This window comes from Schistocerca gregaria, chromosome 3 (assembly GCF_023897955.1).
Source record: "Schistocerca gregaria isolate iqSchGreg1 chromosome 3, iqSchGreg1.2, whole genome shotgun sequence".
Classification (NCBI taxonomy): Eukaryota; Metazoa; Arthropoda; class Insecta; order Orthoptera; family Acrididae; genus Schistocerca; species Schistocerca gregaria.
Genome location: NC_064922.1, coordinates 836,122,396 through 836,194,484, shown reverse-complemented (window position 1 = coordinate 836,194,484; position 72,089 = coordinate 836,122,396). Strand labels below are relative to the sequence as shown.

General features: G+C 40.6%; 1 protein-coding gene across 2 annotated transcripts; it reads right to left on the bottom strand.

Moving 5' to 3' along the window:
• Positions 1-58,597: 58,597 nt before the first annotated feature.
• Positions 58,598-69,360, bottom strand: LOC126354668 (nucleoplasmin-like protein). Of its 2 annotated transcripts, XM_050004456.1 has the most exons (6): positions 69,134-69,360; positions 68,279-68,397; positions 63,010-63,223; positions 62,831-62,916; positions 60,600-60,680; positions 58,598-59,288 (listed from the first exon to the last, which is right to left on the bottom strand). In XM_050004456.1, exons 1-6 carry the CDS (start codon positions 69,153-69,155, stop codon positions 59,196-59,198), a joined length of 615 nt encoding a protein of 204 aa, XP_049860413.1. In that variant the 5' UTR covers positions 69,156-69,360; the 3' UTR covers positions 58,598-59,195. The 2 variants fall into 2 exon arrangements, with proteins under 2 accessions (XP_049860413.1, XP_049860414.1); XM_050004457.1 differs by lacking the exon at positions 60,600-60,680 and having other exon boundaries at positions 69,134-69,312.
• Positions 69,361-72,089: the final 2,729 nt, after the last annotated feature.

Below are 72,089 nucleotides of genomic sequence, written 5' to 3'. Positions count from 1 at the left end.
CATGGTGAACTAATCCTTCAAAGTCAACGGAAACTATCAGCATGGCTCTGAAATTTGATCTAACCTGATGAGCTTCTTTTGGACTTGGAAAAGGACCCATTGAGAAGATTGAACCTTGGTCTCAACATCACAACTTTAGAGCCACATCTCATCACCAGTTACAATTCTCTCAAGGAACATTTCATTCTCATTTGTGCGATCCAAAAGCTTTTCACAGACCGCAAGGCGAAGGTCTTTCTGGTCTTGACTCATGAGCTGTGGAATGAACTCGGTGGCAACACGATGTTTTCCAAGATGCTGTGTCAGGATTTAATGACATGATCCAACTGAAATGTTACAGCTTTCTGCAATCTCTCAGAGAGTCAATCTTTGATTGATACACGCAATTTTATTGCTGTTCCTGACATGAGCATCACCAGTAGATGTTGAAGGGCATCCTGAATGATGGTCACTTTTATCTTATCTTCTGTCTGGCCATCTTTAAACCATGTGAACCATTCATAACACCAGGTACAGCTTAAGCACTCATCACCATAGACTTCCTGCATCATTTGGTGTTTTACTGTAAAGGTTTTCTCAAGTTTTGCTCAAAATTTAATGCAGACATGTTGCTTCTCTAACTCTGCCATCTCAAAATTCACAAACTGTGTGACACAACGTTCTACTCAATACAGCTTTGAACAACAGACATATGACACTAAAACTTCCAGCAGTTTCACAGGAAACACAGCCATGTGAAGGTATACAAACTGTATTTCGCTCCAACACACCACTGATACAAAATTATGAATGTTCCAGAATTTTTTGAACAGACCTTTTACTTTACTACAGATGACTGTATCTTCTGCAAAAAACCTGACGTTACTATTAATATTATCTGCAACGTTACTAACATACAACATGAACAGCAAGGGTCTCAACACACTTCCCTGGGGCACTCAATGACTCTCCATCCAAGATAACATGTTGTGTCTTCTCTACCAAAAAATCCTCAGTTCAGTCAAAAATTTCATTTGATACCATGTACAACAAATTTAGACATGGTACAGAGTCAAATGCTTTTCAGTTCATAGGATAGTTCCCTGTGGTATCAAAAATCACATGATTGACCCTCTAATAATTACATAAAACCCAACAAAAGAACAAAATAAAACTATGATGAGGACACTTCAATACACTACTAGCATAACAGTTATTGCAATGTAACTTTCCACTTGCATGTTGTCTTATGACTATAATGAGCCATACTCCTTACTCAAATCAAAATATATTGTCCATTCCATTACACACATAATCTCAGATCATTATCTGTATTCACTTCCCTCATACTATACATATAGCTTCAATCACAATTAAACACCTGTCAAAAAAAGAGAAAGAAAACAATAACGCGATAAAACCACTGCACTCACCACACTGCATGTTGATGAAACCCTGTCCTCCAGTAGTTGTGCCATCTTCTCCACGGATGGCAGCTGTTGGGTTCCCCTGTCACTGAAGTGTAGAGGTGACAGACACCAGGTGTAATGGGTGGGCTCACTGGCTGTTGTGCTGGTGGTGATGTGCACAGACTGAGGCCTGGATGTTGACAAACCACCACCCAACGCATGGGAGGGCAGTGTTGTGGTGAGTGGGCACTTGCTAGATGCCCAATGTGGTGCTAATGAAACAGTATTAACAAACAATATATTTATTATTCAGAATATCACTACAGATGACATCACTCCAAACAGCCAGTGCCCACAGGGTGTTGATAGTGCATGCCTGCTCAGGTAAATGTTGATCAGCACATGGCTCGCAGCCGCATGTGAGCAGCAGTGAAGGTAGTGGTACCAGCAGCTTCAACACCGGCAACATTGCAAGGTTACCGACCCCACAGAGCTGAACTGCTGTGTCACAACATGGACCAGTGGCTGCTAGCAGTCTCGGGAGCAGGTGACCAGGGCAAGCATGACCACATTGTAGAATTCATGCAGAAGAAGCAGCCCGCAGCAGTATAGTTGGCCCATGTGAATGTTGCTGGGCTCAGTAGTTTTTCAACACAAATGGAAGCTGATGAGCAGAAGCACTCTCCCAGTCGTGAAGTAGGGGCCATCAAGAGGCCCCAAGCCTGCCCGGCTAGCTGTGTGGTCTAACATGCTATTTCCCGAGTGGGAAGGCGTCCAGTCCCCATAACGAATCCATCCGGCGGATTAGTGTCAAGGTCTGGTATGCTGGCCACTCTGTGGATGGTTTTTACGGCAGTTTTCCATCTACCTCAGTGAATGCGGGCTGATTCCCCTTATTCTGCCTCAGCTACACTGTGTCAGCAATTGCTGTACAAACAACATTTCCACATACACATACACCATAATTATTCTACCATGCAAATATTTGGGGTTACATTCGCCTGGTATGAGACATTCCCGGGGGGTTCCACTGGGGACCGAACCACGCAATAACCCTGGGTTTGGTGTGGGGCGGTGGTGGGGTAGGTGGACTGCTGTGGCCTGTTGTGGGGTTGTGAACCACTGAGGGCTACAGTGGGACGAAGCCTCTTCATCATTTCTAGGTCCCTGGTTTAATACATACATACATACAAGAGGCCTTCCCCTTGCAGTGCACCAAGTCTCCAGCAATGGACACTGCACAAGCACAGGGCCTTGGCTAGCAGCACAGGAGAATGACCATACCCATGGAAGTCTTAAGAGCAGTAGAAACAAAGGCTGTGGACCGTCATAGATCCCACCTCATAGCTGGATGTCAGTGGACTGAGATACCATTAGCTGTAAATGAGAAATATTTATGCGGACCTCCTCCTTGCTTGTTTTGTTACAGCACTGCTTGCTTCCGCGTAAATTGTAAAGGAAACTTAGCCCGAACGTAAGGTAATCATGACCATTAATGCCCCTTCTGCTGTGTTGATACTTCCATGCCCGGGATCTGGCTCAGCAAGAGTGTGAAGTAACTGCCTGAGTGCCAGAGCACCAGTTTCTGCAGAATTAGCATGCCATACTGCATAACTTGCTCAGCTGGTTTGACCAGCTTCTCTGGAATCATGCAGCACCTTAGGGCAATGCCTAAATTTTACTCAGCCATGCCAATTACATTATTTTGCAGTGCAATAATTCCATTAACTTACTAGGCAGCCCCTTGATATTGCACACACTTCACTAAAAGATGCTGGTGTGATGTCCACAATTACTTTATTAGGTTTCATTCATAATTAAACATTAAATATAAAAGAAGCCAATTGTATACTACTTAACACATATTGTACCCTGAAAACCCAAAAGCAAAAATCAGTTTACCTTTCTTGCCATGTGTTGATTCAGATAAAACAAGCTGTGTCAGTTTCAACACACTCACCTGGGCATCCAGCCATACAGAGATGTCATTGTCTACCTAAGTTTTATGCTTCCTTGTAAATTTAACATATGTTTAAGTCAGTGACGTTGGCAATCTGCAGTGGGGAACGACAGGGTGTTCCATTTATATGACGACTTCCTGTCCCAGGTATTGCAGGCCAGCCATGGAAGCCATGTGTGGCGGTCGAATGGATCCTCTGTGCTTTGTGACTGCACTGTGCCCCCCCCCCCCCCCCCCCCCTTTATTTTGTGGGTTTTAGCCTGGAGGCCCTAAGGACATACGCGCCTTGTTGGCTACTGACATTCAAGCAATGAAACAGCCACCATGAGTGTAACAGTGAAGTTTACGAACACAGCAATGGCAAGAGCAAATTATTCTATTCCATAATGAGTGTTTATTTACAATTCGTATGTGCATACAGAGTCTGCTTGTAGTGTTCAGAGAGTGTATGAACAGAAGTTTCCAGACGATCAAATTCTGAGTCATGATGCAGTTCACAAATTAGTGAAAAAATTTTGTGTGAAGCTCATCTCAATGACATTGCATACCGCCCGGAAAATTCCCCTTAAAAGTCTCTTAAATGTCTTTTGCAGCAAACACAAATATCATGCTGTACAAAGAGGTGCTTAGCTGCTTGGGCTAAGGCCCTATAAAGTATCAGTAGTATAAGAACTTCAGATCGATTATCCTGTGCACAGAGTTTTGCTAATGAGTTTTAAAACAATTGGATGATGGTGAAAGGCGAGGCTTGGTTTCATTTACCAGAACTATCGGCAAAGCAGGTAGATGTGTTATGATTCTTGAGGAACCCTTTTGTGATCAGAAAATAGGAGTGTGGTGCACTGTTAGTGGTGACAGAATAACAGGCCCATTTTTTTTTTTTTAATGACCAGTTGTTACAAGTGAAAGATACATGCAAAACATTTTGCGACCATTTTTTAATGAACTGAGTGACAGAGACTGAAGTTTTGCAAGGGCTCATATGGCCAATGTTTCTTTGCACAGAATTCATGATGTGTTCGATGAAAGAGGGATTAGTGACAATACGTGGCCCACTAGAAGTCCTGATTTAACTCTTTGCAATTTTTATTTGTGTAGTTTACCGAAGGACAAAGTGAACACAACAAATCATCACACGATAAAGGAATTCTTGGTAATATCCATGAATCAATTGATTCAGTATCTCAGAGAAAATTACTTCGTGTGATTAATAATTTCTTGAGTAGATGTCAGAGATGCACAGAAAATAATGGTATGAAGTCCCAGCATCTCCTTGCATGACATGGGTGAGTACAAAATTCATTTTCTTATATTTTAAATGTAGTTATGTTGTACTGCACCATTAGATGGGCAACACAGCATCTGATTGCCAGGCAACAGAGCGCTCGCTGCCCAGCATCTATTGCGTCGCACAGGCAGTCATCTGATAAATTGAACACCCTGTAGAATCCAGGTGCCATTTTTTTCTACTAAATTATTCTCCTCAGTCTCACCATCAACATATGCCATAACAGCTTAGGCATTAAGCTGACCTATATCGGAAACAGAATTGATATTTCCATCCAATGATACACATATGTGCTGCTGTCTACTGTAAATGGTGAATTTGAGCTAACACAGATGTAGTGAGGTATTTCACCTCACTTCACACATTGCAAGAATAATGTTCCTTCATTTTCTGCATGTTTTCATCATCCTTTGAGACTGAAAGTAAGCTGAACAATTTCTTTCGTAGGAACATACAAAGTACTTGATTTTTTCACAATAGTTGATGCAACTAATGTTTCTGCACTAGAAACATGTTTCTTGCCATGCAGTATACTCAGCCATAACATCCTCTTTATACCATCTCAGATTCCATCAACTGCACCCTTTCTGTGTGCTTCTACAAAGAAGATCCAGGCAGCTGGAAATAGTGAGTCTCCTTCATGGAACTGAAAGTTCTCAAAAATGAATCTATGTTTTCAACTGATGTGCTTGCTCCTCCATCAGTCCAGTAATGACAGAACAGAACTGTATGGCCTTGGTGATGAAAACAAGTTCAAACAAATAGCCTTGTGAAAGGTAGAACAGCTTACTTTTCATGATATGTAGACTCAGGTACAACCCTATATGAAGTTCATTACTATCAGAATTATAATGGATATCACAGTTGTTTATTCACAGCTTTCAGAACCTTAGTGAGCTCCCATTAATTGCTTTTAAAACTTGATGATTTAATTTTCAAGAAATCAGAATGTGGAATTATTCCACCATTTCTCTAATTTTCCTTCAATAAAAAAGATCAATACGCTAACACTGTCATAGGTGTGGACAGAGAGACCTTTCAACAACTTTTTTATAAGGTCAAATCGTTCTGCAATGTTCACGATTTGACGCATTTTCATTGTAGCTGGTTTTTCACAGGGCCACTGAAAGAAGGCAACATCTTTGGTAACACCAACTTCAGAGAGAAATTTGTTCATAGTGTTTACTCTGTAGGTTTGGCATTCTCACTTTGCACAGGTGATCTTATAAGTTCTTAAGCCTTTTTAATATGTGTGTTGAGGTATCTTTTCTGCATTATAAGTCCTTTTGTACCTACTTTTATGGATTTGACATTCTTCCGGCTACAAGACATCTTGCTAATGTTGTAGTTACTCACTTTATCCTACAATGAAAGATTTTATTCGAATAGCATTTCATGAGAGTTATATACAAAATGTGTGTCACTGTCACATGATCATAAACGATGTTGCAATCCTCAGACCAAAAAAACTCTATACCACTCTTGTTGACTTCTTGTACTGTTGAAGTATGACAAATAATATGTCACTACAACAACCTTAATCTTTTGAGTCTGGAACAGTGAGTGGCCAACTGTGCAACACTGCCAAGGACAGAGCACAGCTGGATCAAAGTGGTATTACCATTTATGCCATGGGTCTGTGCAAATGCAAGGCAACAGCTGAGTCATTTGTTCATCATTGGCTGTGCTTCAGCTTAGGACCAACTACGTTAAATTGCTGCGGGCAGAACACAGCTAGATGATTTCTGCATTCAAATGGCCTTACCAGCTGTTACATTGTTCACTGCAGGTGCAGTGTAACTTCCGGGCCAGATGGTTATTGCTGACTAAAGAGGCTGCTTGCAGAATCGAGGAGCATTGGAATTGGAAGGGAATTTGGAGCATACTTGCCTCCCTGCTTGAGTGACCAGACTGCTGGAAGGCCCCAATGTTGTACTTGGAACTTCATTGTGGGAGATGCCTGACAAGGCTGGTGACAATGGTGTTGGAGGAGGTGATAGTGGTGGAGGTTCTTCTGAATGTGTCTATCAGAAGTATGACCATGCTGGGAGAAAAAGAGTGTTACCCATTATGCATGATTTGGTATGTTAATTTTTAGACACACACAAGAAATAAAACCTGTTGGAGGTGAGATTCAGGTTTCAGTATTGTGGTGGCTTGCTTGATGCTTGTATTTATGGATGTAGAAGTGCATACTCCATCTTGTCTGAGTAGTCACAATTTCCTCAACACTCCAGTGGCCAGGTGTGATCTCTCAGATACAAAGCTACATATTCTCGCACTAGGCGTCCCCCACATTTGTGGACCAAGCTCCCCCCTCTCCTATTCCTGTACCTAGTTGTGGGATGTGTGCCAGCTGTGCGGTGACCTTATCTGCTTCGGTTTGATGTGTTTGAGTCCATTTTGTATCACAGTGATACCACGTGACAATATTATCACATAAATGCATTGTGTCTGCTTTCTGATTCAGTTGCTTGATGTAAATCATTTGCATAGTGATGTCTCTCATTTGTAGTCATTTACTCACCGATAGAATACCATAGTGAAATAAGTACACGTATCTTACAGATAGAGCCTTTAGGGTACGGTTCCAGAAGACAAGACAAGAAGACAAGAGAAGAGTATCAGGCAAGAAAGAAAGAAGCAAAAAGAGTGGTGGCACAGAAAAGAATAAAGTGGATGGAACAATGGACCACAATGATGGAGGAGGATAGTGAAGATTCAAAACAGGTATTATATGGTATGATTAAAAGTAAGAGGAAAAACACTACAACAGATTATGTTCAAATAGTGAACAAAAGTGGACGAGATGTAGAGAATAAGGAGGAATTCAAGAATATGTGGAAGGAGTATTCTGAAGAACTCCTGAACCCAAAAGGAGACCTGGGTGAGGAGGAACAAGCTGAGGAGAAAAAAAGAGGAGGGACAGCAAATAGAAAAAGACCTTACATGGGGATAAGTGGAAGAGGTATTGGGCAAGATGAAGGGAGGGAAGTCACCAGGTCTGGACGAGCTAAGTGTAGAGATGGTGAGAGCAGCAGGAGAGGTGGGGATACAATGGCTATATCGAGTAATGAAAATCGTGTGGAGACAGAAGATTATCCCAGAAGACTGGAACAAGGGAATAATTGTCCCGATCTTTAATAAGGGAAATAGAAAAGAGTGCAAGAACTATTGGTTGACAACAATGATGAGTCACTGTGCAAAGACTTTTGAGAAAATTTTGGAAGCACGAATGCATGCAAAATTAGAAGGAAGAATGAGAGAAGAGCAACATGGCTTTAGAACAAGAAGGTCCACAGTGGATCTAATTTTTGCTGTAAGACAACTGCAGAAACAGCACTATGAATATGGAATAGATCTATTAATGTCCTTCCTGGACATTTAAAAAGTGTCCGGTGGTGTACATAGAAGCAAAGTGTGGAAAGCCCTGGAAAACAGAGGATTAGCAAAACAGATTATTTGGAGGATAAGGGAAATGTACCATGGAAGTGGGAGCTGTGTGAAAGTGGAAGGAGAGAGATCAGCTTGGACTGAACATAGGAATGGCTTGAGGCAGGGAAGAGCACTTTCACCATTACTCCTCATTGTAGTGATGGATGATATAATGAGTACAGTAGCAAGAGTAATTGGTCAAAGGAAGATGAAAGATATGGTGTTAGAAGATGATCTGATGATTTGGGGGAATAAGGAGGAGGAAGTGCAAGAGCAGTTGGATGTATGGGAACAGAAAGTACAAGAATATGGGATGAAATTTGTATAAGTAAGAGTGAGATGATTCTCACAACAAGAAAGAAGGAGAGAGGAACATAACGATTGATGGGAAACAATTGAGGAGAGTGGAGAGGTTCAAGTACCTAGGAAGCCTGATTCAGGAAGATGGAAGAAATGACAGAGAAATAAATGAGCAGGGGAGAAAAGCAGAAGCAATTCGGAAGAGTGTCAGAAGCCTGATATGGAGCAAGTATGTACCCCAAATCAGTAAAAAGGTTCTATACCAATCATACTATGTCCTGATCCTGACATATGCATCAGAAACCTGGGTTATGAAAGGAAGAGAGAAAAGCAAAGTACAAGCTAGTGAGATGAAATTATTGAGAAACAGTTATTTATTATCTAAGCTGGACATCTGCTTGTGATTGCTCTTCTGTGAGTGTAAATTTTCAATTGGCGTTGTCCTTATATACAAACTGTTATTTATTGCTCTGTTTATACATATGTGATTTTTTTTTAAATCTTATTGTTTCTGTAATTATTACTGTGATGTTATGAGCCACACGCTAAATAAAAATGAGAAACAGCATTGGAGTGACAAAGTTAGACAGGTTAAGAAATGAGAGGATCAGAGAGTTAATGAAGGTGGAACAATTACAGGAGGAGATAGAGAAATCAAGGCTGAGGTGATATAGGCACATTAAGAGAATGGTGGAGCAGAGGATAAGCAGGAGGATACACGAGATGAAACTGGAAGGAAAGAGACCAAGAGGAAGACGACATTGCTGAAAGGAGTAGAGGAATGCATCCAGAAGACAAGAGAATACTGGACCAAGGTGAAGACAGAGATATGGTGGCAAGACAGAAGACGATGTACTCCTATGTTCCATACATACCCAGCCAGAGGCTGGAAACTGTCCAAAATGATACAACGTGACTATATATGTTACATGTGATATATGTACTGTCTTTATGGCTATCTATAAATGTTTCTCGATGATAATATACGATCGTCGACTTGTTACAGGTCATTACGAACACAGGACCAAAATATGATCTCAGTAATCCTTCTGACATTGACAACATACACAAACTCCTATTTGACAGATGTGACATGAGTCCTAATAACATTTCAAGTCTCTCGGGTTCTGCACCAAGTCCTTCAGGCCTGGTAACAAGCCTACGGCACACAGTGTGTGATGTACCAAAAGAAGACTGTGACACAGATGGAGGAAATAATAAAGGAACGTCAGGACAGCTCCGAAATGGAGCAAAGCAACACAAATGTTTCATCTGAGGGTGAAGGGGACAATGAATTCAACGTTTGCCATAAAAATAAGGGCATGAAAGTCATCGACTCCATTTCCTGTAAAAAAAAAAGGCCTTATCATTCGTTGAAAAGAGGGAAACATAACGTACTTAGGAAAATCCCAGGCCTGATCAGTAGAGCTCAGGACATAAACACAATTTTAGACATTTTGACATGTTTATTTGATGGCAACATGAAACTTCCTGGCAGATTAAAACTGTGTGCTCGACCGAGACTCGAACTCAGGACCTTTGCCTTTCGCGGGCAAGTGCTCTACCATCTGAGCTACCGAAGCACGACTCACAGCCGGTCCTCACAGCTTTACTTCTGCCAGTATCTCATCTCCTACCTTCCAAACTTTACAGAAGCTCTCCGCAGGAGTCGTGCTTCGGTAGCTCAGATGGTAGAGCACTTGCCCGCGAAAGGCAAAGGTCCCGAGTTCGAGTCTCGGTCAGGCACACAGTTTTAATCTGCCAGGGAGTTTCATATCAGCGCACACTCCGCTGCAGAGTGAAAATCTCATTCTGATGGCAACATGTTGGACATCATTGTACGTTCCACAAACCAATATATCGAATCAGTGAAAGATCATTATTCATGGGAAAGAGACGTCAAACCCACTCATCAAACAGAGTTGAAAGCATTTATTGTGCTTTTATATATTGCTGGACCCTACAAAGCTGGGAAACTAAACCTTGAGTATTTATGGGCCAATGACGGATTTGGGATTGGGATTTTCTGACTGACTATGACTCTCATGCAGTTCCATTTCTTACCTTGGGTTCTGGGGTTTGACAACAGAGAAACAAGAGAACAGCAAAAAGCTCTAGCTCGTCTTGCCCCTATTCACGTCATTTTTCATAAGTTTGTACTGAACTGCCAACAATGTTATTGTGTAGGAGAAGATGTTACAATAGACAAAAAGTTAGAGGGCTTCAGAGGCAGGTGTAATTTCATCCAGTATATACCGTCCAAGCCCGCAAAATACAAGTCAAAGATACTAGCTGCAGTAGACTAAGGCGAATACTATGCACAGAACATGGAAATGTATGCAGGATGGCAAACCAACAGTCCTTTTCAGGTTAGCAACAAACCCGTAGACATGGTTGAATGTCTGGTTACTCCTCCAGCTAACTCTGGCCAAAATATCACTGCTGACAACTGGTTTAGTGACACCACTCTTCTTCAAGACTTGGCCATGAAATACAACCTGTCCTATGTGGGAACACTGTAAAAGAACGAATGGCAAATTCCCAATGAATTGAAAGAGATGAAAAGGAGAGAACCATTTTATAGTATGTTTTCATTCCGCAAAGAGGGCACTATGGTTGTTGTATGTGCCTTAAAATAAAAATAACGAGAAAAACATCATTGTGATTTCCAACATGCATATGGATGGAGTGATTGACGAGAAAACTGGGGGAAAAAAGAAACTGAAAGGGATTACCTATTATAATCGCCATAAAATAGGTGTGAACATGGTCGATAAAATGTGTTCTATGTACAATGTTCAAAGATGCACAAGATGTTGGCCAATGGTTATTTTTTATGTGACGCTGAATGTTGCTGGCATAAACAGCCAGACCATATGTCTAGGAAACAGAATCGAAACACCAGCCCACCGAATCTTCCTTCGTAATCTGGGAAAAGAACTAATTAGAGGCCAGATGCTAAAGCGTTTGCTGCTGCCCCGCTTGCCTTGGACCATTTCATTCTGGCTTCGGGAACTTCTCCCCCAAAATGAAACACCTGCGACATTCAGTAGCACAACTGCCAAGGGCTCCAAAACACGAACGCGATGCCAAATACATTGGGTGAACAAGACTCACTCAATATAAATGCAAAGGGTGCGGTCAATATTTATCCCTGCAACACTGAAATGTTTTGTCCCGATGGTTGTGACATTGATGAAGACATCAAAAACGATGGCTGATGATACATCTTCTGTTTTTATTTTACTTTCTCTGAAAGGGACATTATTTTTTTATTAATTTCCTATCTGTTTCATTACTATATTCTAGATACAAATACTGTCTACTGAGTAAAGTTTCTAAATGTTAATACATAAAAGTTCTATTTCTAATGTTCATAAATTAATGTTCTGTTGCTAATATTTCATACATACATGGTTTGTTCTGCATTTTGTTTACTTATTCTCTCCAACATCTGGGATTAATTGGAGGTATTGGTGCAACGTTGGTCTTGTATCTCACAGATACAACACAACCTACAATGTTCCTCATAGTGACACGACTAGTGGAGTAATAAGTAACTCAGTTGGTGTTTGCAGTAGTGGACTGGATTTGTTACTAGGTTCTGCTCTTCCTTGCTAATCATTCTTCTCCACTTAGCAGTTATGTGTGGAACTGTGAGAGATAATGATGATGAGGTCCCATACTCCGAGGAGTGTAGGTGATGATGCGGGAGATGCTATTCTCCAAATAATGTCATCATATCAACAAATACACAGACATCAGTTTAACTTATACATTGTTCAACCTCATAAACAACATTTCACATTAACATCTTTGAGAACACGAGGTTATCATTACAACTGCTAGAGCAGACAATGACCTCTATGTGACAGACTATCACCCAAGGCCCAAATCAACAGCTTTTGATATCTCTGCACACAGAGTCTGGTTGCACATTGTCATCACCAGTGCTATTCCATGGGCCGAGCTCATCTATGGTGCAAGCTCATCTATGGTGCAGCATCAGCGCAAAGTAAGTGGCCCCACATCACAGCAAGTGGTGATGTTTTAACATTTGCACCACTCTCCAGACAAAGAGCATCCATGGATTATTCCATGTCTGCACAGAAAAAAAAATGGTTCAAATGGCTCTGAGCACTATGGGACTTAACATCTTAGGTCATCAGTCCCCTAGAACTTAGAACTACTTAAACCTAACTAACCTAAGGACATCACACAACACCCAGCCATCACGAGGCAGAGAAAATCCCTGACCCCCGCCGGGAATCGAACCCAGGCGGGGGAAGCGAGAATGCTACTGCACGACCACGAGATGCGGGCTGTCTGCACAGAATTTCCCACATTTCTCACAATGGGTTGTCTGGTCTTTTTGCCTAACTTAAACATTAAAAAATCTTCTGACATATTTTATCAGCTAAGTTAAAACTTGAATGAGACATGCTATTTCCTACAAAACAGCATGTTATGCTACATATTCTACCACGGAGGCAAAATATGTTGGAATCATTCATTTACATTGTGCTTGTACTGCTTCTTAGATAACCTATGACTTTTTAATATTTTATTATTGAGAATTAGTGTGACTCTTTCCACATGTCTTTTACTGCTGTTCATGTTGTTATATTCTTTCAAAAACAAGAGAAAATGTAAACTTCATTGTTCCATTTTAATTCATTTTTACTATTTTTGTATACCTCTGAGCACTTTTCAGAATGTTTTCCATTAAAATATATTTTTCTTCTGCCTGTGTGAGAAACCATGTTCCATATAATTTTATAACCTGTATGACCTCTTTCACTTACATTCCCTTGCAACACAATCTACAGCTCTTTCGTTATTCTCCAGCAAAAATTATCATTGTCATTAATGCTCCATTTGGAGGGTGCTTTTAGATCACTGTGCCTCAATTTCTTATAAGAACTGATACATTACCTTCATTCAGAGAGGAAAATACTCCTTCATTATTCATAATACCTGAATGGTCAGTGTTCTATATAAAATCTAATCTACTCCCTACACCAGTAAAAGTCATCTCGTCCATGAGTGCACCTTATCCATGCATAGGTCACCTCATCCATGTCTACCTAGGCTATTTACCACCTAACCTCCATATATAGACTATACGATCAAAAGTATCCAGATATCTGGCTGAAAAGGACTTACATGTTGGTGTTGGTCCCCCACCATTAGCCTTGATGACAGCTTCCACTCTCGCAGACATACATTCAATCAAGTGCTGGAAGGTTTCTTGGGGAATGGTGACACATTCTTCACAGAGTGTTTCACTCAGGAGAGGTATCGATGTCAGTCGGTGAGGCCTGGCGCGAAATCGGCATACCAAAACATCCCAGAAGTGTTCTATAAGATTCAGGTCAGGACTCTGTGCAGGCCAGTCCATTACAGGGATGTTATTGTCATGTAACCACTCTGCCACAGGCCATGCATTATGAAGAGGTGCTCGATCGTGTTGAAAGATGCAGCCGCCATCCCTGAATTGCTCTTCAATAGTGGGATGGAAGAAGGTACTTAAAACATCAATGTAGGCCTGCGCTGTGATAGTTCCATGCAAAACAACAAGGGTTGCAAGCCCCCTCCATGAAAAACAAGACCACACCATAACACCACCGCCTCCAAATTTTACTGTTGACACTACACACACTGGCAGATGATGTTCACTGGGCATTTGTCATATCAACACTGTGTCATTGGATTGCCACATTGTGTACCATGATTCATCACTCCACACAATGTTTTTCCATTGTTCAACTGTTCAATGTTTATGCTCCTTATACCAAGCGAGGCATAGTTTGGCATTCACCAGTGTGATGTGTGGCATATGAGCAGCCGCTCGACCATGAAATCCAAGATTTCTCACATCCCGCCTAAGTATCATAGCACTTGCAGTGGATCCTGATACACTTTGGAATTCATCTGGGTATATGTCTGCCTATTACACATTACGACCTTCTTCAACTGTCAGTGGTCTCTGTCAGTCAACAGACGAGGTCGGCCTGTACGCTTTTGTGCTGTATGTGCCCCTTCACATTTCCACTTCACTATCACATTGGAAACAGTGGAGCAAGGGATGTTTAGGAGTATGGAAATTTCATGTACAGACGTATGTCACGAGTGACACCCAATCACCTGACTACGTTTGAAGTCCATGAGTTCCGCGGAGTGCCCAATCTGCTCTCTCACGTTGCCTAATGGCTATTGAGGTCACTGATATGGATTACTTGGCAGTAGGTGGCAGCACAATGCACCTAATATGAAAATCTTATATTTCTGGGGGAGTGTCCGGATACTTTCGATCACATAATGTATTTATTTCATAGTATTTCATGGAGCGTCTTACCTCCTTGCCTGTACTGTTTTATTTCAACCCACAGCCTCCTACATACACTAGCCTTAATTTTTTTAAATATTTCATATTCGTCTTCCCAATAACCTTACATTGTTCCTCTACTTTTAGGGATTTTGTAGTAATTTTCTCCTATTGCTCGATTTACCACTATCCGTACATTTACAATTTTAGCATGTTATTCACTTCCTTCTAATAGGCTGGGTTACTTTCCTCGTATTCTCTCCTCCATCAGTGATGACACAGCTAACATCAAAAGTAACCCCATTACAATAAGTGCTTTCTTGTTTGTACCTGTTACTGTATTTGTGAGAATGCATGGGTGTGTATGTATTCACGTATTAGTATTATTGTTATTGTGCGTGTTTGTGTATGTTCCATAAACCTCAGGTCCTCCTGTGATAATGACATGGTCCTACCTAAAATTCAGTGTTCAGTGCTTCAACAAACATCAAGGCCACATTTCCAGAAACAACATGTTAATAAAATACTCATGTAATCATCATAGTCATGTGAACTATGGCAAGGAAGTGAGAGAGAGGATGTTGTTATGAGTGGTCAGTATCCTCTTTCTACAACACAGATGCACACATGGATTGATGTGGTTCTTCATTCACATGAACAGGAAACACTTACTTAACTTTAATAGAGTTCATGTTTTGTGGTAGAAGCTCATCAGTAATAGTCATCTTGCAGACTGATGTGATGTCAATATCAGTAATCTTGCTGTTACAAAATTCAGTTCTCACTACTAGTAAGTACAATTCTGGTTGAGGTAAGCTACTCCCACTGTACTCACTAATCTGGTTGCTGTGTACTGTCATGGAATTAAAACCACTTTGCGAGTAAACTGACAGACGACAGACTGGATGATTGAGTGAGGCCTTCCGATCACTGGCGGTGGCCTAAATACATGTCGAGAGGGAGTTGGTGGCATGTTGCTTGTGGGTATGTCTCTGGCCTCTCTCATGACTGGCACACTTTACTCAGTGCCTGCTAATCAATCTTCATGCTTCATCTTTGCTGAGTGGCATGCTGGCGACAGCTTACGCTAACACATTCCCCCCCCCCCCCAAAAAAAAAGACGTACTGTTGTCATTGAGGCAGGACGCTTATCCCACCATCTGGCGTGCAAGGTAACTTGAACTGCTGCCTAGACACATGTCCAGGCCTGAGGGCATGTCCTGGGAGAATGATGGCAATGGGTAGTAAGTCCATGTTCATCAGCTCAGGAAGTGGGGACAGCGGAGGTGAGGGCCCATCGTCCATCCAATCCTTCTGGGGTGCCCAGTGGCACCAGCAGTTGGCTGTGAAGGCCGTGCACTCCTGTGAGGCCATGAATCTGGAGGAAGAAAAGCAGCACAATCATGGGGCAAATGACATGCTTTAATTTGGTTCTGGTGGCAGCGCTGCAAACCATTGGGACCTGCAATCAGGTACATAAAAGAGCCTGGATCACACCTCTTTCCCAGTGCCTATGGTTGACGTAAACCCTACAAAGAAAAAGATCGTGCAATGCAAAGCAGTACTTGCAGATCATGGTGATGCTGGATGCTGTGCTGGGTGTAACAGCCTCCGATGGCAGTGGCTATGCAGAAGTTCTGCCGGTGATGATCCGTCAAATGGTAGCGAAAAGAGGTGAGAAAGAGTTGCAGTGCCTCTTCATGTTTGTGTGTGACGCAAAGCTTGGCCATTTGTTGTTTAAAAGCGTGTAAAAAGCATTCTGCTTATTCTGCTTCTCTTTTGGACTGGGGATGAAATGGAGCATTTATTAGATGATGAATGCCATTTCATTCACAAAACTGTTCAAAACCACATGAAGTGAACTGTGTTCTGTTGTCCAACACAAGTACTTTTGGCAAACCTTCAATGCAAAATATAGAGGACAATGCTTGAATGCTGCTATGTGATTTGGTAGAAGCTATAGGCACCACAAATACAGGAACTTGCGAAAAGAGTCTACCACTATGTGCCAACGAGTGTTCCAAATGGGTCCTGAAAAGTCTATGTGCACTTGTTTCTATGGGGATTGAGTCTTAGGTCACACTTAGAATGTTTGTGGTCGAGCAGATTGGTTTTCCATGCCTGCCCAACACTGTGATTTCATCTGTTCAATATGAGTGTCAATGCCCTGGCAAGTACAGTGCTGTCATGCTAACTGTTTAGTGCGAACCATTCCCGAATGTTCTTGGTAGAGGAATTGCAACACATCCTTTTGCAACGTATTGGGAATAAGCAAATGAATCTGTCCGCTGTTATTTTGAACTAGCATCACACCCTGCTTAACTGATTTAATGAACAAAATCTGGAGATCTGCGTCTGCTTCTGTGATCTGTACAATTTTTCTGCAGTGCAAGAGAAATGATTCCAGCAATTCAGAGATGTGTGCATCGATTTGGCAACAAGATGTGGCAGATGCATCAAAATCAGGGTCTGGGACAATCAGAAGGCAAGATACAGTGCCTGCATTGCTATGCTTTGCTGTAGTTCTGTACACAATTTCGTACTGATAGTGCGAAACCAGAAAAGCCCAAAATTGCAATTTTTGAGCAGTGTGTGGGACCCGGCTTAGGTGGATCAAACAAGGATTCCAAAGGCTAGTGATCTGTCACTAAAAAGAACTTGTGACCATACAAATAGTGATGGAATTTGGTCACACCATGGACAATAGTGAGAGCGTTTTTCTCTATTTGAGAATAATTGCACTGAGTTTGAGTTCGCAACTTTGGAGCAAAAGCAATAGGTCTGTCTTGCGCACCAATTATGTATGAAAGCACAGCACCGCTTCCATAGGAAGAAGTGTCAACTTGCAAAACTACTGGCTTGGAGGGTTCAATATCCAATAAAACATTTGTCACTGAGCAAAGCATTTTTGAGCTCCTGAAATGCATCTCGACAGTCTCTAGTCCACACAGATACAATAGATGCAATGGAGCTGCAATCTGAATGACTTTCGGTATGAAACCAAATGTAATATATCATCTTGCCTAGTACTGACTACAGTTCAGACAGATTGTGAGAAACAGACATATCACAGATTACAAGCAAATAAGATTAGATGGGGTCTGCACCCTGACGTTTTATCACATGATCTAAGAATTGTAGTTCAGTTTGAAAAATTCACACTTTTTGAGACATCACTTGAGTCCTGCTTCTGACAAAACTCAAAAAAGAGTACACAAATTGGCAATGTGTTCTTCTGGTGTATGACCTGAGCTAATTTCACCAAGCTAGTTTGAAGAAAACAGCACTTTTGCAGTCAGCTGTTCCAAGTAATGTTGAAAAATGGTGGGTGTGGAAGCTCTGCCGAAGGGCAAACACAAATACTTGAACAGTCCTAAGTGTGAATTTACAACAAATATTTTCTGTGATTCTTCATCCAATGGTATTTGCGAGTAGGCACCATAGAAAAATAATGTGCTGTACCAAGCCTGTCCATGCATTCCTCAGGACGAGGTATGTGTAAGTGTCAATTACTGTCTGTGGGCTGACTGTAGACTTGAAATCAATGCAAATGCGAATGTGACCAGAAGGTTAGTCAACAAAATGAGAGGACATGCCCACTGACTGGTTTGAATGGAAGCAATTACACCATTATCTCACAATTCTTTCAATTCACTGGCTCCTTTGTCTCTTAAAGCAATTGGAATGGGGTGGGCCCAGAAACACGTAGGCTGTGCATTGTCTTTCAATGTAACACATGCTACAAAGTTATTAGCTTTTCCCACTCCTTCTGAAAATAGTTCAGAAAATTCTTTAAGCAAGTCTACACTGTCTTTTGGTTCAAAAGCAGACACTGAAAGTACGTTGTCTTGGGTGCTAAGTCCGAACAAATCAAAAACTTCGAACCCAAATATGTTTTCACTGTCTCTTGATTCCAACACAGTAAAATTCACTGTCCTAGTGTGAGATTTGTAAGTGGCAGGCAAACTACACTGTCCAAGCACTGGAATTTCCTGTCTGTTGTAAGTAGTGAGGTGCTTGCTAGATTTAGAAAGGTGTGGTAAGCCTAACTGTTCATGCGTGGCACGATTAAGCAAAGTTACTGAGGCACCTGTGCCTTACTGAAATTTCACACAATGGGCAGCAATTCATAATGAGGCAAGTAGTTTGTTAGAATGTCATTGCATAGCACTAGGACGAGAAGGAGGCACAACCTTGATCTTACTTTTGTCAGAACCTGTTGTAGGTTTTGAAAACACAGCATTCACTGCATCTGCATGAGCCTGTTTTTTTTTTTTTTTTTTTTTTTTTTTTTTTTTTTTTTTTTTTTTTTTTTTTTTTTTTTCTGGGAGTGGGCAAAATTGGCATTTTTTGCCATTGCAAATGAACTGCTTGGACATGGTCTTTTTTTCCACATGTGTAACACACTGCATTATGTGATTGGCAATCCTGTCTTTTATGGCAAGCAAAACATGTAGGGCAATACTTCACTAAATTCACAGGCCTATTTACATGTCTACATGGCTGTCCATGTAGATGTGTACGCACTCGTTGTTGTGGCTGCTTGGGGCAGTCAGGAACAAGGGGTGACTTGACCTGATAAATTGGGGCATTGGGAAAGTGATGGGCCAGAGTACTTTAAGATCTGTTTCCGTACTCTACTATCTGAGACATTTTATGTTATTGCATCACATTTATTTAAATTACTGTAAAAGTTCCACAACTATGCTTAAATTTACACTTCCTAGTCATGTCTGTTAATTTGGTGTACCACTGGTGGTATGTCTGTTCCGGCTTTTTCTGCAAGCAAAAGAACTGGTATCTAGCTGCAGCTACTTGGACTTCGTGGTGATAGTGTTGAGTTAATGCAGCAATTACTTAGTCATAGATGAGTTCATCAGAAGACGCGGTTGGGAATAGTTTTTGTATTAACCTGAACACTAGGGGCCTGCAACTGGAAAGAAGTATGGTAACTTCACAGTACATTGAACTTGATGAACTTGGCAATGTGCTTGGAACTGAGTCAGGTATTCAATCCATTCCTCCTCTGTTCCTTTAAATTGTCGGAGTGGCGGTATACTGGTTGGTAGCACTTGCTGGGCTGGTTGGTTGGTCAGTTATGGTTGTACAGCTGACGCAGCTTGTGCAGCCAGTAGTAGTTGTACCGTCATCAGTAAGGTAGCGATTTGTTGGTTCTGAAACTGAATAGCTTGTGTTAGGTCCATCACAATGGCTGTCTGCAGCCGAGGCATAGGGACAGGGGGTGAAGTGGGCAGGGAATTTGTGGTTTACACAACTATGTTATATCAAGGAGCAAGCAAAGCCACTGAAAAGAGAAATTTTTTGTTCTGTGACTCCTCCCTGTTATACGTGCAAGAACACAACAACAAATTAGCAAATAGAAAAACTTTAACACAATCACCCCTCGCTTCCTTGCCATACAAGACTCTACAGTGGCGAGCAAGGATAATTCAGTGTTGATTGAAGATAATCAACTTGGCTGAATATTTTGCTTGCTTCTGATATACTTTTTTTGTTCCCACTTTCTTTTATTATTCCTTTGTTGTGCAGCATTAGTGACTAAGGAAAGATTAGTTTCTTTTTGTTTCGGAAATGTATTGACATCATATCACTCTGCAAGAGGACCATTACTGATGGGCTTGTACCACAAAACATGGACTCTATTCGGGTTATGTAAATATTTCCAGTTCATGTAAATAAAGAACTGTATTAATCCACATATACTGCATAAGGAGAATACCAGCCACCCATAACAACACCCTCTCTCTTGCTTTCTTGCAGTACAAGACTACAGCAGCAAACAAGAATAATTTGGTGGTGATCGTAGATAATCAACTTTGTCGAAGATTTTGCTTGCTTCTGATGTACTTTTCTGTTCTCATTTCCTTTTGTTATTCCTTTTTTGTGCAGCATTAGTGACTTTGGAAAAATCAGTTTCTTTCTTTTTGGAAATGTACTTCACTGTCAGTTGTTCTCATGTGCCTCTTGAGGTCTACTGTCCCCGATACGAATTCCCCTCTTTCCATATTTAAAGTATCTAAAGCTCCAATGAAAGACAAAAAATCGAAAAATCATTTACTGTTGACTCTCTGGACCACATTTCTTTTCTAGCATAGTAAAGGAGTCTCCGCACTAGTACTTTTAGTACATGTGTTGTCGCCAGTTGGTTATCTAAATATTTCACCCTGTTAAATGCCACTATATATTTCTTGTACCTACCCTAAGAATTGTTATAATATTTACAGTCTACTAGTTACAAAATTAATTTTTACTTTACAGCTTGAGACCAATACTTTCTTTTAAAGCTTTCTTGAAAGTCATCCCACAATTCAAATTCTTCCCAATGTGCAGTACCCCATGCAGCCACATCCACTGACAGGTAACTCAACACAAAATGTCTCTCTTTAGAATCCTCCAAAGCAATGAGGCAAGGCTTGTGAGAATGCTTGTAAAAATATGTAAGATGTATGTCTCCATCTAGTTTAAATTTAAGTAACTGTTTTGCTAAATTCATGCTGCTCCCTAATTGAAGTTTTTCTAAGATTACATTTGATACCCCATTCTGCATTACTCTCATCTAGCTCTGCCTCTGTTTCCTCTTTTTCACCCCATAGTTTACTAAATTCTGGTTCTGTCTTGAAAGCATCTTCCAGCAAATCAGATGTTTAAGTGAATGTAAAATCTTGTTCATGATAACCAGTTTCCTCAACAACTCCTAAAGTCTCTAGCCAATTTTGTGTGTCCTTCACCTGGTTATGCATGTTCTGGAATTGCTGTTTATTATTCTCACTCATTTGTACTAAAGTACTGTTAAATTATAGGAACCACTCATGTACCTCATTCCTCACTAAATCACATTGTTTCTCATTTTCCTCTCCAGCCTCCTGCTAAAATGAATCTAATGACTTTCATAAGTCTAAAATTCTATTGTTTGTTTTTACTTTCTCTTGTCTTGATTCTCTGATATGAGTATCTATACCTTTTTCTGGCTTTTCTAAATTGGCCTCATTATTTTCTATTGCTAGCAGATAATTGTGTTTCTGAACTGTCAATTTTTTTGCTCAACTTATTTGTGGTCTCACCTATTTTTATACTTAAATCATCTCTTAACTCACTTGTTAATTTAAAAAGGAAATCACGGAGCTGTACTGGTATTTCCGGTGCCATTCTATGTGTTATTATTGGCATATAAGTGCATACACAATATTGTGGTTCTGTTTAACCATAGAATCTCCCACTCACAGTGTACAGCTGAGTTCTCCCTGTAAACAAATTGTATGTCCCGCTTTGACTATCATAATACACCACTCAAAGTACTAATAAAACTTTTTTGGTGCTTTAATATCTCACTGGATGTGTGGGCCTTGTCACCTTCAGGTGAAGTATTGGGTTTGTGTCCAAAGTGTGTGTTTATAATTGCTGGATCACAAGCTCCTTTGACTAGTCTGCAATGGTGGTGCCAATCGCATGCCTCCAGGAAGGATGTTGCAGATGGCGGCTGGGAGGTCTGCAGACGATGGGGGCGAGGAGGGTGGCACACTGGAGGATCTGGGCATTGTGTCTTGGTACTGCCTATCTATTCCATCTGCTGCCTTCCTCACCTTCACATCTGAGCATTGTTGGCGATTCTTGCAGCCACCACATCCCACGCAGAGCTCAGCTGATTGACAAGACATCATGGAAACATACCTCCATAGCCTCTTTGATTATCGAGTCCCAGAACCCAATTGGCCGGCACAACCCCTCACCTGTTCAAAGTTAAACACACGACCTTCACTGAAGCTGTACTCTGTGGCTGTATATTTGTTCATTTGGCTGAGGTGAACGTTTCTCAACTGTTTTGAGTAGTGCTGCAAAAAACACCACTGTGTCTGGCCACATCATGGGTGTCTTGCCACATCGTGGATGGATTATCTAGTGTCAGGGACAGGGAGTGAAGTCTCGAAGTCTCATGGCATAGATTTGCTGACAAGTAATTGAGGAAGGGACGTCTACTAGAGGGCAGCAAGCTTGTCAATTGGCTGCTCCCATTTCATTGCTGTTGGTATTTTGTGTTTCATGAACCATCATCTTCACTCTTCTTTGTATTTTATTGATAATTCACCATAGTCAGAGGGTTTTGCTTTTTTCTGACTGTTAATAATTTCTTCTTGTCTTTGTTTCACTGAAACAGAAAAACATTTATTTATTTTAATGCAGTGTTATTGATGACGATTGTCAAGGCCAACCAGACTAACATCTTAGCAAAATCTTCAAACAATTTTCTTCTCTTGTAATAAGCGCTCTCTTTCCACTGCTACACTATTACTCATGTCCGGCAGGGAGCACTAAATGTGTTGTTGTGGTGGCTTGATTGATGCTTGAACTTATGTGTGTAGTACGTGCAGGTGTGTACACAGTCTCGTCTTGTGTTCCGAATACTCACAATTTCCTCAAATAATTCGGTAGCCATTAGTAGTAGTGGACCTGATCCCTACTAGGTTTCGGTCTGCCTTGCTAATCATTCTCCTTCACCTGGCAGTTACATGTGGAGATGTAAGAGAGGCTTCTATCAAACTAAAATCACTGAATCAACAAATACCCACACATTAGTTTTCTTCAACCTCATAAACAACATTTCACATTGGCATCTTTCAGAAAACCAGATTAATACTACAACTGTCACAGCAGACAATGTTCTCTTTGAGACAGATCATCACCCAGGGTCCAAATCAACACCATTTGTTATCTCTGCACTGAGAAGAAGCCACTCATTCACTGGCATCCATGGCACTATTCCATTGGCCAAGTTCATTTTTGGTGCAGCATCACCATGGAGTAAATGGCCCACGTCACAGCAGATGGTGATGTTTCTATATGTGAACCATTCCTCAGACATATAGCATCCATGGATTACTCCCCCTCTGCACAGAATGTCCCACATCATCTCACACAGTAGGCTGTCTGGTCTTTTTGCCTAACTTACACATTAAGAAATATTCAAATATATTTTTTCAGCTAAGTTAAATCTTGAATGTGACATGCTATTTAAGGCATATATGAACTTGGAGCCAGAGGTCTAAAAGCTAGAGAGTTAATTCACAGCCTCTAAACTTTGTGGCTTGCACTGCCTAACAGTTAAGAAGAGGAATTGTAAATATTGTACATTGTTGTCCGTGTATGCCAAATTTTATGGCAGACCAGTCCAGGGTAGTGGCCCAGTGGGCTGGGTCTACCAAAGGAGGGAGGTAATGTAGTGCTACCAATAGTTTTTGGGCATTACTGCGAAAACTAGCAACTCAGTTGCAGCAGTTGAAGGAGCCATAAGCAGCTGGCACGTGCTAAGGTGCTGGCATGCTGCTCGCAGCTACAGGGCTCTTTATGAATTGCAAGACGGGCCAAACCAAGCACCGCAATCCTGCCAAGAAAATGTTCAAGGCCAAACCGTCCACAGGAAAACTGATGCTTATGGTTTTTTGGGATGCACAAGGTCCAGTACTGGAACATTATGGGGAAAGGGGCACATGACATTAAACAATGTATGTTACAGTGGGATGCTTACTGCCACTGTAGTCACAGTTCTGCCTACAGAATCATCCACAACAGACTTGGGTATAATGAAGTTTGTGCTAAAGCCTGCAATTTGGAGCAAACGCCGAGGATTGCTGTCAAAAGTAGTCATGTTGCTGCATGACAATGCCCGTCCACATACTGCTGTCCACATTACTGAGATGCTCCAGAAACTCAAATTTGAAGTACTGGATCATCCTCCATATAGCCCCGATCTCGCCCCTTCAGACTATCACTTTTTTTGGTCCACTCAAACAGGCATTAAAGGGCTGTTGATTTGCCTTGGATGAAACAGTGAAAGAAACAGTGCCTTCCTGGCTCACAGCTCAACTGAGGACCTTCTTTTATGAGGGCATCAGGAAGCTTCTACAACAATGGACCAAGTGCGTTGGAACGCAAGGAGACTTTGTCGAAAAATGATGTTCTTGTAAGTTTCCTACTTGATTATAATAAAATTTTATAACTAGTTTGCGGATAATAATTGACTTACCCTCGTATGTACAGGAATTTGAAAATGTCATCAGTTCTTTTAACAATAGGAGCACGGGTTTTGCTCGTGCAGCAATATTACTGAATATAAAATCGAGGAGTTTCGTTGAAAATTTAATAGAATTTCTTCTGCATAAAGATGTTACTATTGACAAAAAGAAAAAGTTACGTATAGACAGTATGAGCAAGTAAGACAGAGATAGAATTCACAGACATGATAAGAACTTAAAGAATATGACATTTAATATCAGGAAAACAGTAGTTGTTACGATGCCTGAAAAATTGTGGGGATTAAGCATGAAATAAGCAGATTTAAATTTGTATACAATTGTCTTTTTTTAAAGTTGTGAGAATTCTGCATACCAGTACTTGGAATTTCCCAAATAGAAGGAAAGATCAGGAGTATACAATACTACTGATTTAAAACTGTAAGAACATAGAGTTGGAGATGATCAGACTTAAAGAATAGTCTTGTTAAAATATGTGCATATGTCATGTGAGAATAGAAAGGTCTAATGACTATTTGAAGTATGGTGTTTTTCAGTGTGCGTCAAATACTGTATTTGTGATACAAATATGTTCATAAAATGTGGATGAAAAGAGGGCTGAAAAAATATATAAGGGGTGGATAATATGTAAATTTTGATATCAAATTGCCAAAAAGGACACTGCTTTTAAGCGATGACATAAGTAAAAATGCTCCGTAAAACCTGAAAAGTGTTCTTTACTAAAATCGTTTTTTGTACTAAAGTAAATTTTTGAGAGATTGTTATTAATAGTAACGGGTGTAAAGAGTGAGAAAGGACTCACTGCATTACCAAATGTTAAAAAACTGAAGTATTATAGTTAAAATAATGGACACATGAAGAGGTGTTATCCTCTTGAAAACTTGTTGATTTTATGTCATTAGTTGGAAATATTCTATTCCTGGGTTCATAAACAGAAACTGACATATTTATAGCAGGAATAAAAGACGGACAGCCGGTTGCAAAAAATGATGGTTTTCAAATACATTTGATGACTGTTTCGACAGATCTAAACCCATCTTCTTCAGAAAGACAGACAACTTCACATTAGTAATTCACTCAGTAAAAGCTATCGCTCTGATAAATTACCAGAAATGGACTGTGTGTCCATATTTAAAAACTGAAGCCCCTAGAATCAAGGGCTTGTCACATCAGTAAAACAATCACTTAGAATAACAGACCATGTTAGTAGCTACATACCGACTCATGTCGTCTCAACCAACTCATGTCAGCATGTAGCTACTAACATGGTCTGCTACTGTAAGTTATTGTTTTACTGATGTGACAAGCCCTTGATTCTAGGGGCCTCAATTTTTAAATATGGACATACAGATCATTGGCGATAAATGTCATGTGGAGAAAGCTTTTACAGAGTGAATTACTAATATGAAGTTGTCTGTCCTTCTGAAGAAGATGGGTTTAGATCCATCAAAACCATGGTCAAGATTATTTGAGAATCACCATTCCTGCTATTTTGTAACAGGTGCTGTAGTGCTGTCATGTTAAAAATATTGATTTATTTACATACATGTACGAGGGTTGGAACTTATTATTCACAACTGATACAAAAGAGTTACATGTTTGCACCTGTTACTGTCCTTCAAAGTAGTCACCAGCATTGTGTAGAACCCCTTGCTAGCGATGTGGAAGGCATAGTATACCGTTAGCAGAGCCTGTTCTGTTGGTGGGGCAAATGGAGCGGACTACTGCGTGTTGAATCTCTGGAACAGTTCTGAAGCGAATGCCATGAAGTGGTTCCTTCTTCTTCAGGATCAAATCAAAAGTCACATGAACTTATGTCTGGGGAGTATGATGGATGGTACAGTACTTCCCAGTCCCATCGACCAAACAGAGCAGCCACAGCTTGCGTTGTATGCGCCCGCGCATTGTCGTGCTAAATAATGGGTGGTTTGTGCAGAAAGTGTTGCCGCTTCCTTCGCAAAGCTGGTCACAGGTGATGCTCCAAAAATGAACAGTAATACTGTGACGGTCTGTCGTGGAGGAATGTAATGCGTTATGATAACACCATCACAGTTGTATATGAGAATCACAATAACTTTAGATCGCTCCATTCGCACCATCAACAGAACAGGCTCTGCTAATGGTATATTATGCCTTTCACACTGGCAATGGGTTCTACACAATGCTAGTGACTACTTTGAAGGACAGTAACAGGTGCAAACATGTATCTCTTTAGTATCAGTTGTGAATAAATAGTTGCCACTGTTTGAGTTCCAACCCTCATACTTGTAGTAAGACAAAAAAAAAAAAAAAAAAAAAAAAAAAAATTATAGTGAAAATTTTGTGAAAGACAAAACTTGTTTGCTGATAAATCATTCAAATTTATTGTGCGTGACACGAAATGTAAGGAAACAGATACACATGGACCAGTCACATTAATGTGACCACCGCATATATTCAACATTAACAATCATTCACAGACAAAGGTAGTAGCACTAACAGTGGAGGGTATACATATAAAGCATGTCAGGGGGAAGAGAAAAACATTTCAGTCATTGTCGTAATGTGTAAATGTAGCAACTTATCCGACGTGCAAAAGGGCATTATCATTGGCTTTCAGGTCGAGTGTGGAAGCATTTTCGAAACAGCTTAGTATGTCATGTGTTCGCATGCTGCCCTGGTTAAAGTTCACTGTGTGTGGCAAAATGGCACTATTGAAAATTGACACTGAGGCAACTGTGGTGCACCATGGGCCACAGATGACAGGGTTGAACAACGGCTGCGGAGAGGTGTTTGGCCGAACAGACATGTAATTGTTGAGTAACACACTGTCCTAATGAATCAAAGAACTACCAACAGCATCTCCTCAACAAACATTCAGCAAATATTGCTGTGTATGGGCCTCCACAGCAGGCACCTAGTTCATGCAGCCAAGCTAACTGCTCTACATAGGTGACAAATTTACATGCAAGCACCATAGCTGGATGTCCACAGAGTGATGACAGGTGGCCTTTCCAGATGAATAATGTATTATGCTCCATTGGACAGGTTGCTGTTGGCATGTATGATGTGAAACATTTGAAAGCAAACACACTGCTATAGTCATTGGAAGGGTTCAGGCCAGAGGCGGGAGTGTTATGGTGTGGGGAATGTTTTTGTGAAATCCCCTGGGTGATCTTGTCTTTCTGGAAGGCACAATGGATCAACACAAGTACACATCTTACTTTGGGGACTATGTCCAACCCTACATGCAGTTTGTTTTTTCCTCGGCATGATGGAATCTACCAGCCATGATGGCATCTACCAGCAGGACAATGCAATGTGTCACATAGATTTATTCGAAGAGCACCAGGATGTGTTTACCAAACTCCCCAAATTAAAACTCAATCCAGAAGCCATGGGACCACCTCGATCACGCTGTACATGCCATGGTTCCTCAAGCAAGAAACCTAGCACAACTGGCCATGGCACTGGAGTCAGCATGGCTCCATACCCCTGTCTCTACCTCCCAGATCATTACTGACTGTCTTCCTGCACATCTTACAGCAGTCCACACTGCAAAAGGTGATTATTCAGGCTTTTGACAGATGGTCACATTAATGTGATTGACAATGTACATTATGGTTGGCTTAATGTTGAATTTTGTTTAAAGATATTCATACCATATTAGTTTTTATATTTATGCAAAGAAATTTAACTAGAACTTTGTTGCATTTAAATGTGTGTTTGAAAGTGTTAAATATATGGTTTATAATATGATTTTGTATGTAAATGAAAAGAATATTACAGCTGTTATGCCTTTAAGTTAGATTATCTTGAGGATGCATTTCCTTGAACATATTGTTATAGGATAACTCAAGAAAATGTAGCGCACATCTGATGTAATAACACCAGAATAGATAATCACAACATAAACTTTTTTAAAAAAAGAAAATGTTCTTGATTTATTGCATCTTTAAAAAAATTATATTATAATAATTGATACTACTAACTTGTAGGTGAAGCTTGTGAAAGAAATAGACAAGAAAAAACGCCATGAAGGAATTATCTGTAAGTCGAAAATCGGTAGATCTGATGTACAAGTACACGCAAACAAATGATAATAATTTCAGAAAAATTGCATGATTTGTTCAAGAAAATAGGCTTCATAAATTGAGTGAGCCAATGGAGTACTGGTCCCCCTCTGGCCCTTACAAAAGCAGTTATTCGGCTTAGCATAGACTGATAGAATAGTTGTATATTCTCCTGAGGGATGCTATGCCAAATTCTGTGCCATTGGCACATTAGGTCAACAAAATCCCGAGGTGATTGGACGGTCCTGCCCATAATGCTACAAACATTCTCAGTTGGGGAGAGATGCAACAACCTTGAGGGCCGAGATAGGGTTTGCCAAGCACAAAGACAAGCAGTAGAAACTCTCACTGGGTGCAGACGGGCATTATCTTGCGGAAATGTAAGCCCAGGATGGCTTGCCACGAAGAGCAACAAAACGAGGCACAGAATATTGTCGATGTGCCGCTGTGGTGTAAGGATGCTGCGGATGACAACCAAAGAAGTCCCACTAGGAAGTGAAATGGCAGCCCGGACTGTAGGTCCTGGATGTCGGGCACAGTCAGGTTAGTATCAAACTGCTGTCCGGGGCATCTCCAGACACGTGTTCACTGGTCATCAGGGCTCAGCTTGAAGCAGAATTCATCAGTGAAGACAATTCCAGTCCAATTAATGAGATTCCAGTCCAAAAGTGCTCAACACCGCTGCAAACAAGCTCGTTGGTGTTCAGAGGTCAATGTTAATCAGTGCAAGGGGTGCCATTGACCTCAGCCCCCTTTCTGTGAGACACCTGTTAATGGTGCATGCGCTGCATGTCGGATCAACGATAATGATAAATCGGGGCTCTGAGTGCCTCTTTGATGACTGCTTGGTCTTCACGTTTTGTTGTCTGTATGTCAACAGCTTTCTTCTTGTCCCTGTGTTCAGCCATGCCAACATTCTTAGTGACATGACTCCTATAAAAATGTCGAGCAATTCGCTGATTACTCCATCCAGCTTCTTTGAGCCTAACTATATGTCCTCTCAAATGCTGACGTCTCCGTGCACTGTACTTGCACCTGTCTGCGAGGCATAGTTACTGTCCAACGGAGTACATGGAAAATTCCCTCTTGGGAATAATAAGTATATTTGTTATGTTATGGAACACCAGTGACTAGCTGTCAACCTTTTCAATTTGATATTTATAAAGCTCTACCAAATACACTCCTGGAAATGGAAAAAAGAACACATTGACACCGGTGTGTCAGAGCCACCATACTTGCTCCGGACACTGCGAGAGGGCTGTACAAGCAATGATCTCACGCACGGCACAGCGGACACACCACGAACCGCGGTGTTGGCCGTCGAATGGCGCTAGCTGCGCAGCATTTGTGCACCGCTCCCGTCAGTGTCAGCCAGTTTGCCGTGGCGTACGGAGCTCCATCGCAGTCTTTAACACTGGTAGCATGCCGCGACAGCGTGGACGTGAACCGTATGTGCAGTTGACGGACTTTGAGCGAGGGCGTATAGTGGGCATGCGGGAGGCCGTGTGGACGTACCGCCGAATTGCTCAACACGTGGGGCGTGAGGTCTCCACAGTACATCGATGTTGTCGCCAGTGGTCGGCGGAAGGTGCACGTGCCCGTCGATCTGGGACCGGACCGCAGCGACGCACGGATGCACGCCAAGACCGTGGGATCCTACGCAGTGCCGTAGGGGACCGCACCGCCACTTCCCAGCAAATTAGGGACACTGTTGCTCCTGGGGTATCGGCGAGGACCATTCGCAACCGTCTCCATGAAGCTGGGCTACAGTCCCGCACACCGTTAGGCCGTCTTCCGCTCACGCCCCAACATCGTGCACCCCGCCTCCAGTGATGTCGTGACAGACGTGAATGGAGGGACGAATGGAGACGTGTCGTCTTCAGCGATGAGAGTCGCTTCTACCTTGGTGCCAATGATGGTCTTATGCGTGTTTGGCGCAGTGCAGGTGAGCGCCACAATCAGGACTGCATACGACCGAGGCACACAGGGCCAACACCCGGCATCATGGTGTGGGGAGCGATCTCCTACACTGGCCGTACACCTCTGGTGATCGTCGAGGGGACACTGAATAGTGCACGGTACATCCAAACCGTCATCGAACCCATCGTTCTACCATTCCTAGACCGGCAAGGGAACTTGCTGTTCCAACAGGACAATGCACATCCGCATGTATCCCGTGCCACCCAACGTGCTCTAGAAGGTGTAAGTCAACTACCCTGGCCAGCAAGATCTCCGGATCTGTCCCCCATTGAGCGTGTTTGGGACTGGATGAAGCGTCGTCTCACGCGGTCTGCACGTCCAGCACGAACGCTGGTCCAACTGAGGCGCCAGGTGGAAATGGCATGGCAAGCCGTTCCACAGGACAACATCCAGCATCTCTACGATCGTCTCCATGGGAGAATAGCAGCCTGCATTGCTGCGAAAGTTGGATATACACTGTACTAGTGCCGACATTGTGCATGCTCTGTTGCCTGTGTCTATGTGCCTGTGGTTCTGTCAGTGTGATCATGTGATGTATCTGACCCCAGGAATGTGTCAATAAAGTTTTCCCTTCCTGGGACAATGAATTCATGGTGTTCTTATTTCAATTTCCAGGAGTGTACTTTTGCAGCAACTTCATGATTAAAAGGGCATCCCATTTCAAGACTTTTTCATTGGCAAAAGAAATTAACCACTAATCAACCAAAGTAATGTTACATCAATCTTACTGACATCAGAGCTAGTTACTGGCCTCAGGTGAATTGGTATTTTCGTTGCTTTACATACTTCACACCAAAATTTAGTCCTCCATCACAATAAAAATTGGGAATGTGTCTTCTGCGGGTCCCTGTTCCACTTGGTGTGTAATGTGGTAAGTAGGATTAGGAATGTATTGTTCAAAGGGGGAAAATAGTTCTAGAATCTCGTAAAGTGTCCTGAGAATGAGCTGCCCTTGCTTGACAGGTATGCAAATTGGATTACAATTAGTTAAGAATTATTCAATATAAGACTAGCTGCCAGCTTAAGCCCTGTATGGTGCACAAAAAATGAGCAGTCAATGCAGCAATTAATTCACAACAACTGCATTTTCATCATAGTTGCCTGACCTGTTCTAAGTTAATGCAAAAACAAACGCATTTACAAAACGTGACAGAAAACCCAGCTTGGATGGTGTTCAGGGAGATTTTGAGGGAAGTGGGAAAAATGTGGTCACTTAAAGCCACTTATCTACTGCAAGCAACTGCTCCTTTATTCTAAATCTCAAATATTCAAACAAGTAGGAAAAGAAGACTTTGCTGCATGGCCAGTAAGACAATTTATGCAGTTATTAGTAAACATTAAATTTTTCCTATCACAGCCAATTCTAATTAGTTTTCAACTTTTACAGGCAACATATGCATGACAGCTGCTCACAAATGCACAGCATTTCCAACCATCAAGTACAGAGGTGAGACAGTGTTTGTGAGTGTGTCGTAAGTTAGGCTGGAAATGAACTTAATTTCATTGAAGAAGTAATAGGCATTAATTTACTGAGTATTGATGAAAATTTAATATTCTGCAAGAAAAAAGGGTACTCAGGTTACTGCCACAAATACACAATTTGATACAGCCAGAAGCATGAAACTAAGTCTCAGCAGTGGATACCTCAAAACAATCATATTCCAAGTAGTACTTACACAGAAGAATTTTGTTTATGACAGCATATAACAAGACAACATACTTACACATTTTGTGCCTACTTCTGTAAATAAATCACAACTTCAGATGATCAGCTTTCTTTCTCTGTTGATACTGTCACAGTAATTTATTCCCACACACCAGCATCAAACCATCTTTGTTTCATTTCCAGACATTCAATGTTATCATGGCAATTTAACCACATGAACTACTAAAGGAATATCACAATGTGCATATCTAACATGGATGACTGCATCAAGTTTCATTTGACAGTACTTCATTTTTATTTTAAATACTTTACATGTACTTGGATGACTGCATCAAGTTTCATTTGACAGTGCTTCATTTTTATTTTAAATACTTTACATGTAAATTAAAATCTGTGGCACTTGATCTTAACAGCACTGTGCCTCCTAAACGAATTTCAAAGCCAAAATATCTAGGTGTGCTGATATATTTTACACCCTTTATGTGAAGTGAGGAGCTGAAGTTACATAAGGCTACTACAAAGGAAATTAAATACATACTGCAGACTATAGCAACAATCCAATGTTTTCCCCTACCATCCACATAAAAATATCTTCCATTATAGAGTTGCATATTGCCATTTTTTAGTCATACAAGCACTAAATGTGTAATGAAACTTGCAGTTGATGCAAGAGTGCCTTGGAAGGTTTCATATTTCTTCAAATGGTGAACCATGCCCTAAACAGAGCAGATTGTGAAAATACCAGGAACAACTCAGACTGCACTTCCCTGAGGCATCCGTTAAGTTGTTATTATACGACAATCCGCCATGATTGGTACAGATCTAGAGCAACAGCCATCTGGTGGTTGAGTTGAGAGAATTAGCAGACATTATCTGTGCTCGGAAATAGAATGCAGTTCTAAACTCTCATCAACCTGCGCACATGCGCTAGACAGAAATAACTCATGCAAGCATAGAAGTGTATCATAGATAGCAGCTCATTGAAACAAGCAACATTCACTCTTGTGAAGTTCCGAAATTTCTTCACATCTTTGGGTCTCAATCCCTCCCAGCCATCCTTCCTTCTTTCCAGCCATGGCTGAACCCAACACCACCTGGCTTTTCGTTGTCATTATTGTGCCCCACGTGTAAGTGTTACAGGACAGCCAGGGCAATATTTACAAAAACAACAGCATCCTCGATGTGCAAAATACTGTATAAACATAAATTTAGATCAACACATTCTTGTGCTCACTAGTGTCATTATATAAAAATGAATAATTTGAAACCTAATTCTGTGACAGTTGTGTAAGAAAATAACAATTAATAAATAACAGAAAATGAAAACAATCACTTAATACACAGGAACCTTAAGATCTCAGAAATTTTTAGTTTGAATGAATGACTTTATAAGAAATCAGATAGTCCCCTTCGAGATACATACATTGTCATACAGTTCACATGCACAAGAGTCACACTAGGACAATACCACGTGCATCATGTCATCAGGCAAAGTGAACCCATCTTTATTTCCAAATATGTATTCTTGGAGCACTGCTGCATAGATGAACACTTTAGGTGCACTGTGTAATAGGAACCTCTTTTATGAGGGGTGGCATGGTCAGTAGTCACCTTGAAGACAACAACAATCCAGTGTCTGAGAATATGTGAAAATCAATAACCTATGATCACAAATATTTGTTTTATTCTATGGCCAGTTTCAGTTGTTGTAATCATCAGACTGATCTGTGTCCTTTAAGTTACTTGCTTCATATTAACTTTAAGAACACAAATCAATCATATGATGACCATAACAATCTAAACTGGTTATTGAATAAAACAAGACTTGCCCTATGCACCCTCCTACCACCACCTATAGCAGTCCTGGAACTGACATAACGTATACTATCAAACGGAGAGCCACCTGTGAAACGACACATCACATACCAGCTATTATGTAAACACTGTTTGTCTTTCTTCATTGGCATGACTACTACCAAATTATCAATTAGGATGAATGGGCATGGGCAGAGGGTGTATACTTGCAACATACAATATCCTGTTGCAGAGCATGCTCTACAACGTGACAATCCTGACCTCAGCACCTGTTTCAGCAACACGCCATCTGGATTCTTTCCCCAGACACCAGTTTCTCAGATCTTCACAGGTGGGAACTATCACTTCAACATGTCCATTGGTTCTACCATCCAACTGGCCTTAATTTACATTAATTTATTCTGTCCCAGGATTTCTTCACAGTAACTACTTTTTGCTTCACACTGTTTTAGTTTCTATGTCTTTAGTTGTCTTACCCGTCTATTTTCTCCGCTGCCGTCCCACCTCTTTTATGTACAATGCACTTAGCTTTTCACTCTTATAAACTCAAGTATGATGTTTAAGCAGTAATCTCTGTCTGAATATTACTCTGTCTTCCACCGTTAAGCTCCCAGGTTTCCAAATCTCATTTGATGCAGTCCCCAACAATCAGTCTTTCCTTCTCATCCCGTGCAGTAAGTCCCCCCCGACACGTGGTTCTGGGTGACTTTCTCAAAATCTACCCCTTTTCCTAGACCTCTTCAGTCCTTTTCCTTTTCCTTTAACCCTTCTGCCTGAAGAAGGAACCACTAGCACCAAAAGCTTGCCAGTTACAACAGTCTTTTATGTGTGTGTTCTGCCACCACTTGGTGAGTATATTTTTATCTATCCAATTAAAATACAATGTATTTGTTTTTCACGTATTGATGGCCTCCTCATTGGCATCAATATACACCACACTGCATACTTACCAAGCTGCACTGACAACAACTCCATAGAAATAAATTAATTTTCTTGTGTGTTTACTATTTTAAGTCTACCAGATCGTACCCCTACAATACACTTAATTAACAGCCATGCCCCCATCTACCAATCATCCTGAAGGCTCATTCTGAAACTGTCAGAGAATGTTCCCTCAGTGCTACATAATTGTGGCAAAAGAAGCGTATTTGTACTTCTATGTGCCAAGGGATGCAAATTTCTCAATCAAGATTTGAGAAAGATAGCTATTCGAGGATCTCAAAACATAGGTATGTGTCAAATGAGCTACACTGCAACCTCGGCCTAGTATGCAGATCTGAACTATAGTGTAAAAACTACACTGCAGGAATACAACTGTCAGGTTAAACCACATGCTTATTAGGCAAATGTCACAGCCTAAAACACTGCCACGCAACAAAACAAACTCACAAGTGACAGCAATGCGCGCAACAGTTGCACATATCAATTGACAGCTTTAAACAGCAACATCTTTAGTTGATCTCGCAGAGCATATGCTGAAGACACACCACTCAAGATATACCTATGTTTGAAAATTTGTTGAAGGTGTTAAGAGTCTTGTCTGATAAGCACTCATACTGCAAAAAAAAGTTATATTACCGTGAGATGTGGCACATGTAGAGTGGTGTAGTGGTTAGCATCACACACTGGCACATATCAATTGACAGCTTTAAACAGCAACATCTTTAGTTGATCTCGCAGAGCATATGCTGAAGACACACCACTCAAGATATACCTATGTTTGAAAATTTGTTGAAGGTGTTAAGAGTCTTGTCTGATAAGCACTCATACTGCAAAAAAAAGTTATATTACCGTGAGATGTGGCACATGTAGAGTGGTGTAGTGGTTAGCATCACACACTGGCTTGCCATGGGTCACCAGGTCAAACTTGACAGCCAGCAATTATTTGTTACTCAGTGTTTATCATTTCTGGAAAGTTCTCGAAATTCTTTTTGCAATATTTGTTTAATCTGGAATATTCAATGTCTGTATAAATAGCAACACATACTGTCCAGGGGTACAGTTCCGTTCTGGCTGCAAGTTAGTGTTCGTAATAAATGTGGTTTCAGTTCTCAGTGTTGTACTTCATTGATTGTCCTGCTTTTCGACTTGGACTTGCTTGAGGTTACGACACAACATTGTTTGGTGGAGATGCCAGGTACTTCAAAATGTCTACATAATCGTGGCTCGAATTAGGCAATGTAAAAGTTGTCATCTACACAGACAGGAACCGGAATACAAATAGTATGTCGTTCCCAGTATCCATACACTTGGGAGACCAATGGATTCCATGCAAGCAGTAAGTCAGCTGCACATCAGGCATCCATCAGTGCTTTCCAGGGGCTCTGGTCAGGACTTGATGGCTCATGCTGAAGCAATTTCACCGAGTTAGGTGGAATGGCATGACGAGTTTGGCGAATCTATAGTTTTTTGGACCAGTATTGGTTCGAGTACAATGAAGGGAAGCTCAACAGGTGGGACAAATCCAATCCAAATTGAAGAAAGCAATCAGCAGCAAGTTCGCTTACAAGGGGACCACACAAACATCCCCCCACCGACTTGATTCATATTGACAGGATGTGTAGGGCACTGCTAGGATATCAACAAACATAAACAGGAAGATGCAACTTCCCATCATGTGCAAGAAAATCGAATTTGAAAATTTTTGGCATGCTTATATACTTTGTATGGTTACTAGCATTCAAAGAGTCCATAGCTGAGCAAGTAAGCACTTAGTTTCAGAGGCCTGATATCTCTAGATCGAATCTTGCTACAGGTATAGCTTTTTTTTTCCCACAAAATTTTAAGAACGGATTTCTAATGACTATGCAAACTATCAGTATTAATGATTTACATACTAGTTTCATAATCTTTATCCAGAAATAAGGAGAAAAATAGTGTTCATAAGAAGAATGGAAGTATTGAAAGGACATACGAGAACTTTTTAAACCATAATTACTGTTTGATACAGCACATGTACTAGATGCCAAATTTTTGCATGTCCCTGGTTTTCCCAAGCTGCCTATTGCAAAACAAACTTGATTTACATTCATACGGACTTCTCAGTGTCATACAATTTCACAGCACACCAAGGATACTCAAGCATATCGTCGAATATTTGTGCAGAAATCAGACAGTGTGCGATTGATTGAATACTTATGCAGTCTTCTCTAGAAGCTATCTCTCTCTTCTGTCCTACGATGTACATGCAATTTTTAAATGGTTTTATATCTGTAAAAATAAATGCCACAAGGCTGCACCAACAGAGTACACTTAAGAGAAATTACTCTGATACTGCACATTGGCAGACTCTCTCTGGCTTGAAAAGTTTCATTGTACAAACCCGGATTTGTTTTCCCTCCCCACGAATCAAGGGCAAAAGAAATTACTATTCTCTTGCATATGGCTTCAAAATGTTGGTTAGAAAATTCATGTAAAATGCTGTTCTGAGTTAGCTGGATTTTAAGGATTAAAAATTTTTCTCTCTTGGTTGAAGCAAGGCAGTAAGCAACCAAAGGCCGTTGGTAGTAATTTTCCTGACAAGGTGGCAGCACATTGTGCTGTCTAAGAAACTTTCAGCTTATTAGAATTATGTGGGATTGGTAAAGGTACCAGCAGCAAGATTCAATCCATACACCTTGCACTTATGATACTAAGTTCATAATCACCTGAGTGCGGACACTTTGAATACTGTCAACCATACAAAGTAAATATGCATGCCTAAAATTTTCAAACTGGATTTTCTCGAAAAGATTGACTTGAGTGTTCCTGTTTGCGTATGTCGAAGTCCTAGTCATGCCGTACAAATCCTATCAATATGAATCAAGTCGGTGAGAGGATGTTTGTAAGATCCCCATGTTATCTGAGGAACAATATTACAATGACCACAGTCATGAGAAAAGAACACATTTCTACAAACAGAATGTTTTATTCAAATACCACATTTCCTCAAATATATTTGTGGCTTTAGGATGCAAATAGTATACAGCCAACAGTAGTTACAAAACTAATTGCAATTTCCACATTAAAACAGTAAAAAGAGTTTGAAGAACAGACATGAGTTCTTTATGTAAAATAAAAACACAGACAAAAACCAGACAGCCAGCAGTAGTTTCAACAGTGCCAAGTGAACATCAGAGCAATTTTCACAACAGAACAATGATAAAGACTATGAAGTACAAATACAAGTTCATTATATACGTAAAAAACACAAAATTACAACCCAGAGTTCAAACCTGCCCAATGGAATGACATCCACAGGAACTTATAATTGAAAGTTGGACAACAGCATAGTTTACAAAGACAAGTTCTTAATGCAAAATAAAAACATACACAAACATTCCAATTTTCAAACTGGGCTATTTCCATGGGAGGACAAGATCCACACAACTTACAGGCCAAAGCTGGATCCGATGTTGTTTAAATAGACTGTGATACATTGGGAATCTGATTACGACAAAAGCCGACAAAATGTCACACTTGATAAAAGGAGTCACAGGAAACGTATCACATAGATTGCTACTTACCATAAGGGTGACACATTCAGTTGCCGACATGCAACTGCCTTTTATGGTACATTGTAATCTATCTTTTCCTTATATTGTTGATATTCCAACCTTGAGTTTCCATTGTTTGAAAATGTGTATCGGGCTCTTCTGGTAGACAATGTACCAGAGCAGTTCAAGTGGTGGCAGCAAATTGGGGAAATGCAACAGAAAGAGAGTTGGATGAAACTTGCATGACCGACAGCCAAATGTGGTGCCTATGGCAGTTGTGGAAGAGCACCATGACATCAATGTTCTCATACACCAGGTCATAAAAGAAGAGGTACAACGTATTATGGCAAACATAATTATCAGATGACATAAGCAAGAGATAGCAGCCACAAATGTAGACCCGTTACTCGTACATCAGGAAATAATAGAAAATGTTGAACAGGTAGTATGTTGACCTTTAGCACCAATCTACACAACCAGTCAAACTTGCCAGGAAGAATGAACTGCCAACTTACACACCACAGCCCTCACACAACAACTTGGCACCCAACCAACGCAGGTACAACCAACTCTCCTTCAAGCATAATGCCCTACAATAGAACAGACATTTGATGGACACAGTACACAACACCAGTGTGTTTGCCCTGTTGACACCTTGCAAGTAAGTTTTCAATGACTACTGTACTGCCAGCTGTCAACAAACACAACAGTTCTATTCACAATAGTCAACTGCAGATTATATATGTGGTTTCCTTTCATTCGGACATGTCTGAAAGAACAGCCAATTTTGATCCAGTAACTATTATGACTTGAGACACAAAGAAATTATAGACATCAGCTGCAAGCGGGCACTGGTTGAAATCAATGGGGAAAGTTTTTCACGGGCATTAATTCAATCAATGGTTGCTTGCAGACAGTGACTGTAGTTCCTTTGTGTTTTAACTGCCAGTTATTTGGGTCTTAAGTGCCGTTAATTATTGCCAACCTATGAAATGAAGTCGATCACTGTATCGACGACAAGGTCAATTTCCAAAATACTGCAACCATTTCCAATCCCAGTACAGAGTTACCAGGTACTCGTCTATCCACCGAATTAAGGAAAACTAAGTGAGGCAATGATCTATGAAGGCGAGATCAGCACAAATGAAAATCCTCTGTGAACAGCAGCCCACAAGGTGTCAGGATATATCCATCATCATCATCATCATCATCAATGGTGGCCCCTCTCACTACACTAATTGACCAAAGGGCTCACTTTCCTGTAATGCTGAATGCTTATCGACATCAGCTGAAGACAATTGTGTTCCACAATACAAAAGTTATTGTGCTAAAGACTGCAAATAAGAAATACGCCCAGCCAACAGGAACATGTATTGCAAAGATAATTATCAACAACAGAACACACCCTTTCAAATTTGTCACTTCAGTGGAATGTAGTCAGTGTTAAAGAACACAAAACAAATATCACTCTGAGCGACTGTCTGTCACTGGGGACACTGTTGTCCCACAAACAACAACACAACTTCCATCCATCAATCAAGATGCTCAGTTGAACAGTGAAGCTTTCGTTGATTGCAAAAAGTTACTCAGCCTCACTAAAGAAATTTACATGCCAACAAAGATTGTAAACACTGTAACTAGTCAATATGAACTTTGAATCACTAATTGTCAAGTGCAGCTGAACCACCGCTATCACTGCAGGCAACACAGGAGAGAAAGCTACTATCGAACAGCCAATATGATCTGGCCTGATCGAGCAAAATCGGTGAGTGACAGCTGCTCTGCACCAATTTTCCGATTCTTTTCAAAGTGGAGAAAAGGTAGACCAGGCAGCCTATGGTAAAACAGTGTATTAACATTGGGGATCATTCACCAATTACCCAGCGTTCATGTAAGGTGTTGCCAGCTGAACAACAGACGAACTGCGAGGAAGTGGAGAAGACGTTCCTAAATGTAATCCCACTGAACCTTTAGAGTCCTTGTGCGGAGTGGCATATGGCACGTGTGTCTACTACTGATGATTTAAAATCACAAAAAAATATGCCAACCCATTACCAAACTTTAATGACAGCCTAGAGTGCTGGAAAGGAGCAAAGTATTTTTCAATTATGGATACACAGATAGGCTAACGGCAAACTGAGGCTGACCAGAAAAAGAATGTTCTCATAACACCTGATGGCCTCAGAGGTCAAAGTTACATAGTTTTGACTGTATAACACTTCAGTTGCTTTCAAACATATGATGGACAATGTGCCTTTGTTATCTGGACATTGCTTTTTTTCAAATACATATGAAGAAAATCTAAGCTGTCTGACAACTGTATTGAAGTGTAATGTCCTCGAAGATTGAAACTGTGTGCCAGACCAGGACTTGAAGCTCGAATCTCTGAATTTCATGGGCAAGTGCTGTACCACTGAGACATGCAAGCACATTCATGGTTATCTCTTCACAGTAATTCTCCATGAAACTGAAGCACACCCGCTACAGACTTGAATGCACAATGTCTTGTCTTCCAGAGTGCTAATCCCCACAACATAGGCAGAACGTCTTTGAATTTTGGAAGGTAGATATACTGGCAGAAGTAGAGCTATGAGGGCAGGTAATTAGTCATGCTTGGATAGCTCAATCAGTAGATCGGCAAAAGGCGAAGGCCCCAGGTTCAGGTCCCAGCTGGGACAGTTCTAATCTGCCAGGAAGTTTCAAATAGCCCACACACTCTTGCAGAGTGAAAATTCATTCTGTGTTGAAGTGAAAATAAGAGCAGTCACATTTTCCAACTCCTCAGCATATTTGTGATGCGAGAATATTTGCGAATGTGCTAGTACTACTGACCATTCATTGACCCCGATACCTCCACACTTCACTGCAACGACTACAACAGGGAGACTCCAAACCTTTCCTGGAATGAAGTGCAAGAATGATCTTTCACTGTCTTTAGATCCTACCATCTCCAGGCCGTGCATTCTACGATGAGAATCCCATGATGAAACTACACATCAACAAAATCGGTTATGGTTAGAGTCTGCGCAGCATCAGATGTATGCACAGTAATTGTTACCTCATGGATAAATGTGTCCGCAATTGCAGACATCTCATGTAACTGCTTTCTATCTGAAAAATTAAATGACAATATCACTCTTATTATATGCTTTTCATCAAATTATGTTCCCTGTGCTCAATTAACAAGATTGCATTAATTGGAACTACAGGTCTGCTGTAATTGTAGCTGTAAATCTGAAGTCTCGGCATTCTTGGAATGTCCGAAGGTCCATGTAAAGTGGAAGTCTGTTTCCATGCCTACCATCTGGCTAAAACCGCTTCCACTGTCCAAGATATCTGCACCTAATGACTATGCATTGTGGCAACCTTAATTTTCGTGTGGTCTGTGAGGCTTGTTTTGGATGACAAGCCCAACAACTGGTTGCTAGTTGTCAAGTTTCTGCTGCCTTCAGTAAACGCTTTGCAGTGACTGAGTGATCGCATAAGTGTATGACAAGAGGAGGCCACGACACTGGAGTCACATATTTACACCTTCAGTAAGCCATTAAAACAACAATGTGCAAGTAGTAAGGTGCACTAGTCTGGCAATTGCAAGAGAAGTTTTACGTGTATATTATTGAACTGATGTAGCTGTGCATATAAATGCCCCATGTTAAGAGTTCCTGGAGGTCAGGTGGTAAGTGTTCAAGCTTCATAAGATGTGTATGAGGTGACAGTTCAACTCTCACTGAAACCTTCATATTTGTAGTACAAGAATGAATTCTGTGATATTAAAAAAAATTGCACCTACAGTATTTGTTTTTGCTATGTTAGCAATGCCTCACCGTTATGCAGGTTAACTACCAAATGGGGCCTGCCTCTGTGTCCTCAGCTCGAAATGTCGAGGTACAAAGCAGTTCCGGGTACATTACCAGATTGCACGTATAAGGGATTTCGGAAATTATGGCAGGCATACATTTTCAGGAAACCTCTATGCTTTTCTTCATTGACTTGTCAATAGCTATAAATATGTTTGTACTAGTAATTAAATTTAATTAAAAATAGTAAGTACCCAAACAACATTAGATTCACTTAAACTACATGCAAATACATGCCATTTTTTTAAATTTAATTACCTTTCACAAGTCATAAATTAAATAATATGACCAGTGATGAATAAAACGGATTAAAAATAAGTGTGAGCGGGAGGCAAAGTGTCGCTTCATATAAGTCCGTCCTCCGAAGCTTGAACACAAACCAATGGACCACTATGAAGTCTAGCATGCAGCTCCTATGCACAGATATGTATAACGTAATACATATCAAACATCTTTTGCTATTTTCTCTGAATTATCAGAGTAGTGCATCTTACAACTTGCACATTATGTTGTTTTAATGGTCTACTAAAGATGTACAAAGTTTGAAATGAATCCTTGCTCCCAACATTGTGGCCTCCCTTTGTGAGTAAACATAAGTCAGAGCGTTTCAATAAAATGAACACCATGGACAAAATTTCATGTACGCTGTACCAAATTGAAATTTCCAATTTCAAAGACATTTGGATATGTACTACGGCAAGGAGACAAATCAAAGATATAGTGGCATGTGTAGCATGTAAAAAAAGTGTATTCTTCCACAAGACAAATCTGGGACTTGCAAAATTGTTAAAACACGGGTGCAAGACTAGACATACTAGTATAATACTTTTTAAATACTACAAGACGTAAACCTTCAAGACCCACCAAATCTGAAGGTAGCCACAACAAAAAAGTTCCCTTAATCTTGTCAGCAAAGACATTTCACTTTTCGAAGCTGCGTGTGGAAATGTATTTTTCAAGACGGCACAATTCCTTATTGATACAGGAGCAAAGAAGGGTGTAAAGTAATTGCTACCACAGTCAACCACCCTCTCGAGAAATTTAATGGAAACCAGACTGTCACCATGAAACTGTTTCTAGACAGGTGAGGAATGTTTTCAGTGATGTAGGAGGCGCACTAACAAACACTCTATGGTATGATTCATATCGCAAGATCAAACTACACAGGTGTGGATGCGCATTACATTAACAATGAAGAAGGAAAACTTTAGGATTGTTTGAGATTTAAAAAACTAGAGAAAATATTAAACACGAACTAATAAAAATATTACATTCATTCAATTTACTCAGCACTGTGCAAAAAGTCTGGTCTGCAACTGACAGGTGTAAATATTGTAGTAGCACTTTGTAAATTTAAGATACTCACATGGTCAGTGAATATCAGTACCGCACTGGAGCACAAGACTCGAGAAGGTATCAATGGTAAGAGTTATGTATAGTCATTAATAAATTCTTGTCGAGCTGTCACAACTCTATAAAAAGATCTGCTGATTGAAACTGTAAAAGTTGACTGGATCTGTGGACACACAATGGAACAGTAAACTAGACATGCGAGTCAATTCACAGTGGTCTGAGGTTCTTGCGATTTTCTCTGACAAAAATCAATACTTGAGAAAAAATAGTTGAAAAATGTAATAAGTTTTCTGGCAGCATCTAAAAACATTGCCTAGTATATCTCAAGACTCCATAACACCAACGCTCTATCTGTGTGTATTGTGGAAATTTAAACTGCTCTTTTCTAGAAAAGAACAAGAGCAAAATCACATTTCTAATGGATGTAATGACTAAAGCAAAATCATTTTTAAACAATAAGTGGAAAATAATGCACAAACTCCCAACATTCTTCAATCCAGAATATAACTGCTTAAAACTTCTTGGCAGAGTGCTGACAACTGAAAGACAAAGTTACACAAGAAGCTAGGAATTATGCTGCAAGGAAGTGTCTACAGTTCACAGATAATGAGCTCACATCTGAGGTTCCAGCAAAGAAACAGAAATCCAATTAGAGGTTTTGAATGAGTTTGAAGAGTCAGCAGAAGATGAACTTGCAAGAGACACCAACATTGGCACAGATGAAGTTCCAAAATATATCAAATATAAATTCCAAGTTGTGGATGGCCACAATATAACATTGGTGGTGCAGGCGTGAAAGCATGTACTGACATCTTTCCAAACTGACATACTTTATAACTGCTAGATGAATAATGAGGAACTGACCCACTTTTTTGAAGCCACAGATGATCAACAATATCTTCCCGAATAATAGCTTTCAATCTAAATATGTACCCATGCAACTACTCTCATTCTACTGCCTTTCTCTGAGGTGTCAATTACTTTTAAATATTTCATTTATCACCTTGGGAAGCAGAAAATAATTTAATTAGTTTTACTTGAAATTTTTAAAATTAAAGACCTACCTCCAGGTATTTTTAGTCCTTTTAGGATACCAACAAGAATATTCATCTTCTAAATCATACTTGTGGAACATTATGAAACTACATAATGGTTAACTTTTAAGTCCCTACCTAAACTTTCAACATGCTTGATACTAATGCTATTCTAGAAGAGGCTGTTCCAGCTAAACTGAGCACTGTCACTCTGAATAATCAAATGGGCAGGCACACTGCAGAGCATTATCGGTTGCAGTGAACAATGAAATGCAACTGCATAGCAGAGCTTTGTGATCTATCGGCCACACCTTACTCATCACTGTCAACATTCTCTTAGCATCCCCTACCACATGGGCTCCGAGTCACTGGAGCGAGCACGCCTGCTCGCTAACAGTGGTACAAATGGACCAGCCTGTTTTAACAAATAGTGCAATTTAATAAGCCAAATGCTGTAAGCTGCCACATAATAAATTTTAAGCACTTATTACACATTCAGAACAAGTATCCCTATGAAGGTTCAATTGCAGTACCCTGGAAAAAGACTATATGCACAGTTAACATCTGCAACGGCTAAGGACCACATGTTCTTCCACACTTTTAAATGCACATTCTCTTTCCAACCTATACATGGCTCCCTTACACCTGAGTAATTCCCATTGCCTTTGCAATAACAGTTCAACTACACAATTTCAATTCAAACTGGCTCTTCTAAGATAAGCAATAATTTGGAATTTTCATTTCGTATCTCACTTCTTTTTAATCAAAATATCCACTGGTGTACTGCCAGTCTACAGTGTCCATCGGGCACAATATTTCGGCGATCACACATGGCACCATCATTAGGTGAACTGACGGACTGAGCTCCTGTCAACGTGCCGGCACGGAGATCCGTGCGCTATGGCTGCTCAGAGGGAACTGAGTTAGGTCGCGGCAGCGGCCGATTTAAATACCCTCTGCCCGCAGCGCGCTCCCTCCACTGTCCGCGCCACAGTCGCGTGGTGGAACAGATTGCGACGGCATCTGAAATGACGTCGGAGTGATGGCTCTGTCTGCTGTGGTCGTCACAACTATACGTTTGCTCAATTTACTCTTGATTAACCCAATCGCTGGTTCCCAAGCCTTGCTAAGATTATAGCCACAGTCACAGTTTATGAGGTGGTCATTGGTGCGAATTTCGATGGCCTCTCTAACAATGCTGTCCCTGTAGCTTGACGTCTGTACCAGAATCCTCGTGTGTTCATACTCCATAGCATGATTTTCAGACAATGTTCAGCGACCACCGACTTGCTGGGATACATCAGTCGAGTGTGCCTCTGGTGTTCATGGCATTGATCCTCGACAGCACGCATCGTCTGACCAATATACGACTTGCCACATTGACACGGAATCTGGTACACGCCAGCCTTTCTCAACCCGAGGTCACCTTTGGCGCTCCCCACCAGTGTACGAGTTTTATTCGGAGGACAAAACACAGTTCCGACCCAGTGTTTCTTAAAAATGCGGGTGATTTTCCCTGAGAGTGTGCCTGTATATGGAATAAATGCAGCACCTACCTCCTCCATCATGATTTCATCCATCTCCACAGGTTGTGCTGTAGTGGTTGGGCAAAGAGCACATTGAATCCATCACTCTGAGTATCCATTTTTTCGGAATACAGTTCTCAGATGATCCAATTCCTGGGGTACACTCTCCGTGTCAAAGATAGTGCGTTCCCTACGTACTATAGTTTTAAGTACCCCATTCCTCTGTGAAGGGTGGTGGCAGCTGCCTGCGTGCAAATAGAGATCAGTGTGCGTTGTCTTCCGATACACCCCATGACCTAGACTGCCGTCAGCCCTTCTCTTGACCAAGACGTCAAGGAACCGACGTCACCTCGGACACCGTCGCAATCTGTTCCACCAGGCGACCGTGGTGCAGGGCGCAGACAGCAGAGGGAGCGCGCCGCAGGCGGAGGGTATTTAAATCGGCTGCTGCTGCGACTGAATCCAGTTTCCTCTGAGCAGCCATAGCGTATGGATCTCCGTGCCGGCACGTTCAGAGGAGCTCAGTCCGTCAGTTCACCTGATGACGACGACATGTATGATCACCGAAATACGGTGCCCGTTGGACACAGTACACCGGCAGTACAACCATGGATATTTTGATTATCAAATACACCACGAGAAACTCAAGAATCTCACTTTTTTTTAACAAGTGCGCCATAATGCTCCGTATAAAATCAGTGAATCTATCATAGTTTTCGTTAAATATATTTACAAGTACATGATCAAATGCTTATGACAATAAGAATAACAACTTGAGGCCATCTGGCATTATTGTGCCAACTATGTGACCAACATTTAACAATACACATGTGACTTGTGTCCCAGCTTCAAGTGACTTCCCATCAGAAGAAACAACTACATAAAAATTCACAAAAGCTGTTTCAGTAATTACAACTTATTTGCCAACCATAATGAGAATAAGGCAGCCCACAGAGTATTACAATATGGGCTCATTATTATCTACATTATAAGGCCTGTGCATAACATGTTAAAAACTGAGTACAAAAAGTAACAAATATGTTTTGTATTGCAATGAAATGAACTCCCTTAACTGCTTACAGGCGTTAACGGAGACAGATGAAAATGTGTGCCCCGACCGGGACTCGAACCCGGAATCTCCTGCTTACATTATGAAACTACATAATGGTTAACTTTTAAGTCCCTACCTAAACTTTCAACATGCTTGATAGTAATGCTATTCTAGAAGAGGCTGTTCCAGCTCACTGAGCACTGTCACTCTGAATAATCAAATGGGCAGGCACACTGCAGACGTTCTATCCATCTGAGCCACCGAGGATAGTGTGACTGCAGGGATTTATCTCTAACACGCCTCCCACGAAACCCACATTCTCACCGTATTGTCCCACACTACATTCGTAGTGCCCCCCGTCCATTATACTCATTACTCGCGGCGCGTTGCCGATTCCCGTAAGAGCTCAGGCACTGTTTGTGCATTCGCACAGAAGAAGATGGTCAAGTGGCTGGTGAGCCTTAATATAAGATGGTATCTGTCCTTTCGGACATGTCCGAAAGAACAGATACCATCTTAGTATAAATATGTTTTGTCCCAGTCATATGCAACAAGTGAGTAAATTTGATATGACTGTCACTGAAATATGTCTGCTTCAAAGCAGAGTTTGGACTTCAGCAAGTGAAAATACTGGCCACGTGCAAGCCTTTCATCAGAGCACTGACAAATTGCTTTACAAAACTAACATGTCAGCACAGGTAAGAGCCTTGCAGATAGCAACTTTCTTATCTGTCCCATCCTCTTAGTGATAAGGTATGTGCAATTGTACTGCACATTCAAGCTGCTAACTTGTGCTTCAAATGTACTCTCCAAATCCAAACTGAAATACTCTACAGGTGAGAAAGTGTGCCTAGTAGTAGTTAGGACCATCAGCAATGTCTGGCCATATTTAGTTTGTAAACCATTCACTGTTGTCATGAACCATCATTCCCTATGTTGCCCAAGAGCCTGAAGTACCTGTGTTGTCAACTGGTGAGATGCGAACAAAAGTTTCAGGAGCACGTCACAATGGTATAGAAAAGGGACATTGGTTGCCTTTCAAGGAATCATTTAATAGAACACAGCAGCATGGATGAAATTCAGTCACTGCTACACAGCATGACACTGCTGCTCAAAAGAAAGAAGATCCAGAACTGCTGAAACCATATAGGCCTTTGAGGAAGATTCAACCAAAAGGAAAATTTAATTTAAACAGAATGGAAGCACTTCCCACAAATATCTCCGGGGCATCTGGTATAAATTCCAACTGAAGCAGCACCATTCCAATGAACTGCAGACAACCCCTTAGGGAATAAAGTGCATTGACTACCTCAACCACTACACTAGCACCAAAGCTGAAACAGCTACTGACACTTCAAAAATTGCCACGTTCCTTGTAGAACATGATTTTTCATGCATGGAACACTCCAGGTGATCTCCAACCACAGAAAAGTCACCCAGTCAAGACTAGTATCAGAAGTAATTTCAAACTACAACATAACACAGGATGACAACTGTCTACCACCCATCAATGAATCGCCTCACAGAAGCCTTTAGTAAGAACTTAGCAGATATGTACAAAGATGTCTAAAGATTGGAATACAATACTACCTGTCATGACATTCATATACGCCACAGAAAAGAAAGACTCCACAGTCGAGCAGAAACAATGGACACATTTTTCTTGTTTGAACCTTACATTATTCAGAGTGGTAATGAGGAAACCACCACCAGCCTTCAGACTCAGGGGTAATACTGTAACACCATAAAATACTGAGCTGTAACACCAAACAGCTAGTTAGATCAAGCACAGGAGACTAAATTTTTGCCGACAGTAAGGCTACCGGAAGTTACTAAACCACTACTTAGGGCCATACTGTTGTCACTTGTCTTGAATGCTTGGATTATGATCCTTCATCAAGCCCAAGTACAGTAATTAGATACAGGAGACCTGCTCAACCACCACAAAGCTTGGAAGTGTTTATATCAGATTTCCATCATAGTGCAAAGTACTTGAACCAAAACAAGAGCATCTGCCATACAGAGGGCCACTGACAAACTGCTGTAGTGTACTCCAATAGGACCTTCTGCAACAGCAACTCACTGCTTCTCTACAAGAGGGAGCAATACTGTTAACTGAAACACACAGTGTGGCACAGTCACTAGTGTCATGCTGTGGATCGCCAGTGATTACTTGCTGTATACTATAATTTCTTGTACATTTTAAAATTGAATCTATATTCTGGAATATTTGATGTCTGCATACATAGCAGCACTCTCTGCCCAAAAGTTCAGTTCTGTTTGGAATTACATTTGTTTTGTATTAAATGTGCCTTCAGTTCCTAGTGCTACCTCACTGACAACCCCTATTGTCAGATTTGGACTTCAGTATGGTTACCATATAACACTATGAATTCATTTCCTAATGCCATTGAAAAATAAACTCATCATACCATACTTTCACAGAAACTTAATAACTTGAGATTTAGCATAAAAAATTGTTTTTGATGTTTTCTGTGTCCATTTTAGTGAGAGCCAAGGACACCTCAGACAGCCAACCAATTCAGCTCACTTGTGAACAACCCAATACTTCCTTGTTTGTGAGGAAACTATCTCTGAAGTTCATGACAATTCAATAGACAGGATCTATAATTCAAAATTGAGCATTTTTCATCATGCTGGATACATGTGCATATATTTTCCATTAAATTGAGGACATAACTACCACCTAGGTTCCCATAACATACATGCTGTTCAGTGAAAGTACCACTGCTGTAGCGGCAAAGATGCGTGGCTTGGGAAGAGAGAACCTGTGTTCTATACCGAAATGCATTCTCCACTTTTCCTTGTGTATTTTTCCATATCAAAACTGGTAGAACTAGGAGGGTTAATATGATGTTCAATAAGGAACAACAAGTTAGGTAAATAACATATCAAACAACTTTTTAGATTTAATTTTTTTTATCTGAGTTTCCTTACAAGAGCTCTCATTCACTTACATATCCCCACTGAACAACTACATAGGTGGCACTTAAAGATTTAATGATTGCTATCTTCATCCAACTACACTGTTCCTTCCAAAGATTTCACAGAAAACAGACTATGTTTAAAAATACATTATTTCTTTTTAGTGATTAATTTTAATACATATCACATGTGATAATATTGTCTAAAATATCTGGACTGATTGCTTTGTTTAAAAGGGGGGAAGGGACCAAACTGTGAGGTCATCAGTCCCCTGTCCCTAGTAGAACAATTACTCAAGGGAAAGAAGAAAAAGGAGACGGATGGCACAATAACAGGAGAAAGGAAGAACCAGAAGAGCAACAAACACTACAATGGGCAAAACAGGACAAGAATACCAGAGAGACACAAGAAAAAGGGAGAAGAGATTAAAAACAAGAAAGCAGATTACCATGGCTGGCTGACCACGAGAATAAAAAGGGAAGCCAGCCACTCTGCAACACATTAAAACCTCCACCCTAAAAGCCCTAGGGTGGATGACAAAGGGGCAAAGGAAATGCGCTAAAACTCAAGATCAAATAGTAAAACCCATCCTCATGAATAAAACTAATGCTGCTTTGAGACAGTCTCCCAACACCAAAGGTAGGATGCTGGGAAAGTTGAAAGTCCACCAGAGAGCAGCTGAAAGTGGGCAGCCCAGCAAGAGATGGATGTCTGTCATTTGGGAGCCACAGCAACACTGAGCTGGGTCCTCGCAACAGAGGAGGTAACCACATGTGAACTGCGTATGGCCAACGTGGAGTCGACAGACAACTGATTCCCTGCGAGAAGCTCGCAAGACTTTCACACATCTGCAGTCTCCTTAATGACACAGTTCGTTGTCCATACTGTTACGTCACTGTCTCCCAAAGCAGAAAAACCTTGCGGCATAACACCCAACACAGGTCAGTTTCAGAGACGCCCAGCTCCAGGAGCAGTTTCCGCGTACCCTTTCTGGCTAGCCTGTCAGCAAGTTCGTTGCCTGGGATTCCGACATATCCTGGGTTCCACACACATGCCGCTGAACAACTTGACCATTCCAGGGCAGAGATCGACTCCTGGATGTTCGCTACTAAAGGATGGCGAGGGTAGCACTGGTCAATAGATTGTAAGTTGTGCAGGGAGTCAGAACAGAAGAAATGACTCACCAGAACAGGAAAAAATGTACTGAAGTTCACGAGACAGGGCCACAAGCTCTGCAGTGAATACACTGCTGCCAGTGGGCAAGGAATGCTATTCAATATGGCCTCAGTGGGCACAGGCGAAGCCAACATTACCATCAGCCATCGACCCATCAGCGTAAACAACTTTAGAGCCCCGGAACACTGCAAGAACCAAGAGGAAATGACAGCGGAGAGCGGTGGGGTTAATTGAGTCCTTAGGGCCATGCAAAATATCCAGACAAAGCTTCGGCCAAGGTGTACACCATGGACGTCAAGTAGAAGCGGTAAAGGGAAGGACTCCAGTTCGGAGAGAAGGGATCGCACGCAAACTGCTATCTGAGCTCTGACCTGGGCCGCCGATGCGGGAGACAAACTGCCGTGGTTGGGAAAAGGAGTCAGTAATTCGGATGGGCAGGATAACTACGAATGTGTGCAGCATAACTGGCGAGCAGTTGTGCATGCCTAACCTTCAGTGGAGGGACTCCGGCCTCCACCAGGACACTGGTCACCGGATTCGTTCTAAAACCTCCCGTCACTAGACGAACGCCACAGTGGTGCACTGGGTCAAGTACAACACTGAGGGTGCCACCGAACCATAAACTAGACTCCCATAGTCAAGGCGGATTGAACAAAAGCTCTGCAGAGCTGGTGCAGCAGCAGCAGCAGCATCATAGAGCAATCTGCACCCCAGTTGGTGTTGCTCAGGCAGCGGAGAGCATTGAGGTTCTGCCAGCACTTCCGCTTAAACTGACGAAGGTGAGGTAGGCAAGTCAATCGGGCATCAAAAACCTGTCCTACGAATCGATACGTATCCAAAACAGTTAGTGGATCGTCATAAGATAAAGTTCACATTCCAGATGAACATTATGACATCGAAAGAAGTCCATGACGCATGAATTTGTGGCCGAAAACCGAAGTTCTGGGCTAGAGCCCATGACTGCACCTTGTTAGTGGCTCCCTGTAGGCTCCGCTCAGCAACACCAGTACTGGAGGAGCAATAGGAAATGCACAAGTCACCTGCATATAAAAAAGGGGAGACTGACGACCCTACAGCTGCTGCTAGGCTGTTAGTGGCCACTAAAAGTACTCATTGCAGAGACCTACGGAATGCCATTCTCCTCAATACGGGGGAAATTATGGGAGGCACCAACTTGGACACTGAAAAGTATGGAGACAGGAAGTTCTGGATAAAAATCGGCAGTGGGCCCCGGAGACCCCACTCGTAGAATGTGGTAAGGATATGTCGCCAGGTCATGTTGTATGCTTGATTTATGTCAAAAAAAGACAACTAGCTCTTGGCATCTGGAAAAGGCTGTTTGGATGGCAGACTCAATGGACACAAGATTATCAATGGTAGAGTGACCCTGGCAGAAGACGCTCCGACATGGAGCCGGTAGGCCACGTGACAACCCAACCCAACCGCTAGCACCATACATTCCAGCAGCTTACAAAGAACGTTGGTGAGGCTAATGAGCCAACAGCTATCCATATCAAGTGGGTTTTTACCAGGTTTTAGCACCAGAATGATTGTGCTCTCCTGTCATTGCAACGGAAAGATGCCATCGCACCAGATCCAGTTGAGGATGACAAGGAGATGTCGTTTGTAGTCAGATGAGAGATGTTTAATCATCTGGCTATGGATCCGAACAGGCAAAGTGCAAGGGCACTGAGGAGCTCCCACTCTAAATCGGGTGTTATAGGATTCACTGGGGCATGTAGTGAATGAGAGGACTTTGGGAGGGCAAATGGCTGGGGGTAGTTCTGATGCATATGCTCGGCAGTTGTGTTTGCGTCGGTAGATAACACCATTTATGGTAACAAAGGGAACAACTGTTGGGGTCTGGTATGCAAAAAGGCATGAGATCTTCATCCAGACCCGGGAAAGTAACATGGCACCCAATGGCCGAGACGTATTCCAACAATCCAGCTTCTGTTTGATAAGCTGTCGAATGCGGGCACAGAGCCGTTAAAAGGGTATGAGGTGCTCCAGGGAAGGGTACCGCTTATGCCACTGTAGAGCTCACCGACACTCCTTAATTGCTTCAGCAACTTCCGGCGACCAAGGGACTGCCTTAAGCCTAGGCACCCTAAAGAGAGGGATCGCATTTTTTGCTGCAGAAACAATTGTCACCTGCTCAACCATCTCAATGTTACCGTGTAGAGATTCAGTGACAGCAGAGGTGTAAGTTTCCCAGTCTGCCTTGTTTAACACTTTTACTGCAGCTGACGCTTATAAGTGTCGCAACAAGCCATGAGGCAGTGTGGCTGACATAAGCAACCGCCCTCGCTGCAGTTCAGTCTAGTTGCAGTGTCTAAGATAGCATCATAGGATGTAAACTTTTGTTTTGTGGGGTGAGTTTTCGGACTTCTATTGTTCATAATGGTGACTAATGAACATTTGAATGATGCCTGTGTGACACCTAGAGGTGTAGGACAGCAAACAGACTTTAAAACATGACCACAACAGTAAATTTATTTGAAGTAATGCAACTAAGGTGTTCTCATTAAGTCGGCATACAACATGATCCTATAGATTTTACAATGTCTTAACATCAGCCTGTAGCTCAGGTGTGCTTAGGAGCGCCAGCTATAAGCGGTACCTGCCATTTCGGAGTGTTACCAGACCGCACTGGAGAGTTGCGTGCCTGCAACGATGCTGCAGCGAAAGTGTTAAAGACCATCTGGGCATGCATCCATGGGCTTGATGCCGAGGCAGTGACAAGAAGATGGGGAAGTGGTCACCGCCACACAAGTCATGTGCTCTCCAGTGGATGGATTGGAGAAGACCTGGGCTGCAAATTGATAAATCAATAGCCAAGTAACTGCCATGAGCCAGGCTGAAATGTGTGGTGGCCCCAGTATTTAAGAGGCAGAGGTCAAGTTGGGACAGTGAATTTTCGAAATCTCTGCCACAGCCAGTAAGCATGGTGCTACCCCACAAGGGGTTATGGGTGTTAAAGGTTTAGGGAGTTAATCAGTGCAGCCAGTATACTCAGGGGTGCCACAACATCTGGAGGAAGATATATGCTGCAGTCAGTTATTTCCTGCATTGTCTATCCTGACAGCCACAGCTTCAAGAAGAGTGAAGGAGCAAAGGTTCACTACATACCAAGTTCAGGACACACACAAACTCCACCTGACATTCACTATGGTTCTTGTAATGTCCCCTGTAGCTGTGAAGGGCAGAGAACTGCACTGCTGGGAACCAGGTTTCCTGGAGGGCAATACAAAAAGCAGGTGTAAAGCTTAACAGTTGCTGCAGCTCAGCCAGGTGGTGGAAGAAAAAACAGCCTCAATTCCACTGGAGGATGGCGTGATCTTTAGACTGGGATGGCATGAAACACTCAATGAGGTAGTTACACCTCAGGTTCATCTGCTGCCACACATTTCCTGAACTGGCTATATCCATTGTGTGAGGGCCTGGTGAGACATAGGTCCTAAGCACATGACAATCTTCACCTCGTCCACAGATACAGAGCTTGTAGGCAGTGGTGGTGGTGTGGATGCCACTGCAATTCCCTTTGTCTTGGGGGTTGTCTTTCTGGATTTCTCTTGCTGATCCTTGGGTTTCTCTGGCTGGGAGGGCTTCACTGATTCTATCTCCAGAACTGAGGATGATTAAATCCCTGCAACCAGCTGCTTTTGGCCACTTCAGCCATTGGCAGGTGTCACCTTGTCCACTAGCAGAAACCTGGGACCCCTTCCTAGTGAAAGGAGCCAAGGTAGGTGGTGTGAAACTAAGAGAGGGAAGTACCCCCACCAAAGGGGCAGATGGAGTCTTCTGGCTCAGAGCCGACAAACACTCGGAACTGATGGGGCTAAAACTGTTCTCGTAGTGGCAGCATAAACAGTGCTCAAATTTCCACTTGGCCCCAGTGTTCGTCAGCCTGTACAGGTTCTTATCACATGGTTTTCCTTTCTCACTGGAGGTGGGGCATATGAAGTATTGGGATGGGATGGAGGTCCACAATCTCAACATGTGATGCTGGAAGTACAGCAGGAAGATATGGTTGGACTTCCACCACATAAAGCACTGCATTGGGGAGGGGATATACGGCTTGACATCACAGCAGTAGACCACATTGACCTCAGTCAAGTGTCGTTGTTTAAGGCCAAGATGAAGGCACCCGTGGTAACCAATTATCTCTCAGACCCCAATGGACACAGACGATATGAACTCGTCACTCCTAAGTTAGTGTGCAGCTCCTCGTTATAACTGCACAAGACAGTCAATCTGGAATATAATACACTGGACCATATTTAGGCTCTTAAGGCATGATGGTAATGGAAACATCCCCAACCTGACACATGCAAGTAATGCCAGGCAGGGCAGACGATGCTATTTTTATCAAAACTGACCCCGAGTGCATTTTGTACAAGCCCTCCACCTCCCCAAACTTTTCCTCTAAATGTTCTACAAAAAACAGGCTCATACAAGAAAGAAGCCCCTATCAGCTCTCGTACATACAAGGTATCGGGGCGAATAAGGTTCGCTGCCATTATTAGCCTGGCATTCCTCCCAAGGTGGCCAGGGAGGGGAACAATTTAGGAACATACTTCCTTGAATTATACTGAGACTTTGAATGCTTAGAGACTGCTGGCATTTGATCACCAGCAAGTGATGACAGAACACTTCACCTCAATCCACTGATGCCACCCACTCTCACCAGGGGCCCTCACCACAGGTGCCACCCAGCCACAGGAAAGGCCACCTGGCCTTTGCCAGTAGTCCCGATGGCCCAGGGTGACAGGCATCTACTCCTTGACATATGTGTGGAGTTAGCAGCACAGGCAACAACAGAGGGATCCCTGTGGTCAGGGGGAAACAACCAACAGGGCAGTCCCACAAGACTGGTTACCATGCTGGATGAGGTGCAAAGAATTCCATGGTCCTCACCAGTGTGAAAACACTGCATAGTGGGTGGAGGAAAGAACACCCAGGAAGGTGTCCTTACTCAAGAGATTGAGGATGAGCAGGACTACAAAATGCCACAATGAGAAAGTGGGCCAAAGAACTCAATGCACGATAGACATGCACCCTCCCCCCAATTTGCTTGCCCTGAGAAAATTTTGAAAAATGGAGGTCAAACCCTACAGGGGACCATCACAAAGGCTCAAACGTGTGACACTCCTTTTAGCTGCCTCTTACGAGGCAGGGATACCTCAGGCCTATTCTAACCCCCAGACCCGCAGGACAAAGTTTATCTATGCTACTATGTGCAAGTGCTATTCTCCCTGTGTTTCCAGGAGCACACACTGATTCTGAAGCCCCTAAACAAAGTTCTGTACCACATCTTGCTCTAAACAAGCATTGTAGTCTGCTGTCCATTGCAACTAATTTGCTGCCATACTCCAATTTTCCACACAATGAGGCTGAAAACTAACTTCACTAATAGAACACTTGAGCAATTTGCCTACTACTTTACCTCTTTGGTTATCTTATTAATCCTATTCCTAACTATTTTGACAAGGAAAAAATTCAAGTAGAAACTGCATATCATTTGGTAAACAGGTTCTCTGCTCCAACCAAATGGCCGTCACAGCAAAAGCAGCACTTTTGTTTCGGAGTACTTACCTTATGGGTACATAAGCAGTAGCTTCTACAACTTCTCAATTTCTAGGAAAAGAAACATATGCTGGTGAAAAATGCTGAACTTTGTTATCTATTAAGCCCACCCATTTGAGTTTACTACACACCATGACCATCAGGAATGGTTTTCTCAACATTGGAGGGACACTGAGAATATCTGAACTCTCATTTTAGGTTACACATAAGCAACATGCTAAACAAGTCAAATCGGTTGGGCACATCTGAGGTGTTCCCTTTGTAACTCCCCAGATAAATGTCAGACATCTTTGTACCAGATGTATTCTAAGCTATGTTAGTGTAAAAGTTTAAATACAAGAACTATGAGTGCACCATAAGTGTCTAGTATCTACAAATCGACAGTAGATGACTGCCTATGGTAGACAATAATTCTGTGCACTTTGAAAATATTACAGCATCTCCTCCAGCAGTGCCCATATTTTAACTGATTAGTCTCCCAGACAGAAACTTAGGTCTCTCTCCAGGCCCACATCCACTCACAGCAGACTTAAGAAAATTAAGCCTTCTTTTAACAAAACCCACCTACAGCATAAATGAAAAGGTTTTAAGTAATCAACTTTCCTAAACATTTGTTCCGTGCTTATGAAATTCCATGTGTGCTACTGGTTAATAGGCAGCCGCTCCTATTTATGACAGCCTCTTGGCCTATTTTGCAAGATGTCCAAGTCAGCTGTCCTCAAACACCAAAGAGTTCACACTATCAAGTATCTTAAGGTATATATGTCTACATAAGCACTTACCTCACACTCCTACTAGCAGAAAGATTCCAAAATTCTCATTTTATAGTGTGCACCCCAACAAAGAAATTTTATTTGTGTGTGTCAACATTATTAACTGTTTTCCAAACAATTGTATTAATTTTAAACATCACACAAAGTTGCCACTAATATGTTCTTGAACAAAAGATCAAATACATAGGCACTGTTAGAGTAGCCTCATGAAACTGACCTCACAAGACCAGCATTATTTGCTTTTTGTAGCCTGCCTTTTCTGTTTCACTCATTTTTTACTTTACACTTCTAAAACCCATTTTAAACAAGAGATTTCTTGCAAGGAAGTAAATTGATGCACAGCTCAAATGTACATGCAATTCACACCACTGCCTACACAGTTTCAATACAATTTTAAAAGTTCTGTAAAGGTGCAAAATTTATTTTTAACTGATCCCATTGTGGCATATGCCAACAATATATTAACAGTTCTTAAGAACTTTTGTACACTAGGAGAAAAGGCTGATTCCTTCCAGAACTTTTCCAGCTTTTGTTGGTAGATGAAGAAATTACATTAAAGTTTAATTGTCAAATGCATTTATTTCGATGCGCATTTTGTTTGTACATGGAGTAAAAATGTAAATGAATAATTGCTCAACGAAAACTAAACTAAATGTCAGTTTAGGTGTGTTTAGTTTACCACTGCCCTATATCTGAGAAATCACATCATGCTTCAGTAGTTTGAACTGATCATCTGAATGCCAATACTTGCTCAAAATAGATTTTGCTTCTTCAATCTGAGGTTTAGAGTTACCTGGAATTTCAAAGTAGGGACCATTTCAATAAAATCCATTTAGTGACCATTGTCTTTGAAAGATACATATATTCAAATTACTGTATGAACATTAAGATATTAAAATCACTTATCCACTGATTATTCATAATGAACTTATGAGGAATGGTAATGTATTAAGACAATGAGATTTACAATCCTATACTGATAAAGACAACATAAACAGTTCCTGCTGAATGTCTTAGGTTCTTACAGGTGTACACTATTCTACAGCTGAAAGAACCTGTATCCTCACGACAGTACATTACTGTAATACCACACTTCAACGTAACTGTGAGAAATGGAACTTATGAATCACAGCATTAAAATCAGTCTTTTGGTAAATTTATTTCTTCTTCTTCAACATTTCCTTCTTAGGTTTACCAGCATCATTTTTTGCTTTCTTCCTTAAGTTTTCATCTTCATCATCATACATTTCCTGAAAACCAAATAGGATTTAAAAAATGGTGCAACAAAATGCTAATCATTACCATAAATGCTTTAAAAATCTTATGTAAGAACAGAAGGTACAACTTTCTGGCTCAAATTACAATGCATACATAGCCTTTTCACTGCAAAGCAAACTTACAGTTTTTAACTCAAAATCAACACACTTCTAAGCTCACAAGTTCCTACTTCTTCAGTTTTTAAGTATCTGTTTTATCAATTACTGAGGGGGTGGTTTCAATGTAAGTGGAATCCAAAACACATTAGAACTTAAAAATTTAATGACATTCACATTGACAATTCTTCCACTGAGGACTGAACTGGAATAGTCATTGAGCCACATAGTTCAATGGGATACAACTATACCAAACTATTTACAAATATATTAACTGGAAAAATCTATTCTAATTAAATTTTACCAAATTTGGCTCAACTTGTTCAAATTAACCATATACTTTTCCCAGTTAATAGCTTTGCTGATTTCCTATTGAAATCTTATTGCAGTGTTAATGGTTGTAAATGTAAGCCAGGATGTCAAAATTACAATGCTTAGCTACTCCTAATAAATGAAAATATCTTGCTTTTTTGGAATTCCAAGCACAGGGGCAGTGAAAATCAATCAGGTGAGTAATTTGTAATGTGCATTCCATCCTGTTCAGCACATTGAGCATTTGTTGGATTTAATAACTAATCATGGTCCTGACTGAACTGAATTAGACAACTAATAGAGGGACCTATAGCTTATTGTGTTTAATATGGATTCTGAACCTCAATACAAGATTCTTCAAATGATACCATTTAATTTGGATGTCTATCAAGTTCACTTATACCACAATACACAGAGTTATAAAAGAAATCTAAATTCACATGACTATAGCCACTGTAACAGCAATCCCTCAACAGCTAATATAAAACATTCATACACCCAAATACACAACAAAAACTAACCCATATAAGGTTACCAACACACAGAAAATGTTCTACAACGAATCTGTAGAAAACCAAAGTGCACAACAGCTTCGCCAGATTATACGGCTTCCTAGTGCAGCATTATGGTGGCCAACAGTGCTGTTTCCTTTGCATGACTAATTCACACAAAGAAATAAAACAGTACTGCACAACATTTTAAATTTAAATTTAATCTGAGAATGAGGAGCCAGTAATAAAATCCAGGGCTTTTTAATTCTGATCAAACAAGAATTTTCAGCAAGCAATATTAAGATACCTGGATCATTTAGATGTACATGCTTGGAAGTAATGCCAATTAATAGTAGTATCTAGAGCTTGCATTGAGTGCCCTTACCTCTGGCTCCTCATCAAGCTTAGCCTTCTTGTTGTTAACCTTGTTTTGGTTCGGGGTCAGCTTTCTCTTCCTTGGCTCAACCTAGCACAGGTATAAAATCAATCACTAACTCTTCATATATCAAAAGCACTAAACACACCTATCACCCGTTAAAGGATGTACATAAATTCACAACATTAAAATATTAAACAATAATACCAAATACTTATGCTTTAGGTAGTCTACAACTTACAGAACTGTATAAAACAAAAAATACCCGAATACTTCAAATACACATCAAGGATAAATATTTTTCCAACATGACTAACCATATGAAAACATTCCAAACCTGTGCAAGGTAAGCAGGCAAGATTCAGCCATCCCATTACAAAATAATGGATTTTAAACATGCAAGTATTTTACTGTCCAATAGCATCAGAAACCTTACACAATGAACCCAACATAAAACAATGACTGGATAATTTGGGCCACACAAAAATCACTATGGCCAGCCCTCATGCACATAGAAGTTTTCACTCGCCATACAGTGTTAATCATCCAACTAAATTAATACAAAGGAAAGAAATTTATGTTCCACAAAGGGTCAACATGACATCTCCTTGGTTCACTTAAAAACCAACTGTAACAAGATCTTTTTTGTAAGTGTTGCTGGCAACAGGATAGGACATTGTCCTATTCTTTAGAATGAAGTCTTATGAAATTTCTATGCAGTGTAGCCTAAGCCGTTAAGTCAGATCAGACTTCACATGCCAAAGCTATAGGGTCTTTAATATACTGGGCTATACTTCCACTTAAGTGCCACAAAAAATGTAAGCACAAACACTTTACCGCTTTGTTTCAGGTACATGCAATAGCTTAACATGTCTTGTGCCTTGATTCAAAGAAAGAAAAAATCTTTCAGCTGATTACATCTTACTGATGTTTAAGTGCCATATTGGGTTGTTCCTGCTAGAAAATCTTGGTAGCACATTACAAAAATCTCACAAACACACACACCATTTCTGGTAAGGTACAAAAACTTGTGTCTACAGATGACTTTCACATTTAAGGCAACTTTCTGACAAAGCAGCTTAAAATTGATTCTTTTTCACCTTTTAGATATGTCTAGTTTTCTGAACTCATTGAATGTCAAGACAACTGAACGAGAAGTAAGTTTATTAAAGATCTGTGTGTGGCCACTCATTTTTCTTCCACTTTCACACATTGTGAGGACAATATGAAGTACATTTAACATCTGAGACAAGGATTGCAATTTCCTTATAAAAAGTATGTACTGAAAATTAAATGTGCAAAAGTGGCTGCAGATACATGGGACGAGAGGAAAAGAGATGTCAAAGCTATAGGCAGCTGTCTCAATAAGGAAATAGACAAGCTCTATGTTTAACCATATGGAAGAATCCACAGATTGATGCCACAAGGAAAGTTGCTGGGACTACCTTCTATAAAGCTTCTGCAGATTAGAATTTACAGCATGGGCTTCATAACAGTGCTGTAGACTCATGGCAAAGATACAGAAAATCACATGCAAGTGATGAAGTTCAAGCACACTGTCACCCCCTGTCATTTGAACTATTAGAAGCAATGAAGTCCATATACAGGCCCCGAGTGACATACCATTTCCAGTGCTTAAATGGGAAGACAAAAATGTGAACATTTCGAAAATTTGGTTTGAAACACCTGCTGAAAAGCAAAGTTGGCTTATGCACCTGGAATCCATTAGGAGCAGAGATGAGTCAAATTTAATATAAACTTTGAAATTTATGGGACTTTTGACAAGTTTATCTCACACAAAAAATTGGCTGGTGACCTGAAGTTTTTCTGGGCTGTTTCATGATACTATTTGCAGAAAAGAAAACAGAATATACAATAAGAGGAAAAATTCATACCAGTAAATTACAGGAAGTAACCTTTATTCCATCCATGTATATGTAAAGAAATATGACCCAAATGACATGAATTTAATGCATCTTTTAGATAAACAAGTCAATGTGTACTTAGAAGTAAGTCAATTGTGTAATCAAGTTAGACCCCATGGACAGAACAAAAAATTTACTCATCACACAAACACTAAAACATACTATGGTAATTAGTATGATTAATTATCAGGAGACACCTGTCACCTTATTTTCAAAGAGTTCACACCCAATTGACATTAACACCGTTTTATATGTAGTAATTAACAAAGTAACAACTTTCAGGACTCATTTTACTGACAAATCTTGATTACTCACAGCAGTTTCTCCATCTTCTCCTTCCTCCTCCTCACCTAATTCTTCTTCATCCATTTCATCATCAATCTCTTCATCCACAGGTCCACCTGAAAGCAACATTTCACAATGCATTCAATGAAAATTTACAATGCCATTGAAATACAAATGACTACTACATAATTTTCAAGCCTGCTTCTTACCTATAGCATGATTTCCTATTAGATGAACAGGTCCATTGCCTTGTACTAAGCTGAATGTTACAGGAGCATCTGGGAATGTCAAATCAAGAAGAACCTGTTGTATAGAGCCAGCCTTTAGGACACAAACTGGCACTTTTATGCTCTGGCGGCATCCCAAAGCTTCCACCTGTACAACATTAACTTCACCCTCCTTGGCTTCAGCTCCAAGTACAGCCTGAAATTAGTTGTACAGTAACATTATTTGACACCAATACAACTGAACAAGTATTGAGTACACAGTGATTACCCTATGAAGTCATTACATTACCATGTGTTCAAAGTTTCGACCCTTGTCAATCACTACCAACTTCAACTCACAGTACTTCAACTGCGACACCCACGAATCAGTCAATTTCAGATGAGCCATCATAATTTTAAATTAAACTGATTCAATTCTAAAGGTCTCATGGGGTTGAGTCAATGGAATGACTTCCACAAAATTAGAATGGATCCTTAAGGATAAAAGATGTCTACACATTTGGAGATTTCATACAGCAGTTATTGCCACATACTATTCTGTGAGCAACTTCAGACAAGAATTTGGGGCAAAGCAACATGTTGTATATAAATTTTGCATGTACCCTGCCAAAAAAATAAGGAATCATCCTGCATTTAGAGAGGCTTCTCTGTGCAGAAACTTTGCCTCTGGTGAAAAGGCTACACTACATAACTGCCAACAATTCCACCAGTACTAAGGAAACTTGACACAGGTAAAGCAACAGTACTGTTACCTATTAAGCCTGTACAGTGTACTACATGAGCTGTCAATAAGAACATTTCAATCCTATACAAAATGCAGAAGTGCAAAACAATTCCTCCTTGCTACCTGAAGAGATCATACAGTTGCATTTGAATCAAAATGTAAAGCCTTCCTAAAATTCATAAAGAGGTACTAACTTAGCAGCCAATAGTAGTACTCAGATATGGAGTAACTGAACTCACTTCCTTGCTGAGACTGTCAGGCAAATGCTAACCTCAAATAAATTACTAGATTTTATTAATAGAGCTCTTACACAGTTACAACCATTAGCTAGCTTGACATCTCACTTTACAAATGTCCACTACACAGAGTCATGCACTAATTACACAGCAATGCTTCATTTTGGGATCCTCTCCTCAATCTTTTGTTCTACCAAGACTCTTTGGACTAACAGTATGGGTACCATTCTTTCATCTGACAGCCAACCTTTTACAAAGGATTTTGGAGAGAAAACAGCTCAGCAATTTTCAACTGAAATGTATCAGATATGTAAATCATTTTCATAGCTCAGCCTCATCTCAGAAAGTAAGCATTCTATCAATTAGGAAGAGAAGAAGTTGTCCACCTTCTGGTTAGATGGAAGCATGACAGCTCTGGGACATTTTAACTTACATCAATTTGTATATGCAATCATTGAGTCATCACCTACCAAACTACAAGCATGCTTGAAATACTTGCATACAGTTTAACACTTTCACTGCAGTCAGTAGGTATACATGTCCTGCTACACACACAGATTTACCTACACTGCTGTGGACATCCAAATGCACCCTGAGTCACCAACCTCTCACTACTGTAGACAAAGTATTGCCCCCCCCCTCTGAACATAAAAGTTCCAAGTATTTATCATACAACATACATGCCTAGTTGTGTGCTATCACTTTGAGAAAACCTCATTTTAATATATTTGATAATTTGAGATATGACAACTTTAATGACCATGATTCACAATGCCCCAGGACATGAATGGGCATGTAGTGTGCCACCGTATTTCATATCGGCCAGAATGCCGAGCCTCAGCACAAGCACCAGGTAAGGCCAGTATTATACTACCAATTTCTTTGTCAAAGTTGATATGTCAAATAAATTTGATGGTAGAATAGCGAAATGTCGCCTGTCAAATATGATCAAACCTAGGGCCCCACAACAGATCTGATCAAGTCATTTGTCTTCTGTTCACTGCAATGTTAAATACAGCCACTTTTAATGCTGGAGTCGCTACAGCTACTTGACATCACTGTAGTCTTTGTAAATATGGATTTAAAGTTTGTGTGCTCCTTAAACTTCCTTTTATATTTTTAATAAACTTGCCTCATTAAGGTTGGGGGTGAACAAGGGGCACAGTGTATGCTATTAATTGTGTGGTTATGGGCAAGTGAAAAGCTGAAGGCAACCTCATGTCCACAATCAATTACAGCCATCCACCTCCACATCCGGAAACATCCAGGCAGCTTTTCAGCTAGTCAGAATAGAGAATAGAAAATAAATTCTGCCTTTGCTTTCCATTCTCTTCGTTTATCCTTCGTTAACTCTAGCCACAAGTTAAAAGTACTTTCATCTGTTTTTCACTTATTTTGTAGTAGTTGGAACACTAATTCCATTATTCAAAAATAAAAGTATTTCTTGTTGCCCATGAAGTGTATTAATAAGTAATTTACATCCTCCATTAGCAGCTCTCTCAACATTTTACTGTATGCTTTTATTATCTCAACACAATACCCATGGCCCCATCCAAGTTTGTTTCCTTTTTTCCCACCGCTTTTCTTCCAAATACACGGAGTGCAGTTGTACCAGCAACTGCACTGCATAATAAAGAGGTTGTTGCCTGCCATCTTTAAGTTTGATGAAAAATATGTAGACTGTAATATCCCTTTCCAGCTCGACATCAAATATCTTTGTCAAATAAATTTGACAAACATTTGATCAAATCTCTATCACAGAAATATAAGTGTAATACCAGCCTAAGCAGTACAGCCATAACAAAACCAGCCTGAGCACGGAATACAAAGAACTCATCCGTAGCAGGCAAAAGGTTAAACAGTCACATCATGACGGTCCGTCAAAACAGCTCCCATTTAACACGCTGTTAGAAAAAAATGTTCAAACCAGCAGACTAACAGGGCACTGTTAAAGGTAAAATGGAGGAACAGGATGAACTTTTGCAGCTATGTCTGCAGTTGCCAAAAAACAACAATTAGCCTTTCTTTCCTTTGTTTGGTGTGTGTGTGTGTGTGTGTGTGTGTGTGTGTGTGCGCGCGCACCTGTCTTTTCCCCCTAAGGTAAGTCTTTCCGCTCCCGGGATTAGAAGGACTCCTTGACTCCTTACCCTCTCCCTTAAAACCCACTTCCTTTCGTCTTTCCCTCTCCTTCCTGAACAAGCAACCATCGGTTGCTAAAGCTAGCAATTCTGGGTGTGTGTGTTTGTGTGTTTTGTTCATTGTGCCTGTCTGCCGGCACTTTCCCGCTTGGTTAAGTCTTGGAATCTTTGTTTTTAATATATTTTTCCCATGTGGAAGTTTCTTTCTATTTTATTTACTTTGTTGGAAATATTCTAATATAAGGCAGCCAGTCACCCAGAAATTTAAAGGTAAAGTGATTTTTCCACCCAACATCTAAAACAAGACCTCCTGGTACCACTTATGGACAAACTGTTGTTGTGGAAGGCTGGAATCTTCCAAACAACTTGCAAAACCACACAAACCATGCAAGAATGCTACACTTGAGAACCACATTCACCATAAATGCACATCACACCTCCAGAAGACATTCAGCAGTGCAATAAAACTTTTAGTCACAGTAACATTCTGGGAATGCATTACAAAGACCTCCTGGAAACATGGGAAATCTGTAATCACGACAGCAGCTACAAATTGAACTTTACTTAGAACCCAACAGTTTCCAAGATTTGCCCAAGACTGTATGCTTATGGTATGGCAAGCAGCAACCAAGAGGACACCTTTGACAATTTTTACCATTAAAGTAGAAGTCTTTGGGCAGGGAGGTCAGTCTGCCAGTAAAATCTTACTTAGTCCTCATATATAAAGGGCCCTAACAAACTGCAGCTGAAGGACATCTGCAGTCTGATAGCTCACCTGAAGGTGACGTGTCCCATCGACATAACCGATCTCAGTCACTTGCGATCAGCAAGCCCAAAACTAATACTGGATATTCAGTTTACTGGGAAAAATTCACATTACTGCATGCCAAGTGCACACATTTTGCAATTGTGCACACGTAAGTCATCTGTGCCATCACTAAAATATGATGGTTCATATGATACAGCAGACACAGGTCATGCTCTCACTTTGGTCCCAACTGTCATGAATAGCTGAGGTGAAGTCACTTGAGAAGCTAGTTCCCAGGTCACAAACTACAGATCTACCTCACAAGGTCAACAACAAACAGGATTAATTACAGGCATGAAACTTTTGTCCCTGAATTCTAAGGAAAGCTAGGAGGAAGCTATAATACTACATGTAAGGTTGACAGCAACACTGCTATTTCTAATGACAAATGAGCCAATAAAATGTTTAAGCAGATCACAATATTTCAGAATACAACATGATGCAGCAACTACGGATGGAAAACATCCTTGTTTATACACCTCAAACATTTCCTCAACTGCTGTAAGCTTGTACAACCTAAAATGACCTCTGAACTGAATAACTATCTTATCACCAACACTGAACACTTACAGAAAAAACTGTCATTCCATCTCACTTTCAGTAATGTGCGGCCACTTACACAGCATCTAAAGATTAACTAGCAGCACTTACACCCCAGGAGCAAATGCATTATTGTACTAGAACTTGTAAACATCAAGAAATAAACTAATTTACTTTCATCTTTAAAGCTAATGAACATCCATTTAAACTGCAACATTTCATAATATCAATTCAACCTTCTGAAAGGACAAACTTAAATGGAAGACATCCTGTTACTTCTAAAGTACATTGTGATTTTGATACAAAAATACAATAATGTGGAAACACTAGCATCAATTCAGTACCAGACAAACAGTACAACATGGCATCACTTGAGGCAGTATACTGTTCCCTTCTGCAAATTATTTTCTCCACACAGAATCCCACATTATCAAGTTTTAAAACATGAATCCAATTTATTTTTCTTTCAGACAACACTATGGCAAAACCTAATCCCAACAACATTTCTACTCTACAGCAATGTCAACATTTGGTCACAGTTATATGAATGTGAAGAGGCAAATTCTACTAATGCGAGTACTAAATAATGGCCGAGGAAAAAAATTTTGCAATGTACCCTGAAGTTTATGCTCACCCCAAATGTAATACATTGTCAAAAATCGATGCCTATCAGAAAAAAACATGTTCCACTGAATACTGTAATAGATATTGCGCTTCTTATTTAACAATTACTTTCCAAAAATTTATCTGGTCACCTTGTGTGCTTTTCCCTCCTATCAAGACTACATAGAAGATACCAACATACCTGTTTCACTATAAGGGACTGATTACTGCGGAATCCTGGTTTGGTTGCCTCTTCAACATCACCATCAGGATCCCACTGAGACACTGATGTCTTCTCATCTCCACCCTTCAATGTCAATCCTGAAATATAGGAGTAATCATAAGTTAATAATACTGGAAATGCTATGTAAAATTTACACAATGCGATAAACAAGAACATCGTTAAACCAATCACACCCATGAATCACATGAAAAATAACCTGTTTAACCCAACACAACCTTTACTGCGAATATGAACTGGTTGAACAAATGAAACTCGGTGCAAACAAATGGCACAAACAAAAAAAATATGCACTTCGTAAAGGCTTCGATAAACATAATCCCAGTTGCAATAGTCTCACCTCTAAAATTTCTTACCCCTCTACGATTTACATCTCACGATAAGTTCGGTTTTTTAAAGTTTTTTTTCCTAACACGGCTTCACCGTGATCAAAGTTTTAACTCTCCCACTTCCAAATTATAAACTTTGGAAAAATTATGGAAGCTTCACAACCTCAAAACCGAGCTATACATCTCTCCTTATTCTAATAATGTTTAACTCGTCATTGTCAAAAAAATCAAGTTTTATTACTTACGTCTGAAGTTGCCGGTAACAGCATATATCTAAATTTAGCAAAATAATTAACCGAATTCACCGAAATACAACTTCATACAACCAAACACAATTCCTGACTTACCCAAACTCTCAATTTTTGAATGCATTACCTACTTACAGTATTAATGTAAAAACGTTGAAGCACGCAGTCTTTCCCTCCATTACACATTCACAGTATTGGCGTCTTTCTGAGTGGAATACTTACAACACTCGTTTACTTACCCCAGAAATATTCTTCAGACATATTGATTGTAGTTCTTTTTAGAATATAAAACCAAGAAGCTCTGTTTTAACAGAGACGCTAAATTTCACAACACGTGTGCAGAAGTAACGAAAGCCTCTAACTCCTTCTTGCCTCCAGCGCTCCCTGTGACAAAGTGATCGTACAAGAAATGGCGCGCTTGGTGATAGCCAGCAACGCATTTCACCCACGTGATCGAATGCAAAATGAGGGCGCGTTCCATTTCATGCAGTACTATTATCGTTGTCTTTATTTTATTTCTACATAATTATTAATCATGACGAACAAATTCTTTCAAGATGGAAGTAGTTAGACTATAAGTAGTTACAAATAAAATAAAACATTTGAATCATTTTAATAAAATGTTACAAAATTATTGAAAAATAAATCCTTGGCATAGCTGATTGATAAACAAAATTAGTAACTGATACTTACTGACTAAAGATGCTGTAATTAATTTGACAAAAGAGCTACGTACAAAGGGTTTTTCGTAAATTTTACGTTTACTTGACTGACTTCATCAGAACTCAATGTTTGTTTCAATTACGTTAGCTATAGACATATCAAAAAACAAAAGAACTGCCAAACGAATATTATGGGGAATGTCAACCTTCATAGAATTTCGGCCAGACTATAATTGGTGAAAATAACTGTATTTTAGTAGCCAACACAGTGCAAAATTTCAGAGATACGTTAGAACGAGGTTCTGTGTCGCTACGGGCCAACGTTATGCCTTGTTTATAATGTTCACGTTCTTGTTACGATATGGCCTAATTCAGTTTACTATATATATATAGAAAAGATGTAACGCTTCAAGACTATCGTTCTGAGTTCAGCAAACCATTTGCAATTGCTATTACAGGTTTTCTACTTTCACTATGGAACAGTATGCATTCTCCTGCAAGCTTTACGTTACCATATAACTTTATTCTTTAGTTGCTTCAGGAGAAAAGTGCCACAAAAAGTGTTTCTGAGTACACAAGCATATTTTCACATAAATTGAATTCACCATCAGTTAAGGCATCCAGAGAGAATTACTGGCCACTGAAGCTTTGAGATGGGCAACATGAAATGTCTGGATTGGATTGAGTTTTTTTCCGAAAGGGGAAGAATGCAGTCTAAATCATGAATCTGTCAACAGTAGGCATGTAACTTAGCCTTCCTCTGTATAGTCCAATATTATTAAATTAATAAAATATAAATAATATAAATAAAATATAAATAAATGGAAATGGTATTATTGTGAGATGTATAGGGTATTTCCATTACCAGGAGTAATGAAAGAACAGAAATTATAAAGAAAGATCTACAAGAAACGTAACAACGAGACAAGAAAGGAAAAGTGATTTTTAAGGCAATAAATATAGTACATTATACTCTGTTCAAAATTACTATAGGATTGCAGACAGGTTACAAGTAGTAGGGAGCGGCCCATGCAGGAGGCAAATACTGCCAATCCTACAATATCTGCAGCTGATGCAACCAATCAAAGTGCCAAACCTTCGCCCTATGACCAGAACACTTCCTGCTTCCACTGTGTTTGAGTTTCAGGCAGTTTGCTGTCCTGTGTTATCCAAGGGTTTCTACTAGGCCTAGTCTTTTTCTTAATTCATCCTCTGCTACCTTCCCTACTTCACCACTTAAAGCTATCCATTCATCTTCTACTGTAATCCTTAACGCTCTTCCAGTCAACTGTTGCTAATGCTCCCTCTGAAAGTCCCAGTAACCTCTGTTTCTTTCAACTTATTCATGATCCATTTCTTTAATTTCCTCTATTTTTTTCAATTTGTTCAGTTTTAATCTACAGTTTATACCCAATAAATTATGGTCTACAGTCTATACCCAATAAATTATGGTCAAGAGACCACATCAGCACCTGGAAATGCATTGAAATGTAAAATCTGATTCCTAAATCTCCATCTTACAATTATATAATCATTCTGAGACCTTCTGGTGTCTACTGATCAGTTCCACGTATACAGCCTTCTTCCATGAATCTAAGCAAAGTGTTAGTAATGATTTAGTTTGACTCTGTCCAGAATTCTAGCACATGGCTTCCTCTTTCATTCACATCGCCCAGTCTATATTCATCCACTTTCTTTTTTCTTCTCTTCCTTTTCCCTGCTATCGAATTCCAATCCTCCATCACAAACATGAAGAATTTCTTTTTCTCATGATGCATTTCTCCAGTCTCTTCATCATCTACATATCTAGTTGACATGTAAACTACCATGGAATGTGTGGGCTTCATGTCATCCTTAGCTTCAATAATGCATTCGGTGTGCTGTTCATAGTAACTTGCCTGCATTCGTATTTTCTTATTCATTATTAAACCCACTCTGCGTTTCCCCTATCTGATATTATATCTATAACCCTGTATTCATGTGACCAGAAGTCCTGTTTCTCTTACCACCAAACTTTACTAATTCCCACTATATCTAACTTCAGCCTGTCCATTTCCGTTTCTAAATTTTCTAACAAACTTCTCAAATTAATACATATAACATTCCACTCTCCGACCTGCCAGATTTGCTACACCTGCTGACAACATTCTCCTGAGTGGTCCCTGTCTGAAGATTTTAATGGAGGACTATTTCACTTCATGAGTATCTTACACAAGAGGATGCCATCATAATTTAACCACAAAGTTCAGCTGCATGCCCTCATGAAAATTGCGTCCATAATTTCTCTCTGCTTTCAGTTGCTCGCAATACCAACACAGCAAGGCCATTTTGGTTGATCTTACATGGTCACATCAGCCAATCATCCAGACTGTCGTCCCTGCATCTACTGAAAAGGCTGCTGCACATCTTCAGGAACTATACATTTGTCTGGCCTCTCAACAGATACACCCCCATTGTGTTTGCATCTATGGTACAGCTATATCATATCCCTGAGGCGTGCAAGCCACTCTGATGATGACAAGGTCCATGGTTT

What these genes read in the sequence shown, in the direction of transcription:
- LOC126354668 (XM_050004456.1), bottom strand. Translation starts at nt 69,155, where the DNA reads ATGTCTGAAGAATATTTCTGGG. An exon ending in AGTCCCTTATAGTGAAACAG is followed by an intron (nt 63,224 to 68,278) that starts GTATGTTGGTAT and finishes AACTAATTTCAG; the next exon opens with GCTGTACTTGGAGCTGAAGC. An exon ending in AGCTTGATGAGGAGCCAGAG is followed by an intron (nt 59,289 to 60,599) that starts GTAAGGGCACTC and finishes TTTGGTTTTCAG; the next exon opens with GAAATGTATGATGATGAAGA.